The sequence below is a fragment of the Equus quagga genome, chromosome 2 (genome assembly GCF_021613505.1).
Source record: "Equus quagga isolate Etosha38 chromosome 2, UCLA_HA_Equagga_1.0, whole genome shotgun sequence".
Taxonomy (NCBI): Eukaryota; Metazoa; Chordata; class Mammalia; order Perissodactyla; family Equidae; genus Equus; species Equus quagga.
The window spans coordinates 105,366,894-105,438,982 of record NC_060268.1 but is presented as its reverse complement, the minus strand read 5'-3'; the positions used below and the strand labels follow the sequence as shown (position 1 = coordinate 105,438,982).

The following is a 72,089-nucleotide window of genomic DNA, read 5'->3' as shown; positions in this document are numbered from 1 at the left end:
GACTGAGAAGGAGAATAGGAGTCCTCCAGACCAAGGGAAGGAAATATGCCAAGATTTCATGGGAATGCTAAGAAATGGAGTGTTCAGGAATGAGCACAGTAGTGGAAGCATGGTATGATGGTCAGTTTTATGTGTCAACTTGGTTAGGCTACAGTACCCAGTTATTCAACCAAACACTGATCTAGATGTTGCTGTGAAGATATTTCACAGATGGGATTAATATCTACAATCAGTTGACTTTATGTAACAGAGGTCTAGGTGGGCCTAATCCAATCGACAGACAGGCTTTAAGAACAGAACTGAGTTTTCCCTGAGGAAGAAGTTCCTCCTGTGGACAGTAGCCTCAGCTCCTGCCTGAGAGTTTTCCAGCCTGCCCTTCCTGACAGCCTGACCTACAGATTTCAGACTTGCTCACCCAACTCCAACAATCACATAAGTGAATCTTTGCAATAAATCTCTTCATGTATACACATATCCTTCTGGTTCTGGTTTGCTGATGGAACCCTGACAGATAGACAGGGGAAGGGTGGAGGAGTGAGTGGATGAGAGCAGACAGGGCAAGATTGTGAAGGGCTAGTGCACAGAGTGAGTGCTTCACCCTAAGGACAAGTGATTTTCCACAGTGTTTCCACCTGTATCAAGGAGAGAGCTGACAGCTGGGGATGAAACAAGAAAAAAAGCCAATCAATCAACACTTCCAGCCCCTGCATTAGTTCACTTTATGTTCAGCTGGAGCATCTCCACTTTTATCTGCTTCCTTTTATTTGAAAAAAAGGATTCACTCTTCAGGTGTTAGGAAGCAACGATGCAAGAAGCATTTCCAGAATGACGGCATGAGGAGCTCCACAGACATTCTCCAGAGTGAAACAACCATTACTGGTGAAAATTAAAAACAAAACAAAAAATATTAAAGTGAGTGGAAATTGTCCTAAAAGCATACAGCAAATGAAGGAACATTTATCCAAGAAAATCTACAAATCTCAGTAAGAGCAGTGAGAGTCTGTGGCAATTAAGCCTTGAGCCATTCCCTCCTTCCCCTCCACCCAGCTCAGTGCAACAGAAACCCTATTCTGGGGATGTGCAGCCAAGAAGATAGAGCTCCCTTGTCCCCCAGCAAGGGAGGGGCAGACCACCACTATTTCTCTTCTCATCTGGCTCTATATTGCAGAAGCTCTGTTACAGGCAAGCTTGGCCGAGAGGTCTAAAGCTCCTTTCTTCCACCCTTCCAGCCTCCACTCTTAGGGCGCAAGTTCTATCCCAGGCACAGCAAGCTGAGAATGCTGGGCCCTGAGAGCCCTCACCCCAGATCACTCACAGGGTGGAAATTCCATGCCAAGAGAGGAGGTTCCATGCAAAGAGACACTGAAGAACAGCGGCTACTACCCCACTCACTGCCCAATTCACAGAGAAGTCATCTGAGAAAAGCATGCCACTGTCTCCAACCCAGCTCCAGAGCAGTGGCATGGTGGACCTGCCTAGGGAGAGAGGCAGGCTGTAAGAAAAGAGCTCCATAGTTCTGCCTAGGGGGACTGACTTTGTTTGGAAGAGAGCATGGTGAAGTTCAACCTTAAGGGTGATGTCAAAAACAGTGGAGATTGTGGTGGCAAGAAATTAGGAGGAAGATGGCAGCTTAATGAGAGCAACAACCTAAACCATAAGCCAAGTAGAAATGTACATAGAAACCAAGGAAAGAAACAGCTAAGAAGAGCCTTCCTAGGTTAAAGCAATCTTCAAACACAAGTTACAAAGACTATTCCTGTAAAGGGTCCAAATTTATTTGGTGATCAAACTATAGAGCAATTTGTGCCCCCAGGAAACTATGAAAAACAACATAGCAATCAGCCAGCAATTACTGGAGGCTAGTAGTGGGGTATGATACCAAAAGAAGCAGAAAATTTATTACATAAGGGAAAGAGAAAGTCAAAGAGAGCATTGCTAAAAACCTTGTCATCCCAGCTTGGAAATGCACATGCCCAAGGTTGTGCCCCTGAGGAGTGACATCAGAGGCCCCGCAACATTGAAGGGGAAATAGACTTCAATATATAGTGCAGTCAAGTCAATAAAAAATGAACAATCAAATGACAAAAACCTGGCATGGGGTGCATGGGACTGGCGGAAATGAGTATCCAGAGTTGCTAAAAAAGTATTATCTAAAACATCCAGTTTGGAACAAAAAATTATGAGACATGCAGAGAAACAGGTAACCTATACAGAAGAAAAATTTGATCAAAAATATTAATCTATACATCCAAGAACCTTAGTGAAATCCAAGCAACAGAAATTGCCTTTGAGAGTCCAGATGTCAGACATAGCACAAAAACTTCAAAGCAACTATTTTAAATATGTTCAAAAAACTAAAGGAAACCATGCTTAAAGAGTAAAAGAAAATGTGATGAAATGTCTTGTCAATTAGAGAATATTTATAAAGACATAGAAAATATTTTTTTTAAGTCAACAACCAAATGAAAATCCTGAAGTTAAAAAGTACAATAACCAAAATAAAAATTTCACCAAAGGGGATCAAAAGTAGACTTGAGCTAGCAGAAGAAATAGTGAAAGAATTTGAAGACAGATTGATAGAGACTGTGAAATCTGAAGAACAGCAAGAAAAAAAAATGAAGAAAAATAAATAGAACTTCAGAGTAATATGGGAAACCATTAAGCATACCAACAGATACCTAATGGGAGCACTAGAGGAGAGGAGAGACATGTACAGAAAAAAATATCCAAAGTAATGGCTGAAGACCTCCAAATTTGATCAAAAATATTAATCTATACATCCAAGAACCTCAGTGAAATCCAAGTAGGACAAACACAAAGAAATCCACACCCAGACACCTCATGGTCAAAATGTTGAAAGAGCAATGCTGAAAACAGCAAGAGAAAACAACTTCTTGCACAAAAGGAAACCTCAATAAGGATAACAAATGACTTTTCACTAGAAACAATAGAGGCCAGGAGGCATTGGGATGGAAATTCAAAGTACTGAAAGGAAAAAATTGTCAACGAAGAATCTTATATCAATTTAACAAAATGTAAGAAGTTTTAGCCAAAGTAATTAGGCAAGAAAAAGAAATAGAAGGCATCCAAATTGGAAAGGAAGAAGTAAAATTATCTCTGTTCACAGATGACATGATTTAATGTGTGGAAAACCCTAAAGATTACACACAAAAAAACTGTTAGAACAAGTAAACAAATTCATCAAAGTTGGAGGATACAAAATCAACACACAAAAATTAATGGCACATCTACACACTAATAATGAACAATCTGAAAAGGAAATTAAGAAAACAATTCCAGGAGCTGGCCCAGTGGCATAGCGGTTAAGTTCACATGCTCCACTTCAGCGGCCCAGGGTTTGCTGGTTCAGATCCTGGGTGTGGACCTATACACTGCTCATCAAGCCATGTTACGGCAGGTTTCCCACATATAAAGTAGAAGAAGACGGGCCCTGTGCCCATCTTCCTCCAAAAAAAGAAAGTAATTCCATTTACAATAGCATCAAAAAGAATAAAATACTTTAGAATAAATTTCACCAAGAAGACAACAGACTTCAGAAAACTACAAAATATTGCTGAAAAAAATTAGAGACACAAATAAATGAAATGAGATCTCATGTTAATAGATGACTTCATGGACACTTAATATTGTTAAGATATCAGTACTATCAAAGACAGTGTACAGATTCAATGCAATCTCTATCAAAAGCCCAACAATGTTTTTTGCAGAAATAGAAAGTCCACCCTAAAATTCACATGGAAGGGCATGGGACCTTGGATTAAAAAACAGCCTTGAAGAAGAAAAACAAAACTGAAGGCATCACACTACCTGATTTTAAAACTTACTATAAAGCTATAGCAATCAAAAGAGTGTGGTATTGGCATAAAGACAGACGTAGAAACCAATGGAATAAAATAGAAAACTGAGAAATAAATTCTCACATATATGGTCAGATGATTTTCAAAAAGTGTACCAAGACCATTCAATGAAGAAAGAAGAGTCTTTTCAACAGATAGTGCTGGGGAAACCGGATATCTAGATGTAAAAGAATGAAGTAAAACACTTATATCACACACAAAAATTAACTCAAAAAGGACCAAAAAGCAGAACTCAAGATCTAAAACTATAAAACTTTTATAAGAAAACAGGAGAAAATCCTCATGACATTGGGTTTGACAACAATTTCTTGAATATGACACCAAAAGCATAGGAAATAAAAGAAAAATAGATAAACTGGACTTGATCAAAATTCAAAACTTTTATTTTGTGCACAAAACTTTTGTGCTTCAAAGAACACTGTCAGCGTAGTGAATAGATGACCCATGAAATGATACGAAATGTTCACATATCATATATATGATGAGATTAATATCCAAATTATATGAAGAACTCCTACAACTTAACAACAAAAAAATAACAGCACAATTCAAAATTCTGCAAACGGCTTAAATAGAAATTTCTCCCAATGAGGTATACAGATGGCCAATAAGTACATGAAAAGATGCTTAACATCAGCAATCACTAGGGAAATGCAAATCAAAACCACAATGAGATACCATTTCATATCCCTTAGGATGGCTATTAACAAAACAACATAAAATAACAGTGATGGTGAGGATCCAGAGAAATCAGAACACTTGTGCATTGCCAGTGGAAATGTAAAATGCTGCAGCCACTGTGGAAGATGGTATGGCAATTTCTCAAGAAATTAAACATTGAATTGACATATGATCCAGCCAATCTACTTCTGGGTATAAACCAAAAGAAAATTAAAAGCAGGGAATTAAACAAGTATTTCACACCAATGTTCATAGCAGTATTATTCACAATAGCCAAAAGGTGAAAACAACCCAAATGTTCATCAATGGTTAAATGGATAACCAAAATGTGGTTTATACGTACAATGTAATATTATTCAGCCTTAAAAAGGAATGAAATGACAAATGCTACAACATGGATGAAACATGTTAAACATTATGCTAAGAGAAATAAGCCAGACACAAAAGGACAAATATTGTATGATTCAACATATGAGGTATCTAGAGTAGTCAAATTCATAAAGACGAAAAATAAACTAGTGGTTACCAGGGGCTGCAGACAGCAGGAAATGGATAATTAATGTTTCATGGGAACAGAGTTTCAGTTTGGGAAGATAAAAGAGTTCTGGAATGGATGGTGGTGATAGAAGCAAAAACATTATGAATGTACTTAATGCTGCTGAACTGAACACCTAAAAATCAATACGATAGTAGTAAATTTTCTGTTATACATATTTTACCACAATAAAAAACACTCTTGTAAAATACAATTACTGGAAAAATGAACGAAGTAAAGAAAAAAAGATACATTTATTTAATGTATTTTTGCCATAATAATAAAAAGAATTTTACATCCAGCAAAACTACCTTTCAAAGATGAAGGTGAAATAAAGACATTCAGAGATTACTATAATTAAGAGAATTCTTTGCCAGCAGGTGAACCTTAAAAGAAACACTAAAGAAAATTCTTCAACATGAAGCAAGTAACATCAGACAATAATTTGAACCCACTCAGAAAAACAAAGAGGATCAGTAAATGTAATTATATAGGTAATTATAAAAGACAGTACATTTCAGGACAATTGTATGTTTTTCTCTTTTCTTTCCTTAACTGATTTAAAAGGCAATTGCATTTTATATATGTGTGTGTGTGTATACACGTATATATATAGAGAGAGAGAAAAAACTGAGAGAATTAAAGGAAGAAATAGATGATCAACAGTAATATTTAGAGACTTTAAACCCCTACATTCAATAATGGATAGTACACCAAGCAACAGATCAACAAGATATAGAATACTTGAAAAATAGTATAAAACAATTAGCCCTAACACACGTCTATAGAACAATCCACCCAACAACAGCAGCATACATATTTTTCTCAAAAGCATGTTAAACATTCCCCAAGATAGGCCATCTGAGAGGCCATAAAACAAGCCTCAAAAGATGTAAACAGAGGAAATCATACAAAGTATGTTCTCTGACCACAATGGAATAAAATTAGAAATCAATAACAGAAGGAAATGTGGGGAATTCACAAATATGTGAAACTTAAATAATACATTCCTAAATAACCAATAGGTCAAAGAATAAATCATAAAGGAAATTAGAAAATACTTTGAGCTGAATGAAAATGATGATACATCATACCAAAACTTATTAGACACAGCTAAAGCACCACTTAGAGGGAATTTTATAGCTGTAGACACCTATACTAAAAATGAAGAATAAAAAATCAAACAACTCCATCAAAAAATGGGCAGGGGATATGAACAGATATTTCTACAAAGAAGCTATACAGATGGCCAATAGGTACATGAAATGATGCTCATCATCACTGATCATCAGGGAAATGCAAATCAAAACTACACTAAGATATCAACTTATATCTGTTAGAATGGCTATAATAACCAAGACAAATAAATAACAAATGTTGGACAGGTTGTAGAGAAAAAGGAACCCTCATACACTGTTGGTGGGAATGCAAACTGGTACAGCTGCTATGGAAAACAGTATGGAGATTTCTCAAAAACTTACAAATACCATATGACCCAGCCACCCCACTACTGAATATCTATCCAAAGAACTTGAAATTAGCAATTCAAAGAGACTTATGCAGCCCTATGTTCATTGCAGCATTATTCACAGTAGCCAAGATGGGAAGCAACCTAAGTGCCTATTGACTGATGACTGGATAAAGAAGATATGGTATATATACATACACAGTGGAATACTACTCAGCCATAAAAAAGGACAAAATTGTCCCATTCACAACAACACAGATGGACCTTGAGGGCATTATGTTAAGTGAAATAAGCCAGACAGAGAAAGCCAAATACTGTATGACTCTACTCATATGTGGAAGATAAACAAACACATGGACAAAGAGATCAGTGGTTATCAGGGAGAAAGGAGGAGGGGAGTGGGTACAAAGGGTGAAGGGGCTCACCTGTAAGATGACTGACAAATAATAATGTACAACTGAAATTTCACAATGTTGTAAACTACCATAACATCAATTAAAAAAAGGATACAAAAAAGTAAAGATCTCAAATAAATAAAGAAACTTCACCTTAAGACATTATCAAAATAAGAGAAAACTAACCTAAAACAACAGACAGAAGGAAACAAGAGCAAAGTGGCAAAGAATAAAATAGAGGATGAAAATTAACAGAGAAAATCAATTAAACCAAAAGTTGATCTTTGAAAAGATGAACACAACTGAGAAACCTTCAGCAGAATAACAAGAGAGAGATTGATTAAGGGGTTCGAGGAGAGAGGAGACGCAAGTATCTAAACTCAGGAAGGAAAGAGGAACATCAGCACTGATCTGACAAAAATAAAAACGATTAGAAGGTAATACTATGAACAGCTGTATGCCAACAAATTACATAACTTAGAAGAAATGGACAAATTCTCAGAAAAACAGAAACCACCAAAGCTGACTCAAGAAGGAATAGATCTATAACAAATGAAAAGATCAAATCAATAATCAAAAAACCACCCACAAAGAAAAGCCCAACCCAGAAGGCTTTACCACTGACTACTACCAAACATTCAAGGAAGTATTAAGACCAATTCTTTACAAACTTTTCCAAAAAGTACTAGTGAAGGAACATTTCCCAACTCATTTTATGAGGCTGGTATTAACCTGATAGCAAACCAGAAAAAGACATAATAATAAAACTAAAGATCAATATCTCTTATGAATACAGTCACAAATATTCTCAGCAAAATACTAGCACTGAATCCAGCAAGATTAAATAGAAGAAAAAGTAGTATACATCATAACCAAGTGAGCTTTGTCTAGGATTGGAAGGCCAGCTTAACTGAAAATGAGCTAAAGTAACACTCCATATTAATCGAATATAGGAGAAAAACTGAATGATACCTTAATTGATGCAGAAAAGAAGCATTTAATACACTCCAACACCTTTTCGTGATAAAACACTAAAAAACAACAGGAATAAAAGGAACTTTCTCAATTTGGTAAAGGGCACCTATGAAAATACCACAGCTAATATCATACTTAATGATGAAAGACCAGATATTCACCCCTTAAATTAGGAACAAACAAGGATATCTGCTTTCACCACTTCCATTCAACCTTGTACTGGAGGTTCTGGAGAAGGCAATTAGGCAAAAAAAAAAAGAAAGTAAAGGCATTTAGACAGATGAATAAGAAGTAAAACTATTTCTATCCTCACATGACATAATCTTGCATAAAAGGAATACACACACACATATGCACAAACACACACACACAAAACCATTAGAATTAGTAAATTAAGTTTAGTAAGTTTGTGGGTTATAAAATTAATGTAAATAAATCAAATATTTTTCTATATACTAGCAATGAACAATCTGACAATAAAGCTAAGCAAACAATTCTATTTACAGTAGCATCAGAAAGAATACAATATCTAGAAATAAATTTAACCAGGGCAGAGAAAGACATGTACACTGAAAACTATAAGATAACGATGAAAGAAATTAAAGACACAAAAAAATAGAAAGGTATCCCATGTTCTTGGATTGGAAGAATTAATATTGTGAAAATGTCCCTTCAGCCCAAAGTGATCTACAGAGTCAGTGCAATCCCTATCAAAGTCCCAACAGTATTTTTCACAGAAATAGAAAAAACAATCCTAAAATTTGTATGGAACCATGAATAGCTGAAACAATCTTGAAAAAGAAGAACAAAGATGGCGACATCACACCTCCTGATGTGAAACTATATTACAATGCTATAGTAATCAAAACAGCATGGTACTGGCATAATAATAGACACATAGACCAATGGAACAGAATAAAGAGTCCAAAAATAAACCCGCATACGCTCAGTCAAATAACCTATGACAAGGGTGCCAAGAATATACAATGGGGAAAGAAAAGTCTCTTCAATAAATGATGTTGGGGAAACTGGATATTCACAGCAAAAGAATGAAAGTAGACCCTTATCTTACACCACTTACAAAATTAACTCGAAATGGATTAAAGACTTAATCGTAAGACCTGAAACCAAAACCATAAAACTCCTAGAAGAAAACAGAGGGTAAAAGCTCCTTGACATTGGTCTTGGCAATGATTTTTGGATACAACACCAAAAGCACAAGCAACAAAAGCAAAAATAAACAAGTGGGACTACATCAAACCAAAAAGCTTCTACACAGCAAGGGAAACAATTGACAAAATGAAAACGCAATGTACCAAATGGAAGAAAAAATTTGCAAACCACATATCTGATAAAGATTTAATATCCAAAATATATAAGGAACTCATACAACTCAACATCAAGAAGAACAAACAACCCGATTAAAAACATGGGCAAAGGATATGAATAAACAGTTTTCCAAAGAAGACATACAGATGGCCAACAGGTACATGAAAAGATGCTCAACATCACTAAGCATCAGGGATGCAAATCAAAACCACAATGAGATCTCACCTCTCGCCTGTTGGGATGGCCATTATCAAAAAGTGAAGAGACCAGTGTTGGCCAGGGTGCAGAGAAAAGGGAGCCCTTGCACACTGTTGGTGGGAATGTAAATTGGTGCAGCAACTACTGAAAACAGTATGCAGGTTCCTCAAAAAATTAAAAATAGAACTACCATATGATCCAGCATCCTTACTTCTGGGTATATATACAAAGGAAATGAAATCAGGATCTCAAAGAGGTATCTGCATTCTGATGTTCACTGCAGTAGTATCCGCAGTAGCCAAGATATAGAAACAACCTAAGTGTCTGTCAATGGATGAATGGATAAAGAAAATGTGTTGTGTATGTATATATATATAATGAAATACTAGTCAGCCATAAAAAAGAAGGAAATCCTGCCATTTGCAACAACGTGGATGGACCTGGAGGACACCATGCTAAGTTAAATAAGCCAGACACAGAAATTAAATACTGTATGATCTCACTTACATGTGGAATCTAAAAGTGTCAAACTTTTAGATTAAGATTTTTAGAACCGGAGAGTAGAGTTTACCAGAGGCTCGGGGTGAGAAGAATCGTGAGATGTTGGTCAAAGGGTACAAACTTTCAGTTATAAGATGAATACGTTCTGGGGATCTAATATACAGCTATAGTTGTTCATCACATAGTTGATAACCATAACAACATAATAATAATATAGTTAGTTATTAACTATAGTTAATAATACTGTGTTGTACACTTGAAATTTGCTGACAGAGTAGATCTTAAGTGTTCTCACCACACCAAAAAAAATATGCTAACAATGTGAGGTGATGGATATATTAATTGGCTTGATGTGTTAATTGCCTTGATTGTGGTAATCACATCACAATGTATCTGTATATCAAACCCTTATGTTGAACACCTCAAATATATACAATTTTTTAGTTGTCAATTATACCCTAATAAATCTGGGGGGGGAACCAAAAATAAATAAATAGCTTTCCTTCAAAAAACAGGATAAAATATTTAGGAATAAATTTAACAAAAAAGTACACTGCAAACTACAAAACATTATTGAAATAAATTATAAAAGATTTAAATAAATTGAAACATATCTCATGTTCCCGGTTCAGAACACTTTATATTGTTAAGATAGCAATATCTCCAAACTGATCTACAGCTTCAATGTAATCCCTATCAAAATACTAGCTTGGGTTTTTTTTTTTGCAGAAATTGACAAGTTGATCCTCTAATTTATTTAAAATATAAATAGCCAACATTCTTGAAAGATAGCCAAAACATTCTTGAAAAATAAAGAACAAGGGTGGATTCACACTTCCCAATTTCAAAACTTGCCAATAAGTTACAGTAATTGAGACACATCACACTGACATACGATACACATATTGGTCAATGGAATAGAATTGAAAGTCCAGAAATAAACCCCTACATTTATGGTGAATTGATTTTTTTCTAAGGTACCAAGATAATTCAATGGAGAAAGAATTGTCTTTCCAACAAATTATGCTGGACAACTAAAGATTCATATGCAAAAGAATGAATTTTTTTAATGGGTCCCTATATCACAGCATACATAAAAATGGGCAAAATGGATCATCAGTCTAAACGAAGAACTAAAACTATAAAATTTTTAGAAGAAAACATAGGAGTAAATTCTTGTGATCTTAGTATAGGCAACAGTCTTTTAGAAATGCTACTAAAATTACAAGTGACAAAAGAAAAAATATATAAATTGGGATTACTCAAAATTAAAAACTTTCGTGCTTCAAACATAACCATCAAACAAGTGAAAAGACAAGCCACAGAAGCAACAAAATATTTGTAAACAATATAGTTGATAAGGTACTTTTATCCAGGATGTAGGAACACTTACAACTCCATAATAAAAAGATAAATAAGCTAATTTTTTAAATGAGTCAAAGATCTGAATACACATTTCTCCAAAAAAGATATACAAATGGCCAATAAGCATGTGAAAAGATGCTCAGCATCATTAGCCATTAAAGAAGTGGAAATTAAAACCACGAGATACCACTTCACAGAGAATATAATGTGTTGGAGAGGATGTAGAGAAAATGGAAACTTATAAATTGCTGATGAAACGTAAAATGGTACAGCCACTTTTGAAAACAAACCGGCATTTCCTCAAAATGATCAACATAGAGTTACCATATGATCCAGCAATTCCAGTCCTAGTTATCTCCCCAAGAGAAATGAATACATACGTCTACACAAAAATGTATGCATGAATGTTCATAATAGCCCAAAAGTGGAAACAACTCAAATTTCCATCATCTGATGAATGGATAAACACAATGTGGTACATTCATAAAATGGAATACTATTCAGCAACAAAAGAAATAAAGTACTGACACATTCCACAATATGGATGAATCTTGAAAATATTATGCTATGTGATAGAAGCCCGTCACAAAAGATCACCTATTGTATGATTCCATTCATATGAAATGTCCAGAACAGGTAAATCTATAAACACAGAAAGTAGGTTAATGTTTGCCCTGGCTGGAAAGATGAGGAGGTAACGAGGTGACAAAAATATACTAAAACTGATTGTAGCGATGGTCTTGCAACCATCTGAATATTACTAAACACCATTGAATTGTACACTTCAAATGAGCGAATTGTATGGTATGCTAATTACATCTCAATGAAGCTGTATAAAGGAAGGAAGGAAAGAAGGAAGGAAGAAAAGGAAGCAAGCATTGATGGTCTTTAAGTAAGGCAGTGAGATGATCCTATCCATGTTACAGGGAAACAATTCTGATTAGAGAATCGGAGCGGGAGGGGGCAGTCAGACTAGAGGCAAAGGGCTTAGGTGGGAAGCTGTTGTGACAATCCATACAGGAGATGCTGAAAGCCTGAACCAGCACAGAGACAGTGAGGACAAGACGTAGAGATGTTCTGGAAACTATCCCATGATAGCAAAGTTTCTGTAAAGCAAACATTTCATTTTCTGCATGAGTATAAATTACTGCAGTCCTTGGGAAAGTAGCTTAACAACGTGTTACAAAGGTCTCAAAATGTTCATATACTTTGGCCTATTCTTAAGTCCTTATCTTAAGGAAAACTTTTTTAAATGTTTTAAGCACAAGATACGTACTATATAGCATTATTTATGAAGGAAAGCAATCTAAACACCCAATACTAGTGGACTGATTAAGGAAATGGTGGTATATCCATGTAATTGAATATTACACAGTCGTTAAAATATATAAAAAGTGAAATTACATAGGAAAATATGTCATAATATTAAGAAAAACAGAAATTTGACATGAAATTGCACATACAATGCACTCTTAATGGTGTAAAAATGTCTGATGTGAAGAATTTTCACTAATTGCTTTTTCTGCTTGTTGTTATGAATTTTGTTTCTGTACCAAACTTTTCTATATTTTCAACATTTTCTACAATGATAGGTCACTACTTTTGTCAAAAGAAATATATTGTATTTTGTTTTTTAAAGAAAAATAATAGCCATTTTATTCTTAAAGGACAAACGCACAGCCATCCTTCACACCTCCTCCAGGGTTTCCTGGAGTACTATCTTGCCTGGTAGGGGTCACGTTCCACTTTTGTGCTGTCTTCATCCATCTCATCTCAACTATGCCTTTCATGTCCTACAATTTGATTCCCCAAGAACCCCTTTGCTGTCTGTCTTTTGATGAATAAAGCCAGTCCCACTGAAATCTGCCCTCCCCTCCACCCATAGAGGTGGAATGACAGGTACCCCTCTCTGCCCAGAGTGGTGGTCCTGCCAGGCACAGGAAGCAGCAGGATTTGCCATGAGGTAGAGCCCAGGCTCCCAGAAATGGTGAGCCTACCTTTGGCCTGCCTCTGCCCATGCCTAAAAATGAGTGTACAAAGCAGGTGACTTGACATACCCACCACCTCAAATGGAAGGAACCTATTTTTCAATTTTAGCTCATTTCATGACTGAATGACCACCACAGTCTGAGCCAGTTCTGAAGTTGGGGGACGGGAGGGTGATGGTGGGAATGAGGGTGTGGGGGAGGTGTAGGCGAACACAGAAGACTTTTGAGGTCAGGTCGCGGCAGTGGACAGCTGACCACCGGCGGGAAGCTTCCCTCTGGCGCACGCCTTCCACTAACATCCCTTCCAGGCCTCTGTCCACCGCCAGTTAGCACGCCTCCAATTACTCTGCCGGGCAGCCTGTTCCCCAGGTACCGGCTCTAACCCCTGGAACCTTCTTGCTGTGGAGTCCATCTTCTTCCCTAGGACTTCCAGCCATTGGTCCACTCCCATGAGTCATCTCCAAACAAGCCTGACTCCTTTCCCACCACGCACCCAGCCTCCTGGCCCCCGAGTTTCTTCAGCCCCTCGCCTCCCAAGAGCGCTGACCTGCTCCAAACAACCTCTAAGTGGCCACACGTGGGTTTTCTTGTCCTGGCCTCCCTCTCTCTGGCTGCCCTGCCTCCCATTATACACTAACAATCTCGAGGCCTGAGCATGGCAGGCATCTGACTCACCTCGGTGCCCGCCTGCACCCGGCCCAGAGTGACATTCAACCAAGCCTGTGTAAGAAGTCAATGCTGACAAAAGTCTCTGCGTTGCAGATTCCACCCTCAGTATCAGCTGGCCTCCTCCAGGAAGCCTTCCTGACTCACCAGGTGGGTTCCTCTTCCCGCGGTAGACTCCCAGAGCATCGCTGCTCTAAGTAGCCACAGCGGGAGTAGTTGCCGGGGTCGTGCGGCCTCACCTCACACTGAGAATTTGGTGAGAGCAGGGACTATGTCTCGTTTCCTAGCGTTCCCGGGAGCCCAACCCCAGAGCCATACAAGAGCCTGGCACCGAGGGATACCGAGGCAGGAAAGATTGGTGAAGAGTGGTAACAATGAATGAGAGACCGAGCGAATGGATGGATAGATGGATGAGGGGACGGGACGGCAGCTTAGGCTGCCCGGGTCCCCTGACTGCTGAAACAGACACCAAGCCGAGGAGGTGAGACGCAGGAATGGGTGACATCTACGTGTCCGAGGCGGGTCCCATCCGGTCAGAGCTGCAGGAGGGCGGGGCGGGGGCGGGGCTGGGGGGGTAGGAGGGGGGCCTGGGCCGGGGGGGGGGGCGGGGCCAGGCCCGGGGCCAGGGCGGGGGGGGGGGGGGGGGCGGGGCCTGGCCGTGGGCGGGGCGGGGGGGGGGCGGGGCGGGGGGCCGGAGGCGGGGTCCGGGCCCTGGCGGTGGGAGGAAGAAAGCAGCCGGGTCGGCGAGGCGCGGACGCTAGGGGACAGGCGCGGAAGCTTCGGACGCTCGCTGAGCCCACGGCCCGTGGCGCTCGCTTCCCGCCACCATGCCCTCCTACACCGTCACCGTGGCCACCGGCAGCCAGTGGTTCGCTGGCACCGACGACTACATCTACCTCAGCCTCGTGGGCTCCACGGGCTGCAGCGAGAAGCACCTGCTGGACAAGCCCTTCTACAACGACTTCGAGCGTGGCGCGGTGAGTGCGCGCGGCCGGGGCGGGCTGGGGGCGCCCGGGACCCGGCGGGCGGCAGAGGCCCAGCGCGGGGAGAGCCTTCCATCCCCTCTGGGCGGCCGGGATCGGGTTGGGGCGCGTCCCGAACCCCGTCAGGGCGGCTGGGACCCCAGGTCGGGGGCGAGGCGCTTCCAGGGTGAGGTCTGCAGGGGGCTGCGCTTCTCCCCTGGGAGCAGAAGGTGTAAAGCTTGCTCTCATTTCACAGATGGGGACCCAAGGCTCTGAGAGGCCCCTTAACTGGGCGAGTGCTGCGGGCAGCATTACTCGTGCCCCCTTTCCGCGGGTCGTCAGGGTGGAGGGGTGTGCTCACGGAGCCTGCGGGTCCTTGCTCTGCTGTGAAGCACAGGTGGCACCTCGGAGCAGCTGCGAGCTGTGGGGAAAAAGCGCAGGTCTGGGGGCCTGCGTTCCCTCTCGGCCTGATCCCTAGCCCACTCTGTTCCCTCTCTGGGCCCCAGTTTCCCCAAATGTAAAATGGAAGGGCTGGCTTCAGGCCGGCCCAGGAGTCCTGGGTGAGCCCAAGCCCAGCTGGTGCCCCAGAGTGGCGCTAGCCCATGTCTTCTCACCTGGGGAGCTCACATTCTCAGGACAGAGGGATTTAGAAGGAAGGACCAAGCGAACCCAAACAAGGAGAAGCCTTTTGCAGACCTGGAGGTTGTCACTGGCTCCCAGCAGAGTGCACACTAGGGTACACTTCCACCCGAGGTGTGAGGCTCAGTGGAGGAGGAAGAGGGAAACGGGCTTCCCCCTCCCTCCTCACTAGAGACCCGGGAGCTGTGGGAGTTCAGGGAGCAAAGGGAGCTGGTGTGTGTGACACCTCTAGTCTGTGGTGCCAGGTGCTATGTGAGGCTGTGCACAGGTGGCCTCATTTAGAAGCAGGTTCCTGATGCTGACCTGGGCGTGAATTCCAGCCTGATGGCTTTCTCTATGAACATGGCAGGTCCTCACCAAGCACACAGTGATGTGCCCAGCCCAGTGGCAAGCACATAGGAGGAGCATTAGATGACTATTGTGATAACCCCAAGACGCTGCAGGTGCCCAGGGAATATCTGTTCCCTTCCACCACCTCCAGCCCCTGACCTGGACCAAAAAGATTTAGACTTCGCAAAGCTGTCACCACTTAGTTGGTTATGAGGTGGAAGCATATGAAATTGCTCATAGCTGACTTTGACAAAGAAAAGTGGCAATTTTCTTGTGGTTCAACCAAATACGTCTTGGATAAAATTCATGAAGTATGTTTTAGGTCTGCAGAGCCTAAAGTAAGTAAATAATAGTCCACTCCTTTTCGGAATTCCAAACTCAAAGCGGGCTTGATCCCTACCCAGGAGCCTCAGAACTTCCCTCTAAGCTGGCCTGGCACTTAGCAAAATTCAGCATATTAACCTGGCCTGAGCGCCTTTCTCTTCAAGGGGGTCAGGTGTTGAGTATAAGAATCTATTGTTTGATTTCCCCAATCAGGGAACTGGCCCTGAGGACAGTGGTGCGAAGGCCTAATGAGTCTTCTGCTGGGGATGACACCCGCTGCCATTTCTGAAGCACCTTCACTTATTCCCATTATTTCATGGATTCCGCCAACACTCGGGGAGGAGGAAAGGGTACAGACTACTTCCCTTTTATAAGTGACCACCGTGGGCCCCGTTCTCCACACACCACACAGGCTGGGCTCACACTGGGCAGCACAAGGCACCCCACGTGTGGCTTCTCCCTGGAGAAGACAGAGTGGTGTGGCCCTAACAGGTCGTTGGAGGAGGGGTGAGACCCTGCTCTGTTCATTATTCCCTCCCTCTATTCTGGCTTCGCCACCCTGAGAATTCATTCAAATGACACTGTGATTAAACACCTCAGTGAGAGTCCCAGAAACAAATTTCAGGAGCGATTTGCATGTCACATTTCCATTGAGGTGAGAGAGGGCAGGTCAGGGGGGGCTGCTGCACTGCAGAGGAGTCAGCCGGCTCCCACAGGCTCTTTGAAAAAACCAGCTTTTGAGAAAGTTCCTGTTGATGCAAAGTTACTCCACACTTTGTCTTGCACATCTCAGAGCTACTTCCTCATGGTCCAGCCAGTGTCCCTTTAAGGTCAGTCTGTCCCTTAGAGGAAATACTTGGTAAGAAAGTACGGCTGTTTCATTTGACACTCATGCACCACATAATGTTTCGGTCAAAGAGCTTTATACACAGTGGTCCCACAAGATTACTACCATAGAGCTGGGTGTGTGGTAGGCTACACCATCTAAGTTTGTGTAAGTGCACTCTATGATGTTCGCACAATGACGAGATCGACTAATGACGCGTTTCTCAGAACCAGAACGTATCCCTGTTTAAGAGACGCATGACTGTACTCAGGAAAGTGCTACAGTCAATATGGTTAACACAGTAACCGTAACAACAATAAAGACTATTTCCGGGCAACCAATTCAGTCATTTCCAGGTCATTGGCAGATAACACCCCCAGTTCTCCATGCACAATTCAGTCAAATAATGCACAAGACTGAATTTTTTCTCAATATGTTGGTCACAAATCCCTGATTATTCTCCTCAGCGTTCTTCACAGTGATTCAGGACCCCAGGACTGGGAATCCCAACCCCTCCAGGTGCGATTCTCTGGTAGATGGTCACACCTTCACTGGCTCCCCTCGGTCTGCTGCAGAAAGCCCAGACTGTGGACTCGAACAGCCCAGAGTCCAGCCCAAGTCTAAGCGCATTTGACAAACTGACTTGTTTCTTTCACTCTGAATTTAAAGTAATTCCAGTTGGATCGGATGACTTTAGTCTTTATTGTTGTTACGGTTACTGTGTTAACCATATTGACTGTAGCACTTTCCTGAGTACAGTCATGCGTCTCTTAAACAGGGATACGTTCTGGTTCTGAGAAACGCGTCATTAGTCGATCTCGTCGTTGTGCGAACATCATAGAGTGCACTTACACAAACTTAGATGGTGTAGCTTACCACACACCCAGGCTCTATGGTAGTAATCTTGTGGGACCACTGTGTATAAAGCTCTTTGACCGAAGATTTCTGGGAAGTCCTACTTGACCCATTTTCGTTCCATGACAACACTTTTAGGAAAGCTTAGGGCAATAGAGTGATGTTTAATATATTGTCCTTGAATATATTCAGTCAGTGTAAATGAGTCTTATAACTATATATACTTCTTAAATATATTCAGTGAATATTCTTATATTCATGAAGAATACATTCCAGAATACCTCCTTCTCGAGAATAAGAACATATTAATGAAGAATAAATATTTCCTTATCCTGAATCTCTGTCTCTATCCCCATCTTCCCTTTGTCTCATCTCTTCCCTACATTCTGCCTCCTCTTCCTCCTCCTCATCCTTCCTCTACTCCCTATTCCCACAATCCCCTAATACCCCATTTCTCTCTGCTTTTCTGCTCCACTTTCTCCCTACCTCTCTCTCTCCCAGTCTCCCCCAGCTCCTCCTCCTCTGCGCCCTCATTCCCCGGCTCTCTGTCCTGCACTTTCCCCTCTCTGCTCCTCAGTCTCCCTGACTACTGCCCCCTTTCTCCCTCTCTCTGCCCCTTGCTCTCCCCTGCTCGTCCTTGTAGTCTCCCCTCTCTCTTGTCTACCCCTTAATCTTCCTCTCTCTCTGCTCCACAGCCTCCTCCTCTTCCCTCCCACTCCCCATCAGCTCCCCTGCCCCAAGATGAGCATCCCAGGCAGGGCCACATCATGACTGTCCTTGCTCCAGCAGAGAGAGCCCTCTCCCTGTCCCAGCAGGAGCAGGGATCTGGGGCAGAGACCAATGAAACCTTTCTTAAAATGCTGATATAAAGATCAAATGAAAATTGACCAGCTAACACTTTGCTGAAATACTCAAAAGCCTTAAAACCATATATCCAATATAGAATTGAGAGCAACAAGCGAAATCAGCAAACTGGCCCTTCCATGAAATGAGGCTGATGAATTGCATGTTTCCCTGCCTCCATGTCTTTCTGCAGCATCTGACCACTGCACCTGATACCTCTGCCCCAAGGAACTCCATGCTCCAGCCTCTGCCTTCCGTGTGCGAATTCCACACCCGAGGGAATTGCTCTAAGTTCCCTACATCTGAAATGCCCCGCCCACCTCTTCTCCTTCCCACTCACCTCACCTCTGAAATCTTACCAGCTCATATGAGCTGCCTCACATGCCGTCTCTTATGAAACTTTTCCATGTCCTTCCACCCCACCCCATGTAGCCTCTTCATACTCAATCAAGAGGCTGAACCAGGGCTCAAAGCCGGGTCATCTAGCTTCCAGTCCAGGGCTTTTCCCACAATGAGACCGCGGGGAACAGGGGCAGCAGCCGGGGCTGGGCCATTACACAGGTGTGGATTCTAATCTTGGGACCACCAGTTACTCATAGCACAGTAACTGCCTGACCTCTCTGGGCCTCAGTTTCTCTCTGTAAAATGGGATAATCTCCCACTCAGCCATGCATATGTACTGTATTTATTGTGGGCCTGTTATGGGCCATTCACTGTTAATATTGTTCACCTTACAGAGTAGACATGAGAAGTCAATGTGTCACAGCAAATAGATGACAAACACAGCATGTGCCCAGCATACTGACCCACAGAGAGGAGGGAAGGAGGTCATCACACCTTGTAACTCTGTGTACTTTCCTAAGGCCTGACATTGCTGTTTAATGTACATGACCCTAAGATCTTCCTGGAGGCCTTTCTCTATCCTCTGTGACTCTCCAGTAGTGGCTTTCTTGGATGCCTGAGCCGCAGTCACCAGACTTTGTCCCTGAGACTACCTGAATTGGGTTGGACCGAACTCCTTGGAGCCTGGTTCACCTCCTGTAGTACCCGGCCTGAAGCCAAGGTCAGCCAGAGACAAGCCACACTGCAGGCCTGTCCCTCTCTCCTTGCCAAAGACACTGTCAGATGGCATATTGAGTCCCTGTAAGTCTGTCCAGTCTGTTCATCCTGGGTGAAACTCCAGGGCCCTCTACCAAGCACCTGCAAGGGTGGGTTGAGAAGGGGGACCTAGAGGGTCCCATTCTCCTGTGACTGCATCACAGGTGTGCTGAAGGGGGACCCCACTGTCCCATTCCCTCAGAGAAGCTGCTTTATCTCTCCCTTGTTGGTCACCACCCACAGCTGCACGTCTGACCCTCTCTCTGAGAATCCCCCAGTCCTGGTGAGGCTCCCTTAGCCTCATCCCCCTTCTCTTTGTATTCCAAGGGGCTGGGCTCCTTCCTGCCATAAGAGTGCCCACCTCAGATGCTCATGGTGCCTGTTACTTTAGAATGACTGTCCTCTTCCCCATCACCCCAGCCTTCCTGGCATCCACCCCCAGACACCTTCAGCCCCCTCCAGCCCCTGGAACCACAAGAAAACCACTTCCCCTGGAGCAGCCTCTCCCAGCCCCAGCCTCACCACACTCTGACTTCCTTTTGCTCAGACTGCCCTGCCAACACCAAGAATGCCCCTCCCCTACCCCCATTCTCACTCTGGCCTCAGAGCCCCTTCTCCAACCCCACAGCAATTCCCTCCAGGTTTTGAGCCAAGAGGTTTGAGCTCATGAACTCAGTTTCTTTCTCCCACATCTACTTCTGGCTACTCAATTGGGCAGGTGTAGTCAAGGATGGACTGCAGTGTGGGGACCCAGGCTAGCTCATGGCTGCTCGCAGGCTGTATGGAGCCTGACGCCCTATGACCCCCAGGAGTCAGGGAGGGAGGACCATGTGGTTCTGATAGACACAGCAGCTGATGGCCTGTGCCCTTGGAAAAAGCAGCCCACTCAGACATCATGTCATTTGGATCTCTCAGTGGTCCTGCGAGCCAGGCATTATTTATCCTTGATAGGTGAAGAAACAGAGCCTCAGGGAATGGAGCAATTTGCTGAGGCCCATGGTCAGTCACTCTGGTGCTGGGATGTGAATTCAGGGCCCCCTGAGGCTGGCAGTGCTGTCTTGACACTGGGCTCAGCTTGTCCTCTGCCCCTCACTGCCCTCCCCTGATGCTCCTGGGTGGGAATCTCTGCCTTGGCCTCACAGAGAGCTGAGGTCTCTGTAGATCCCCAAGGCAGGCGGGGCCCAGAGTGGGGTGGACCCTGCAGATAGCCAGTCCTGGGCCACCCAGTCCCCACTCTGCTTCTCCAGATGGACATTGGGCCTCTTGCCCCATCAGAGCCTTCCTGCCCTGGCCCCCTCATGCCTCAGATCCGGGGTCTCCCTTCTCTCCCTGCCCCCTAGAAGCCACCCAACAGGCGCTGCATCCTTCCTTCCCTCCCCCTCCTCCCCGCTCCTCAGGTCGCCTGCCCCTCCCTGGGACTCCTCTCCCAACTCTGCATCCCTGGGCCTGCCGGCTTCTCCCCAAGGGTCAGCACAATACAGAGGTCCCATAGGCCCTGGGGGTCAGTACTTTCAGGCCTCCCCAGGCCTCCTTTCACTGCTCTCCTGCACGACAGACTATGGGGCAGGAGGGGGTTTCATCCTGCAGGATGGGGCATTCGGCAGGACAGATGAGCTTGTGCACCTGTTAGGGACTTGGAAATGTCATCCCAGCACACAGGACTGGCTCCTCAGAGACTGTTTCTAACTGGGGACCCAGGCCCAGACCACAGGGCACGGGGAGGGGGCTTCTGCTTTCTAACCGCAGCGTCTGGCATCTTCGGCAACCACAGCACGCGAGCTGCTCACTGTGCTCTGAGACAAGAGGTTTGCTGAAATATCCAACTTCCCATTCCTCTTGTGAAGTCCTCCCAGGGGTTCTTCTGGCAGGTTGGTGGGAGAGGGTTGGCAATAGGGATGCATGGGGTCATGTGCAGGATGACCACCCCTCCCCTCCATTTACTTCAGTATCATGCTGACAACTCTGGGTTCTGCTGGCAAGGAAGAAGTTCAAGGATTGGTGAAATCTGGCTTAGAAATTGCCTTGGGAAGGAATTGGATCCAGGGCTTCTCAAACCTGCTGGTCTTCAGAACGCCTAATGCAATGCTTGAGGCGTCGTCCTTCCTTGCCATTGAGAACTGCAGACACACAGACCATCCAGGAGCCACGGGGCAGCGAGAGTTGCCCAGCACTGCCACTGTGCCCGCCTGTCTTCTGGAGGAACGAGCCTCGCAGCACAGGGTGCTGAGCAGCTCAGTCCCAGGGGCCTGAGGGGCAGCGCTGCACATGGCGTGGGGTAGCACCTTTCACCAGCAAGGCCAGCCTCCACCCATGGCCATGCCCCAGACAGAGGGGGAACTGCTTGGTCTGAGTTCCTCGGCATCACTGCGGCTCAGTGAATTGCAGATGCCCCAGGAGGACTTGAATCCATGCAACTTCGCTTAGACCTGAGCCTCCCCATTTTCACTCAGTTATTCACGCCACTGAGAACGAGAGAGAGGTGGAGAGGCTGTACTGGAATTCCAGCTCTGCCACTGAATAGCTGAGATGGGACTTACTGAGACTCATTATCTTCGTCTGTGACACGGGTCATAACCCGCCCCCTCCTCCCAGGGTTGTTGTGGGGATCCATTGCCATCTTCAGCACGCCCTTTGAAGGTTGTAAAGGGTCACCCCTGTGTGTGAGGGCCAGTTTTCCCCCCTGGCCTGTCAGGGTGGAAAGGCCAGCAGCCTCGCTGCCCTCCTTGTGAGTGGGGGCAGCGGAAGAGGACCCTCACTGCACAGCCTAGCAGAGGGGACTCCTGCCTGCAGTCTCTGCCTCCTCCAGCCTGAGGACGTGCAGACAGCAGAATGTCCCTGTCCAAGCAGGGCCAGCCCTTACTCACTAGACTTCCATCTCTGTCGCCCAGGGCACAGCACAGAGCCTTGCTAAATGAACTAAGGGGTGATACAAACGCTCGGAGGACCCCAATGGGCTGATTTGCCTTTTCTCCTCAGGTTGATTCTTATGATGTGACAGTGGATGAAGAGCTGGGCGACATCCACCTGGTCAAAATCGAGAAGCGCAAGTACTGGCTGCATGACGACTGGTACCTCAAGTACATCACACTGAAGACGCCCTCCGGGGACTACGTGGAGTTCCCCTGCTACCGCTGGATCACGGGCGAGGGCGAGATCGTCCTGAGAGATGGCCGAGGTGAGCTGCTCAGGCCCCTTCCACTCCCTGGGCTTGCCAGGAACCGAGAGGGCTTGCTGACCACCTTCCTCAAAGAACTATATTCACGGGAATAATGACAATGCTGTCATGGGTTGAGCACCTGCCCTATGCCTCGATGCACCTGCAGAAGGCATGACCTTCCTCAGGGTGCTCATGAGCCCCAGGCTCAGAGACTGGAGTGTGAGGCCCCAGGCACATGGCCAGCCATGTTGTCCCTCTGTGCTATGGTCCTTCAGGGGGAAGATTATGACCCCCTTTTTGTCAGATGGTAACTAGGGTCCCTAGTAACAAATACCCCTGGGACATACCCCTACATGGGCAGCTCTCCAGGTGTCAGGGAAGTGGCATCACTGGCCAGATTCACAGACACCCAGGCCCGGACTGCCCTCTGTGAGGTCACAGTAGAGCCTGGGCTCCAGGGCACCCCACAGGGAGGGGCCATGGGCAGGCCTGATGTTCACAGTCACCAGTTGTTAAACCTGAAGTCCCATGTTTTGCTGAAAGAGAAAAGAACCTAAAATCTGCCCTCTTAAACAAGACCCTCAAATGTGCAGACACCCATCTGGGCCTTCCTCAGGAGGCCAATCTTCATAAGAGACGCAGCTGGCCTGGTATGGAGGCGGAGAGAAGAGGCAGATGGCAGAGGTCAGCTGAGGCCGCTCTCCCTCTGAATGGCTCCTCCTTGCACACTAGCCTCTTCACATGCATGAGTCCAATCCAGGTCTAGGTTCTGCCTTACTTCAAGTCATGGCCTTTCAGTTTGCTCACACTCTAATCCTGGAAGGATGTGTCTTTAGATGCCATGCATCACTAGAATAACGAGAAAGAGAAGAGCTGCTTCTACCGGTGGCACCATTGAACGCCTCCTAGTTGACATTGCATTCTCTGTCGCTTGTCCATTGTTCTTCACAGAAGTTCACTGGGGTCAGTAAAACAAGAGTATTACCTCCATTTTTTAACTGAGAAAACAGAGACCAAGGAGGAAAAAGTTCCTCTCTACCTGGTGTTTCTAAACTTTCAGGCCACGTCCCATTGTTTCTGACATGGAATTTAACTTAAGACACCAAGTTCCAAGAATATTCCTGAACTAAATGATTGGGGCTAGGAGTTTTGTCCCCTGATCTCATGGCAGGAAAAAGATCACAAGATTCACTTTGTCTTTTGGTTGGCCAGAATGTGGAAGGCTGTAGACGGGGCACTTTTCCTTTTCCAGTGGTTGGAAAAACACTAGCTCCAAATCTCCCTCCTGCCCCTCTCACCCACCGTCTCAGTTGTAGAGTCCTTCTTCCCACAGACCCTGAATCTCTTTCCAGTAAAAAACGTATGGCACATTCAGATTGGGATATTTAGGAAGGTGTAGGCCAGTGTGCAGGGCCATTAGCACTGCTAGTCCTGGATGGGGAGAGAGAATGCCAGAACAATCCAGAGGGGTGTGTCCTGGAGACCGAGCTCCCTTGGGAGGAGCTGAGGCCCCCAGCAGAGATGCAGATAGTGGGGGAGACACTCAGAGAGCAGATGGGGAATCAGTGTCCTCTCTTCACTGTCGCCATGCCCCCCGCTCTCTGGTCAGGGTTCCCAGTGGCTGAACCCAACGTGAAGCCCATTGATGCAGTTCATTCCAGTTGAGGACAAGATCAGGGACCTTCAGGGACAGGACAAGGTGAAGGGTGGGTCTAGAGAGGGGCACATGAAGCTATCCAGCTTGTTCCACTTATCTATCACTGTGTAACAAACTTAGTGGCTTTAAGCAGCCATTTTATTTTGCCCATGATTTTGTGGGTCAGGAATGTGGGAAAAGCTCAGCTGGGCAGTTCATCTGTGAGTCATAGGGCATCAGCTGGAGGCTGGGGCAGTTAGGGCTAGAGGATTCACTTCTAAGATGGTTCTTCTCTCACATGTCTAGTGCCTCAGAGCTCCTTGGTGTCTCTCCCTCCACATGACATCTCATTCTTTAGGGCTTCTCCATGGAGCTGAGGCTCCTCACAGCTTGGTGGTCTCAGGGTATTAGCACTTCTTATGTGGCAGCTGGTTTCCAAGAGCAAGTATTCCAGGCGACTGTGGAAGCTGCCAGTTTCCTCACACCTGAAAACTGTCACAGTGTAACTTCCACCGTATTCTATTGGTCCAAGCAGTCACAGAGCCCACCTCGACTCAAGGGGGACTTAGACCCCACCTCTCGATGGAAGGAATGTCAAAGAGCTTGTGGCCATCTTTAATTCACCACATGGCACAATAACCAGTCCTTTGGACAGCCTGGAAATGAGGGGGTCCAGCCTACAAGCGATTCAATCACTCGCCACATGATAACCTCTGAAATCTAATATTTCACCACTGCACCATGGGTGAACAGAAAAGTCCGAGGCTGTCACTGTGGTCCCAGAGATCCAGAGCATCTCTGTGAAGGGACAGCTTCATTAAGGCACAAGTATCAGTCTTTTGGAATCTGCCCCTGAGCTCTGCTGCAGTCAGTCCAGGCTTTGTCACCTGCCATGTTCCTGGAAGTCTGGCAGTCACTGGGGTAGAATGTTCCAACACGCTCAGGGCCAGGAGAAAAGGAGCTATATGCCTCTTGAAACTTGGCATGTTGCAATTCTGCGTGTCTTGACTTATTCATACCACTGAAGCTGGAGAGATGCAACTCCTCAGAGCTAATGTGCCTGAGAAATAGGCCTGTTATTTGAGGTGGGTTAGAAATGATGCATGTCGAGTGCCTGCAACAGTGCCTCCTGTGGCCGATGATAACTGTTGTTACAGTTAATACCTTGCCTTCTGTGACCTCTGGCCTCCCCTGTTGGTTGGCTTTACGCAGAGGTGTCCCATTGATCTTTCTCTTTGGGCCCCAGTTCCAAGCCTGGGACTGGAGCTGCCTCGGGCAGAAGGTACTGCGGGCCAGGGAGCTCCGAGTGTAGGCTGAGAACTGTTGGGAGCTGGTCTGCCATGCGGTCAGTACAGAGATTGAGAGCAGGCGTTTACAACCTTTCGGCGCAACTTGCCAGAATAATCCCATGACTGGTGCATCTGATAATAAAAACAGGGCCTATATTTTGAATGTCTTCAGTTTGTTTTTCATTTTGATTTTCCAGTAGTTAATTTTAATCATATTTTACAAAAATATCAGTCTGTGATGGAATAGAAGTTTTAAAAACTGGGCCCTTCACCCCAGAGAGCTGGAAAAGCACTGTTCTGGGCCCCCTTTTCAGGCGATGCTCTGGAATCCTGCTGCTCAGATCTCTGTTGACTCTGTTCACTGCTTCCCTTTAAACAATAGTATGAAGGGTAATCGTGAACCAACCTCCCTGCTCTAAAGGCCCTGAGAAGCACCACCCGCCCTCAGCCACCTGCCCCACTCCTGGAATGAGAAATGAGGCGCCTCTACAGTCTGGGCCTAGAGGGAGGAAGAGGATGCTCGGGTCCATATGGTTCTAAGGACAAGAACGATGGCTATTGTTCCCATTTACTGGGCACTTACTGAGTGCCCAGCACTGTGTGGGGTTCAGGACCCTAGAAATAGGCGTTATTATCTCCATTTTACTTGTGAGGAAGCTAAGGCAGCTTGCTCGAGGTGACACAGCCCAAGTCCACACCCAAACCCAGCTGTGTCTCTTCTAAAGCCCACACTGCAGGACACCACATGCTGTTTTAGAGTTCAGCCTGGTTCCCAGTCCTCTGTGCAGGCACCACAGGGAACTGGATAGTGTCAGCGTCTGTATGTTGGATCGAAGTCACACGTATCTCCAGGAAGCAACAACCTGTTGGACTTAGAAACATGAGTCCCTGCTGCTCTCTCAGGCAACACGGAAGCCTGCAGTCAGGTGCCATTTCTGCTCTGCATGAAAATTGCAGAGGGGAGAGGAGTGAACTACTCTGCAGTGGTTTAAAGAAATCCACCAAGGACCAGGAAGAGAGGAAGGGCAGCTCTGCTCCAGGGACCCCAGGATGGTTGGCAGAAGCAGTGTCCTGGAGGCCAGGTGGAAGGTTAGAGCCCCCACGTGGAAATCCACAGGTAGGCCAGAGATGGGCACACAGTGTGCCTGCCGGAGAGAGGCAGAGATTCATTGGCCCATGTCGGGAAAGCGGAATGAGAACCAAGCCTGACTCGTGTGTCTGGAGAAGATTCTCAGGGCCTGAAGGTGCAGAGCCCTCAGGCTTGCTGAGTGAGCAGGCAGCAGGAGGTGGAACTGAATTTGTCTTTTATAAAGGGAGTGGCTAAGAGCATAGGATTTGAGTTTTGTGTTGAAAATCCTCTTATTAGGTGTGTGACCTTGGGCAAAGTTCAAGGGCAAAGCTAATCAACCTGCCTAAGCCCCAGTTTGCTCAGTATAAAATGGGGGAGTGTGCTGAGGTTTAAATGAGATGATGCATGTGAAGTACTTGGCGTGGGCAAGGTGTCTGAGGGAAACCTGAATATGGGGTGTAATTATTCTTCCTGAGGCTCTTCTCACACTTGTCCTTTCCTCACAGCAAAGTTGGCCCGTGATGACCAAATTCACATCCTCAAACAGCACAGACGTAAAGAACTGGAAACGCGGCAAAAACAGTACCGGTGAGTTATGACATCAGACCAAATGGCTAGAGGGCCATGGTTTCTTCTATGTCAGGGGCATGGTATGAAATAAACCCTGCCCTCAGCTTATGGCCCATCACTACTGATAAGTGATGACCAAGGCCCCAGCTCCCTGTGGTGCTCCTCAGTCCCAGGCTCCACCTGAGCACCGCTCCAGGCACAGATGGTGAAGAGAGTTGTGGAGCAAACTTAGGATCAGCCATATTTTCGTTTAGAAGGAATGGGGCAGTAAAAGCTTGGATTTATCGTAATGTTCTCCCACCTTCCATTGTAGGATTACCCCTCACTTTTTATGTCTTCCAATAATAATTTAGTTATAAAATTGATATATAATCTACAACAAAATTGACAAATCTTTAGCTAACAGACTAAGAAAAAGGAATGAGAGGACTCAAATTATTAAAATTAGAGATAAGAGAGGGAACATCAATACCAAGTTCACAGAAATTAAAATGAATAGAAGGGTATACCGTGAACAACTGTATACCAACCAATTAGATAAGTTAGATGAAAAGGACACATTCCTAGAAAGACAAAAACTGCCGGAACTGACTTAAGAAATAATCCAATCACAGGCAAAGAGATTGAATTAGTCATTTTAAAACTTCCAGCAAAGAAAAGCCCAGGCCCAGGTGGCTTCACTGGTGAATTCTATCAAACATTTAAAGAATTAACACCAACCCTGCATAAACTCTTCCAAAAAATCGAATAGAAGGGAACTTGTCTCAACTCATTGTATGAGACCAGTATTATACCAAAACCAGACAAAGACATCATAGGAAAAGAAAACTGTACACCAGTATCTCTTATGAATGTAAATGTAAACATTTTCAACAAAATGCTAGCAAACCAAATCCAGCAGCGTGTAAAAGGCATTATACAATGTGACCAGGTGGGGCTTATCCCAAGTATGCAAGGTTGGTTTACCATCCAAAAATCAATTAATGTAATACACCATGCAAATAGAGTAAAGAACAAAAAACACATGATTATGTCAATAAACACACAGGGAAGCATTTGCCAAAATCCAAAACCCTTTCATGATTAAAATAAACACTCAAAAAATAGGAATTGAAGGGAACGTCCTCAATCTGATAAAGGGCATTGACAAAAACTCACAGTTAACGTCATACTTTATGGGGAAGGACGGCATGCTTTCTTCCTGAGATCCAGGAGCAAAGATGTCAGCTTTCACCACTGCTCTTCAACATTGTGGTAGAGGTTCTAGCCAGGGCAATTGGACAAGAGGAAAAAAAAGGCACCCACATTAAAGAACGCTGAGTAAAACCATTGCCATTCACAGATGACATGATTTTGTATATAGAAAATCCTAAGGAATTCACCAAAAAACTATTGGAACTAATAAATCAGCAAGGTTGCAGGATACAAGATAAATATACAAATTTCAGTGTTTTTCTGTATGCTGGTACTCTACAATCTGAAAATTAAAATAAGGAAACAATACCATTTACAATAGCATCAAAAGAAATAAAATATTTATGAATAAATTTAACGAAAAAAGTCCAAGACTTGTACAATGAAAACTACAAAACATTGTTGAAAGTGATTAGAGAAGTTCTAAATAAGGTGAAAGACATCTCACGTTCATGGACCCGAGGACCTAATGTTCGTAAAACGGCAATACTCCCCAAAGCAATGTACAAATTCAAGGCAATCTGTATCAAAATCCCAGCTGACTTTTTTGCAGAAATTGGCAAAGCTGATTCTAACATGCATGTGGAAAGCAAGGAACCCAGAATAGTCAAAACAATCTTGAAAAAAAAAAGGTGAGAAACTCACACTTCCCAATATCAAAATTACTGCACTCCTGCAGTGATCCAGACAGTGTGGTGTTGGCATTAGGATGGATATATAGAGATCAATGACATAGGATTGAGAGTCCAGAAATAAGCCCTCACTTATGTGGTCAATTAATTTTCAATAGAGGCAGCAAGACAATTCAATGGAGGAAGAATAGTCATTTCAATATATGGTGTTGGGACAACTCATTAGCCACAAGCCAAGAATGAAATTGGACCCTTACCTCACACCACATACATAAATTAACTTAGAATGGATCAGATACCTAAATGTGAGAGCTAAAAGTATAAAACTTTGAAGAAGACGGGTAAACCTTTGTGACCTTGGATTTGGCAAAGGATTTTTAGATACAACAAAAGCGTAAGCAACAAAAGAAAAATAGATAAATTGATGTAATCAAATTTGAAAACTTTTGTGCTTCAAAGGGTACCATCAAGAAAGTGAAAAGGCCACATCTATGGACAGCTAATCTTTGACAAAGGAGCTGAGGGCCTACAATGGAGGAAAGAAAGTCTCTTCAACAAATGGTGCTGGGAAAACCGGACAGCCACATGTAAAAGAATGAAAATCAACCATTCTTTTTCACTATTTACTAAAATAAACTCAAAATGGATCAAAGACCTAAAGATTAGGCCTGAAACAATAAGTCTTCTAGAAGAGAATATCGGCAGTACACTCTTTGACATCAGCTTCAAAAGAATCTTTTCGGACACCATAACCCCTCACACGAGGGAAACAATAGAAAGAATAAACAAATGGGACTTCATCAGACTAAAGAGCTTCTTCAAGGAAGGGAAAACAGGATTGAAACAAAAAAACAGCCCACTAATTGGGAAAAAACATTTACAAGTTATTTATCCAACAAAGGGTTAATCTCCATAATATACAAAGAACTCACACAACTCAACAATAAAAAATCAAACAACCCAATCACAAAATGGGCAGGGGACATAAACAGACATTTCTCCAAAGAAGATATACAGATGGCCAATAGACACATGAAAAGATGCTCATCATCACTAATCGTCAGGGAAATGCAAATCAAAACTACACTAAGATATCACCTTACACCTGTTAGAATGGCAAAAATATCCAAAACCAAGAGTGACAAAATGTTGGAGAGGCTGTGGAGAAAAAGAAACCCTCATACACTGTTGGTGGGAATGCAAACTGGTGCAGCCACTTTGGAAAACAGTATGGAGATTCCTCAAAAAGTTAAGAATAGAAATACCTTATGACCCAGCCATCCCACTACTGGGTATCTATCCTAAGAACCTGAAATCAGCAATTCCAAAAGTCCCATGCACCCCTATGTTCATCACAGCATTGTTCACAATAGCTAAGTCATGGAACCAACCTGAGTGCCCAGCAACTTATGATTGGATAAAGAAGATATGGTATATATATATACAATGGAATACTACTCAGCCATAAAAAAGGACAAAGTCGTCCCATTCACAACAACATGGATAGACCTTGAGGGTATTATGTTGAGTGAAATAAGCCAGACAGAGAAAGACGAACTCTATATGACTCCACTCATAGGTGGTAGTTAACATAAAGACAAAGAGAACTGATCGGTGGTTACCAGGGGGAAGGGGGCTGGGGAGAGGGCACTAGGGGTGAAGTGGTGTACCTACAACATGACTTATAATGATGTACAACTGTAATTTCACAAGGTTGTTAACTATCATAACCTTAATGAAAAAAAAAGAAAGTGAAAAGGCAACCCACAGAATGAGATAAAGTATTTGCAAATCATGTATCTGATAAGGAACTTATATCCATAATATATAAAGAACCCTCACAACTCAATCATACAATACAAATAATCCAATTTAAAAATGGACAAGGACCCGAATAGACCTTGTTTTCCAATAAGCACATGAAAAGATGCTTGGCATTGTTATTCATCAGGAAAATGCAAATCAACACAATGAGATGCTACTGCACACTCATTAGGATGGCTAGAATCAAAAAGTCAGATAATAACAAGTGTTGGTGAGGACATGTAGAAATCAGAACTCTTACACACTACTGGTGGGAATGTAAAATGGGGCAGTTGCTTCAGAAAATGGTCTGCTCGTTCCTCAAACTGTTAAATATAGAGTTACCATATGGTCCAGCAATTGCACACCTAGGCATATACGTAAGAGAAATGAAAACATATGTCCACACAAAAACTTGTACATGAATGTTTATAGCAGTGTTATCCATAATAACCAAAAAGTGAATATAGTCCTAATATTCATTAAATAATGGATGTATAAATAAAATGTGGTGCATCTATACAATGGAATATATTTCAGCCATAAAAAGGAATGAATAAACACTTCTCCAGAGAAAATATATGAATGGCCAATAAGCACATAAAAAGATGCTTGACCCCATTAGACATCAGGAAAATGCAAATCAAAACCACAAGATACCACTTCACACCCACTAGGATGGATAGAATCAAAAAGACAGATAATAACAAGTCCTGCCAAGATGTGGATGGAGAAACTTGAGCCTCATCCATTGCTGGTAGAATGTAAAGTGATGCAACCACTTTGGGAAACAGTTTAGCAGTTCCTCAAAATCTTAAACAGAGTTACCTCCTAGCAATTTTACTCCTAGGTATCTACACAAGAGGAATGAAAATATGTGTCCACATGAGAAACTTGGTACACAGATATTCACAGCAACGTGATTCATAAGAGCCAAAAAGTGGAAACAACCTATATTCCATTAACTGATGAGTAGCTAAACAAAATGTTGTATATCCATACAATGGAATATTATTTGGCATGAAAAAGGAATGAGCTGTGGATACATGCTAAACTATGAATGAATCTCAAAAACATTAGCTAAATGGAAAAGACATTTACAAAAGACCATATATTGTATGATTCTATTTAGATGAAATGTCCAGAACAGGCAAGTCTATGGACAAAGATCAGTAGATTAGTAGTTGCCTAGGCTGAAAGTGGGGAGTAGGGCGTGGGGAGTGACTATTAATGGGTACAAGGTTTCTATTTGGGGTGAAAATATTCCAAAATTAGATTATGGTGGTGGCTGCATAACTCTGTAAATATTCTAAAAAGCTTTGAATTGGATACTTTAAAGGGGTGAATTTTATTGTATGTAAATTGTTTCTCAATATAGCTGTTGTTAAAAATAATACATGATCTAGAGTGCACATTTGGAAACTGGTGGTCAGTGGGCTGTTATCCAGCCTCTTTGTGTGTTTAATGGGCCTTTGTGGAGTTCTGAGTAAACAGGGCTTTTATTCTCTGGGTGTCCCCAGTCCAACACCTGTCTACTGTCTGTATGAAGGCTTCTTCCATTCCCTGCTTTGGCCCCTGGAGAAATTTAAGTTTGAGTCCTTCCAAGGGAAAGGGGTGGAAGGAATCATGCTAAACATTCAGCACTGTTTCCTGGGCTGGGCGGGGGTGGGGCGGGGTTTGGCGAGAGATGGTTGTTACACTTTTCCACGTCTTCCTCCATAGTTTAACTTCTTACAGGGCATATGTAGTATATCAGGGTTTTTTTAATCTAATAAAGCAAAAGAAGAGGAATAATGTAGAAGCAGAAAAATACCTGTAATTCATCCATTTTCACTTTTATTTATTTGAGACTGAGCTGTGTACACAATTTGACATCCTCCCTTTCTTTTCCCCTTAGAAGTATAGCAGGATCATTTCCTTGTATTTTAAAAATCTCATCACAAAAATCCTATCACATTATTCTAGCTTTTATATAATATTCCATTGTACAGATGCACCATAATTTACTTATACACCAGCCTGATTAGGCGTTTAGGAAGTTTCTAGTTTTTTATTCTTATAAACAATGTGAAAATCTTTGTGAGAAACTTTTTGTGCGTTATTAAGTATTTCCTTAGGATAGGTGCCCAGAAATGAAATTACTAAATCAAGTAGGGTAAGTTATTGTATAATAGTATAAGTATATATTGACAAATTTCCCTTCAAAAATCTTTAACCAGTTTTCACGAACTGTGTATGGGTCCCCACTTCACCAATACTTGCCATAGCTGGCAGTATCTTTTTGTTAGCTTTTCTAATTTGTCAAGGCATCTCTCATCTCTCAGCTCCTCTTTTCCCCCACTCTCAGCAACTCGCTGATGTCCAGTGGTTGATAAATCCCCACTGAAATGCGTGATTGCCTGAGCCTCAAAACTATCTTTACCTCTGTCCTCCTTTCCATGAAAAACTTACATTTCCATGAAACAGAATGAATAAATGAGAAACACAGCCATACACACATGGCTACTTGATATATTACGGAGGGCACCGATGATGAGCAGTTCTGGGGCGGTGGGGCATCTGTACAGAAGGGGGAGAGAGAGGAGGAGGAGAAGAAGAAGAAATTGGATTCTACTTCTTGTCATTCAGAAAATTCAGTTTTAGGTTGATTAAACTTAGATGTTACAGGCAAAACTATAAAACTTTTAGACCTAAGCTTTTAAGAGATTTTTCTTCATAGCCTCAAGGGGAAAAGATTTTTCAAACACAATTCAAAATGCGCTAACCATAAGAGGAAAACGGTCAGTTCACCTACCTTGAAATGAGGAACTTCTGCTCACTGAGACATACCACAAAGAGAGTGAAAAGACAATTCACAGAGTGATGGACAAGAATTATTATTCACAATATACCAAGGGCCCCTACACATCTCTAAGAAGAAGCTTGTCAATTTAGTAGAAAAATAGGCAAGAGATTTGAGAACAAAAAAAGATGCTCAGCTTCGTGTGTAATCAGGGAAACCAAAAGTGAGATCACAATGAACTCCCACTATTATTACACACGCACACACACCACATACACCCAAAGTGTTAAAGAACCTGTGGAGGGGTAGGAAGGCTCATGCACTACTGGCAGGAGTATAAATTGATACAACCTCTGTAGAAAACAATTTTTCGATATCTAGAAAATTGAAGCTACATTAGAATCTATGACCCAGACAATTTATTCCTGGATCCAAATCCATGTGCATAAGTATCTGGATACGTGGACACAGATGTTCACAACAGCAGAATTTATGAGAGCCAAAATATAGAAGCTGCACAATATCCATCGACAGTAGAGCAGGTTAAAAAATTGTGATCGTTCTACCCTGCGAGGAAAATCAGTGAACTGCTGGCGCACAGAGCAGCATGGATGAACCTCACAAATACAGTGTTGCGAACAGAAGCCAGACACAAGTTTGTCTGGCCAATCCCTAAAAGTTTGCAATTATCTTGTTTAGGGAAACTTATGTAGCAGTGGAAAATAGACAAGAACACAGAAATGATCATCATAAAAGCAAAGATGGTGATTGAGGAAGGTTGAGCAGGAAGCGGGGCTGAGGGTCCTGGCAATGTTCTGATTCTTCATCTGGGTGTCACTTACACAGATGTTTTGTGCATTTTTGTGCATGTGTGAGTGTGTGTTTATGTACATGCATAGATTTGTATGTTCTACTTCATAATAAACATTTTAAAATAAAACTTTTGTGTCTTTATACGAGGTCCAGGTTGGGGGGTAATCTGATTACACTGTGGGTGATGTTAGGGATTTATGAATTGGTGATGTGTTTTAGAATATTGGTATGTAAGCCTCTCACTCAGGCACCGTATGATGGGTTTGGAAATGTTTGTACTTGGAACAGTGCACAAGGCATTGTCTGAGAGCTCTGCACCTCCCATTCCCACCCTGAAAGGTAGTTGTTTCTATGCTCCTCTCTCAGCTTTCCTCCCCACTTCAACCACCTGTGGCAAAGCCTGTACAATGAGCACTTCACGTGCTTCTGGCCTGGTGGAAGGAAGGAATCCTAGACTGTGGTGATATGAAACTGTTTGTGTTCTGTTAGTTGAGTGGACAGCAAGTTTTATCAGTTCCACACTAATTCATACTAAGATGTTAATGGCTGGTCAGTTTCATTAGTCTTACTGACATTGTCTTAGCCCAGTATTTTCCAAAGTGTGCCCTGGGGCATTAATCCCCAAACTTTCCCCCAGAGAAGGGTCCCATGGTAAAACAAATTTGGGAAACTGTTTATCACATCCCCGTCCTGGAGGTTCACGATGCCTATAAGCATTGAGGATTCTGAGAAGTTCTCTGGTAATGGACCATAGTTAGTTTTGTTTTTAACCCAGTGTTTCCCAAGAGAATTTGACATATGACTCTTAGCGTGCTGCAGAACGAGTACCCTATGGAGCACGCTGTGGGGAACGCCCCTTTACCAGGAGAAGTGGATTCAGTGCTGCGTTTATTTCTCAGGGGTGTAGCTTTTGGCAGGGTCTAGGGAGAGGGGCAGGGGGCTTTAATGGCGAGATAACTTGCCTCTTTCTTAGATCTAACGGTCATTTTTTCTTCCTCCTTCCACGTTATCTGTCCTTTTCAAACCCCCTCCTCTGCTTCCGCTCAGGAAACGCTGAACTTTGCACTGTCTGCATAATCTTGGAGTTCCTCTTTTACATGAACTCTCGGGCTTCCAGATTAAGGTTTAGAAATAAAATAACAACTAAGAATAGTCTCCAGTGTGTCAGAAAGCCAGCAAGTCCAGCTGGCCTTCGTCACTCAGTCAGCCAGGCAGCGAGATGGAGAAGTCAACACAGGTTGTAACCCACCACCCATGTCCTTCCACTGTGACTGCGTGGCCTGTGTCACATACACAGAGCAATGTATGGTGTTGTGGGTTTTAATCTACATCATTTAATCTAATCATTCTGTGACTTGCTTTTTCTCACTCATCATTCTGTGTTGAAGAGCAACCAGTTGACGCAGATAGGTGTGGTCCATTATCTTAGCTTCTGTGAATAAACCTTCGTGCTCGACCACTCTCCTCCTGATGCCCGTGGGTGCTGTCTTTCATTTCTGGCTGTTACAAGCCGTGCCGGCTGCCGTGGGCTTCCTCATGGGTCTCCTGTTGCTCTCACAGAAGAGTTACTCTAGAGAACATTCCTAGACGTAGACTGCAGGGTTGCAGACCACATTTCAAGTTTTCTAGATATTGTCGATTATTTTCCAAAAGGGTTCTGCCAATTCTTGCCCCAAGGAGCCGTTTCTGAGAGTTGCTGTTTCCCCACGTCGTCGACATACTTCGCGCCTGAGGCATTTCACTCTTGTTGATCTAGGGTGTGTGAAATAGTATCTCCTGATTCTCCTCAGTCTTAAGTCGCCGCGTATCTCTTCCTCTATGTGAATATACCATAATTTATTCAACCGTTGTCCTATCGGTGGACCTTCAGCCTGCTTCCCACTCGTATGTTTGGTTGGTTTTGGTATTAGAGGCAATGCTGCAAGAAGCAGCCTCGTGCAAACATTTCGTTGTACTGGTGCGTTAGTCTCTGTCAGCTCGGTTTCCAGAGTTCACCCTCTCTGCATAGCCTCTTCTTTGAATTGCCTATTTATGTGCTTTATTTTTCTGTGGTTTTTAAATTATTAATCTAAAGGAGCGCTTTACATGTTAGGATAGTGTCCCTTTGTGATACGTATAGCATATGTCATGGCTTCTATTGCTTTTGTCACAGATTTTAGTTCTTTATTTTCTTAACTGTGTGTATTGTTTTTCCTTTATAACTTTTGGGTTTCGTGCTTTGCTTAAAAAGGCACTCCCCATGCTAATGTTACATAAATACTCTTATATTTTTGTCTACTACTTTTATGATTTTCATTTTGCCTTTTTGCCTTTAATTCATCTGCCATGTATTTTTATACAGGATGTGAAGTAGGGGTCAAAGCCCCCGTCTATTGTTCACTACACAAGGCAGTCCTTCCCTCTGCCTTGGGACGACACCTGTGGCAGCCAGCCCTGGCGCAGGGCGGTGGTCCTATGCCTGGGCTCCGCTGCCACTCACTGCCCCTTACTCTGTGTCCTGTGCAAGTCAGTTAATCTCTCTGTGCCTCAATTCCGTCATCTGTAAAATGGGGGAAATAACACTACTACCTCATAGGGGTTTTGACAGAATTAAATAGGTGAAAGCATGAAACACACCAACTAGTATTTGGCACATAGAAAGCATTCAGTAGGTATTAACTAGTTTTTTACTATATTCATATATCTTCTTGGGTCTGTTTCTAGACTTCGTGTGTTGGTCTGTTTTTCTACTCTATGGCCCAGTGCCATCTTTGACTATCAGAACTTTCTAATAAATGTTAATAGCTGTTTTGTTATCTCACCATTCTTTTTTAAGTTTTTCATGATAAGAATTGCTCTGAAATTACATATAAATGTGTTATGGATTGGCATTTTAATGACACTCAGTCTTTCCATCCAGAAACACAGTGTGTCTTTCCTCCATCCAGATTTGTGTAATGTCCTTCAGTAGAATTTCTAGTTTTCTTCATGCAGGTCTGTCACCTTTCTGGTTACTTTATACCAAGGAAAAGTATAGCTTTTACATTCTGGATGGGATGTTTTTGCAGTTGTAAATAAATATTGCTGCAATAAAGATAAATTACTCATTTTTAGTATTTGTTGTGATAACTTCCTAAACTCTTTTATCAGATCTAATCATTTTTAAGTCTTTTTAGTTACCTAGTTATTAGATTATGTTATCTAGATGATAATTTTGTCTATTTTGCATTATTTACGTCACTGATATTTTTCCTTATTGCCAAAACAAGTAACAGTAGCAATGACTCACAAATTGCATCATTGAATCAGTCCTCTCTGGGCCTTGATTTTTGAGAAAATGCTTTTGATATTTTTGTTACTTTAAAATTATACTTGCTATTGTTTTCTGATGAACACTGTTTACAGTATTTATGAAATTCTTGGTTCGTTCTAATTTCATTTTTGTTTGACTGAACGTGTTCAATTAATTTCCTCCAAAAGGGTACGTGGGTAATACAATCTGAGTCCATGCTCGTCCACACCCCTCAAAAAGCTTCTCCTGCCCTCGTCGATTTCTTGATTTGATCTAAGAGGCTTAGATGATGATCTAAAAAGAAAAGTCTATAAACACTTTACACTGTCTCTTCATTTTTAGTATCGCAAATGAGAAAACCCTAATGAAAGTTTGATTATTTTTCTCTTCCCGGAATCTTGTAAGTTTAGGAAGCATGTCTCTCCTCCCTCTGCTGCCTCCTCCCTACCCTCCTCCCTCCCCCTTTCCCCTCATCTCTCTCTCTCTCTCTCTTTCACGTTCTCCTCTCTCTTCGGCATTTTAAAATGTAATCAGGACTGGGGCCAGCCCAGTGGCTGAGTGGTTAAGTTCACGTGCTCCACTTTGGTGGCCCAGGGTTTCACCGGTCTGGATCCTGGGTGTGGACATGGCACCACTCATCCAGCCATGTTGAGGCGGCGTCCCACATGCCACAGCTAGAAGGACCTACACCTAAAAATATATATGTATACACAACTGTATACCGGGGGGATTTGGGGATAAAAAGCAGAAAAAAAAATTTAATCCATATATTTCTAGGTATGCCTTTTTCTTTTTCTGCCTAAGATTTACTCAGAAAATTGAGGTCTTTTCAGCTTAAGGAAGTTTTTCTCTTATTTCTCTGATTTTTACTTCGTATATTCCTCTCTCTCCTTTTGGAACTTGTATTCTCTGCATATTAAATCTTATGTACCTGGCCTTCTTGTCTCCCATGTTTTAATTCATGGCTTCCATATCTTTGAGGTTTTGCTCTGTATTTGTGTCACATTTCCTTCCGTTTTGCACAGAGCAGTGCCTGGCACGTAACAGGAACTCAATGATTAGTTATCAAATGAATAAATTGTGTCTTCCAGGGGACCAATCAGATCTCACAGTGACTATTCTCTTTTTCCATTTCTCTATTGAATTTTCAATTCAGGAATCATGTTTTGTGGTTGCAGAAACTCTTTTTACATTATAATTGCATCTTCTTAAGACTTCTCTCCATTTTTCTTAAGAAATTAAATGTCTTTTCTGCTTCTTCCTTCCTTCTGCCTGGTTGTTCAACTTGGACTTCCTCAACAGAGTGTGGTTTTCTCTTTGCCTATTTATCTGTGGGTATGAAGACCTTTGGCCCCTGCTTTTCATATCTCAGGCAACAGTGACCTGCAGTGGAAGGGACAGAGCTGTTTGGTTTCAGGGGCCAGGAGCAAGTTAGCTGGTGAACTGTCCTGTCTCTGTGCACTGAGAGGCCATCATCTCCTGATAGCCCAAGGTGGGGCATTTCTGTGCATGTGCTGCCAAGGCCTGGGAGATCCTTTCTGTGCCGAGGAGACATGCCCCATGACTCTCCACGTAAACCCTACACATCAGATGATGTGAATGCGTTTGCTGGCACATTTGTCCTCATTGGGCTCAATATTTACACACTGAAAAAATCTAGCTCAGCTGGGCTCTTCAAATTCATTAGAGCCCTTGGACTTCCCAGTGCCAAGGAGAAAATGGTTAGCAATGTTTAAATTGTTATGACTAATTGACAGTTAATACCAGTGGGGCTACCAGATGACTGCCTCAATTTTAGACATGTGTTGGAGATACCTTGAATTATTTTCTAAAACAAAGGGAAAAAAATCCATAAACTAGTTGACATTTTATGCCTGTCCACATTTTTATCTCTGTTAATGTACCAGCATTGGTGTTAATACAAACAATAAAAATAGAAATTTTCCTTAAAGTCTAGGAAAGTAGAATGTTGTGAGTTAACTAACAGTGAGAAATGCAAGGTGCTATACATCAAAAAACCCTTTTCAAAATGCGTTTCCTCCAAGAGCAATCAGGTCCAGCCCCTGTTCACCTCTTATGATCCTAACGAGAGGCTTACTGGGCCAACCAGACACCACAAAAAACGGGATTTTGTGACAGTAAAAGCACAAGATGATATTAAAGAGACTCAAGACTTGTTAATGACCTAAAATCTCAACCTTTTACTTTCCTCTTATAAAAACAGATTCAAAGGGAAGGAGAATTGGGAGTAGAAAGGGAAAAGCTGAAATCCTAAAATGTAAATTTTGGTTTTTAAGCAACTACAAGATCTTTCTCCCAGCCCTGAAGAAACTAACAGTGTTTTCTTTTGTTTTTACAGTAAAAAAAATAGAAGTAAAATTTTTTTAAAAAACTAAAAACAGAAATGCCCAGTGCTGCAGGATAAGTTTCCAGGACACCAGGATCTAAAGATTTTGGCCAGATAGAGTACATGGCCTGACTTTTGGGGGAGCTATTTGATTATAACAATCTCTAAACCTACTGTTGGCAGTGGTCTGTGCCTGGAGGTCCTCACCCAACGTCTCTGCTGCCTTGTGCACCCTACTAGGAAGGCATGACCCCTGTTCCCTTTCCCCCTACCACCACACACAATATGGGGGCGTGTTGGCTGAGCTGGTGGGACATGGGCCATCCAGGACAGGTGTCGGGGGGCAGCTGCAACCACTTCTACATCCAGTGACTGGCAAGGCAGCTCTGTGGGGAGACATTGCTGTTGAGTGCAGCCTCAAATAAATGAGATCTTCCCTTTTAACTTCTTTTTACGCACTGGTGCACACCTACCATTTGCCACCCCTCTGCTGTAAGCCCAGTCTCTGGTATAAGGGTCCTCAGGCCTCCCACTGTGATGCTTGGGACACAGCGAAGTTGGCTGCCACTGGACCTTGGGAGGGATCCCAGAACCTCACTGGATGCATGCTCAGCTGTAAAGTGTTGACTGGTGGTGGGCACATCCTCAGACCACACGGGCAGCCTTCAGCCTGAGGGGCTGACCCAAAGGCCAGGCATTTAACCCAGTTTTCTTTTTCCTGCTCAGTTGGACGGAGTGGAACCCTGGCTTCCCCTTGAGTATCGATGCCAAATGCCACAAGGATTTACCCCGAGATATCCAGTTTGACAGTGAGAAAGGAGTGGACTTTGTTCTGAACTACTCCAAAGCGTAAGTTGATAAGAACTTAAGGACTCTGGGCAGCCCCTCCAATGGCCGGGGCCGGAGGTGGGACCCTCATTCCTTTCCTGGTGGGGGCCTTGGGCTGGGGGAGCAGCTCTTCTCAAATGCATTTGGTCATTTCTTGGCCATAGAGCGGATCTTCAGCGCACAATCACAGGATAACCTGTATGCAAAGTTACAACCTGTAGAGAACTCCAGACACCAAACAAAGCTGTGTTTCCGGCCTGAAGTAGAGGTTTTTATTTGGAATGCCCCATCCCCACCCACATTTTGTCCCCTCTCTGGCCAATTCAAGGGTCGACAGTGTCCAGGCTGTCACCTAGATAGCAGGCCTCTGCAGTAATAATGGCCAGCATGCCTGTGCTGATCCCTGGCAGGCATCCCCATCCCCATTCATCCATCACAACGACCCATGAGGCAGGCACAGTCATTATCCCCATTTTGCAGTTGAGGAACCTGAGGAATAAGGAAGTCAGATACCTTGGCCAAGGCCCCTGCACATAGATGGCAGAGATCCGAGTTCTGTGCTCCCTCCTTACGGTTGAATTGCTGCAGGGTTTTAAAGCTTGCTGAACCCTGAGACTCCTTGGGTGCTTGTTAAAAATATGGAGCCCCAACCCCACCCTAGGGCTCCTGGAGGGGCCTTTGAATCTGCACCTTGACACTTTAGGGAATTCTCACAATCATGCAAATCTGGAAAACCCTGAATCCATGATTCTGAAAACTGATGGAGCCTTAGAATGCCCTGAGGAGCTTCGGCACCTCCCAGGACCAGGCGACCCCACAGCCAGGATGAGAGTCTCCCAGGGTGGGCCCCTGGCTCCAGGTAGGCACATCCAGGAGGCATATGGATGGGGTGGAGAACCGCCAACCCAGTCAGTTTCTGTGACAACATTTGGTTGGTTGTATAGGTGCTTCCCTCGAGAAGCGCACCTCGTTTGGTTGGACTTCTGGAAGGAAAATGCAGGATGCCACACACCCAGGCCTGAGCCAAGGCCTTCCTCCTTTGAACATTTTGGAAGAACTGTACACACACACATACACACACACACACACACACACACACACACACACACAGCCTCACCATCAGCCTCCACAGGGAATCCTCTTGCATCAGAATGACCATATGCATTTGTCTCCCCGAGGCTGCGTCTAAGTAAGGGGGAGGAAGTAGAAACTGCCTGACACTCATCAAACCTCTGCCAAGTGCCAGCTCACTAGGTGTGGGTGCTTTTACATACCGTCATCTCCTTAACCTTCACAGCAACGCTGGGAAGCAGGTACTGTTCCCCGGTGAGTAAACTGAGGCTCTGCTGAATCCAGGTCAAGCAATTGGCAAAACCAGGATTTGAATCCATGTCTATTTGGGTCCAAAGCAGGGGATTTGTTTCCCCTTGCTACAATCAGGATCAACTGGAGAGAAAAATTGAAACTGAACGTCTGGATTAGTAATGCAGCAGTATCCAACATGTGGCTCCCTGGAAACATCATGGCAATTAAATTTCTCACTTCCCACCCAGGGATGGGCAGTGTTGAGTCAGGCATGTGGCTTTAGTAGGGCAGAGCCTAGACCAGAATGGGACAAACAGGACAGAAGGCTTGTGAGACGGGCAGTTCAGAGAGAAAATGATAAGGATGGAGAGGCAGTGAGGTCAGAGGAGATGATACTGCTTTGGGGGGTGGTGCCACCTCTGCTTAGTGATGGTGGAGGGATGGATGGATGGATGGATGGAGGTGGATAGATGGAGGGTGAGTGGATGGTGAGCTGATCGATGTTAAGTGGATGGATGGATGGATGGATAGATAGCTGAGTGAAGGGCAAGCTATGCCTTTCTTATGTCTGCTCAGTATTCCTCAAGTTCGTTGTCAAATTGAATCTCAGGAGCCTAGCACAGCAGCTGCCACAGAATAAGAGCTCACTAAAGTCTGTCAAAATGAATTGAATGTTACCCAGCTGGCTTCCCAGGGGCCTTTGTTTCTACCTCACTGGCTCTCTCTTCACACATACGCTCTCTCACACACACACATACATACATACACAGACACACACACATGATTACCTTTTCCTTTTCATGTATCCTTATCTTGGGTAACAGCAGCCAAGATCAGTGTTCTCAATCCTGGCTGTGTGTTTCATATTACAGAGTCCATGCCGCCTCTGTCTACCCCGCCCCGCTGCACCCTGACTGTTAATCCAGCATCTGTATTCCAGGCATGTGTATATTTTTCAAGCTCCCTGGGAGGTTCCAATGTGCAGTCAGGGTTGAAACCACCGGCCTAGATGCCTCCCTTGGGCTCATCCTCCACCCAGTTGCTTGTGGGATCACATCCATCTCCTAGGGTCTCAGGGTGCATGTCCTCCTCTCCCAGCTCCAGCCTCTCTCCCTGGGACCTTCAGGAACATCCTCCTACCTGCTTTCCCAGACTCCCTCCCACACAGCAGTTGGAAGGTCATTCTCAAGTGCATGTATAGTTTTTTGGAGGCTTCTGCTACCAAGGCAAATATAATTCTTTTACTCCCCTATCCGGAATCCTTCAGTGATTGCCCCAGCCGCAGGTGAGGGCCCAGGTGTCTGCCCACCTCCCTAGCCTCCTCTCTTGCCCCGACACACAGGACACTCCAGCCATGTGCATGCGGAACCAGTTTGCACAGCATCTTCGTGCCCCCTTGTCTTTGCACGCGCTGTGTCCTCTGCCTCAGAAGCCCTTCTTCCCTCCTTTGCCTGGATAAGTCCAACTCATCACTTTTCAAGACTCGGGTGAGGTGCTCCTTCTCCCAGAAGGTGCTCCTTCTCCCAGAAGCTCCTAGAAGCCCGTGGGCCTGAGTGAGGTCTCCTTCCTCTGCTCCCTAACGCTGGTCACACAGGCCACTCTCTCTCCAGTGACACCATAGCCTATCTTTGTCCACATCTTTCATGTCACTTGGTCCCTTGAGCTACGGACTATTTGGCAGGAACAGAGCAAAGAAATCCTGAGGTGGGTCTCAGCCCCTCCTGGAACAGCCCAGCTGGAGCGGCCAGCTGAGCGCCACCTCTATTGGCACAGTGAGCTACAGACCATGAGGCCCTAAGAAGGCGATGAGAGACACAACCCCTGCATTTAGAAGGTGTAGCCTGAGTCAAGGGGACTGGACCTCACGAGCCAGCTCAGAGGGACCCCACCCTGAGAGATGCAGGAGTGCATGGGGGAGGGCTCGGGGCCAGTGGGAGGTGACCCTAGGGAAGCCATCTAACTTCCCTGCTCCTCAGCATCTTCACCTGAAAAATGAGGCCAGAGCTCCTACTCAGGGTTGTTGTGAGACTATAACAGGCCACATATGTCAACCCTGCGCAGAGAAATTTCTCCCTAAAGACAGCCTTAGTCTTCATCCATTCTTGGTAATGGGGTCAGGCCAGCCAGGACCCACTCCTCTATCATCACACACCTGCTGAGCCCAAGCTCCCTCAGATCGGCCCCTGTGCTCAAGGACTCACAGAGGGACTCCCACTCTGCCTGGTGTTATCTCATTATGGGGTCCAGGAAGCCTTCACAGCAGAAGGGTATCTGGCCTGGCCTTGCTGCTGGCCAGGCAGACACAGGTGGGGGCCTAGAGAAGTGAGACAAGGATGCTCTGGCAGAGAGCGCGTCATGTGCAAAGGTCGGACATGGCTGGGTCTGTCACAGAAACAAGTGAGTCATGAAATTTCCTGGTGGATCAAAGGAGGAGCAGCTGATGTATCTACTCCCCACTCCCCGTTGGCAGCCTGGAGCTTGATTGCAGGAGGTTGGCAGGGCTGATAAGGGGATGTCCTCTTTAAAGGAAATTGAGAAAGGAGCTTCCTTCCCAGTAGAGTAGAACAGTGCAGAAATGTGACTGAGTTCCGGGAGAGGGGACCAGCCTCGCACAAGGACCAGGGTGCTCAGACCCTCACCCACTGCTCATTTCCCATCAGATGAGATCGGGTGGGGGCAGCTTCTTGAAGGGGCATCCTTCTCCCTGGGGCCACAGAGGCACCTCACCCACACCACAGATATCTTCCTGGCAAGGCAATACAAGAAATGCTGCCTTGACCCACGGTCAACCACTGTGGGTCTGGATTTGCAGTGTTCAGTGAGAAATGGGGAGACGGGAGAGAAATCAGAGCCGCATTGCAGAAGCTCCACCTGGCAGCCTTTGAGGGTCAGACGAGAGAGCTCAAGGGTGGGACAGAGGCTGAATAAAGACAGAGACAACGGGAGAGTAGGGAAGACTCAGGTTGTTGTATGGACAGACTTGGGATCTGGTTGGAATTCAGGTCACAGTAAGGAGAGGCTGAGGGGAGGACCCTGATGTTGTGCGTCTGGCTTGTAGGGAAAGTGGGGTGGTCATTAAAGAGGAAAGTGGGGAAGAAGAGGTTTAGAGTGGAAGATGAGTCCAGTTTGGGGGCATGTTGAGTATGAGAGCCCTGTGCAGCTTGGGGTGGCGAGGCCAGCGGGCAGCGGGCCGTGCAGGCTCAGGGCTAAACAGAGAAGCTTCAGCGAGCATTGAAGCCAAGTGAAGCTGGGAGCCCTACAAGGGATGGGGAAAGGGGGGTCAAGGGCAAGATAGAGGCTTTGTTGGGGGGTAGGGAGAGGAGTGTGGTCTGATGGCAATAACTCCCCCCACCTCCGCTCCTAACCTCACAGACAGGCCACCGATGCATGTTTGAGATCAAACAAAATTATGTATCTGAAAGCTCCTTGAAAGGAGTTGGCCCCTGAGATGAAAAGCAGGAGCCCAGAGAAAGCTGGGATGGCAGTGGCTGGGGCAGTGTTCTAGTGGGAGAAGGGAGAGAGGAAGCAAGGGGAAGGCTGGGGTGGGAGCTCAGAGTCTGGGAGGGAGCCAGAGAGGGTAAGATGAAGGGAAGCGATGGAGAGGAGGGAAGTCAAGAGAGGGAGCTCGTTCTTGTAGCTTGGAAACTGAAGCCGCGAGACCCTACACCCTCGTAGTGCCACCCCAGCTCAGAAACAAGTTGGCTCCACGTCACCAGAGCACTCATGGGACATAGGATTCTCCCCCTTAACTTCACAGATGCTACCCAAAGTCCCAGTCTCCTTGGAAATTTTAAAAGTCATCTCCTCCTACTTCTAACTGATGCCTGTGTATCAGTCCTGTGTATTGAATTTTGTTATCAAATCAGAGATGTGTCTCACCGGAAAATAAATTTGTTAGGAAAATATAAGGGAAAAAAATCTCACCTAAAAGTTAGACAAAGCTGGAAAATTTTAATTATATTTGCTAAAATAGTTTTTTTTGTCGTTAAAAAAGGTCATAAAATAAGACATAGCTAACACAAAGCATAAAGTAGTGTTTCCCTAAAGAAGGGTTTGTTCTACAGTCAAATCAGCTTGGAAAACACTGCAGCCTCTTTAGCAGTGGTTCTCAGACTAGAGCTTGCATCAGAATCTCCCGAGGGCTTGTGGAAATCTGGATTTCTGGACCCACCCCCAGAGTTTCTGGTTCAGGCAGCCCGAGGTGGGGCCTGGGAATCTGCATCTCTAACAAGATCCCAGGGTGCGCTGGACCTGCTGGTCTGGAGCCACACTGAGAACCAGTGCCCCACACTATCGATCGATCGTGAGGGATTGAGAAACCCTGACCCCTGACATAAGGAAATCTGCTTCCTGTTGCTGTCCCGTGCTCTCCACACTCAGCCTGGCTTACCTTTGGGGCAGGAGGCCCCTCCCAGAGCAGGTGTCCCTCTGGCACAGGTGGCAGAACCAGGGCTAAAGGTGCATTTACCTTCCCCCTTCTTGTTTTCCTCTCTTCCCGTGTCCTCCTCTGCGCTTCAGTTTAGCTCAGCTGGCATTTATGGAGTGCCTGCTGTATGCCTGGCCCCAGGACTGTTCCAGGGACCAGCAGGCTTGCCTTCTGTCTTCCTGTGCCCCACTTCCACATCTGCCTGGGGGGTGGGGGCCCGAGATGGATCAAACTGGCCCCTCGGTCCCAGCTCCAAGAAACTCACAGTCCAGTGGGGACTGAGCTGTGGATCACTCATCACAATAGCATGTGGTAGATATTCTTTAGGAAAGGAGTTCTGGGGAAACTTGAGGCAGGGGAGGAATTAAGTCTGGGGAGACAACATCAGAAAAAAGCTTTCTAAGAGAAAAGAAGCTCAATCTGGGTCTTGAAGGATGCGTAGGAGTTCATCACGTTGATTAAAGGAGCGGAGGTGATGGCATTCTGGGCAATGAGAACTCCAGTGATCCAGGAGGACCAGACTGGGGATCTGAGTAGGGAGTAGGACTGAGGCTGCCAATGCAGGGAACTGGGCAGGAGTCCCGGCCTTTACCTGGGGGTGGGGGCAGGACCATGGGGGTTTGAAGCAGAGACGAGATCCAAGGACCTTGGCATTTTAGTGTCAAGGAGAAAGGGGTTGGTTGTCAGATGCGTCAGAGATATCAGGGAGTTTAGGGCTGACCAGGGCCCTTGAGATGCAGCCACTCAGAAGTCAACGGTGCCCTGGGTGCGAGCACTTTCGGGGGTTAGAGAGGAGAGGAAGTAAAGAGGCGTCAGTAGGTGAAGAGTCTTCTGTGAAGGGGGTGTGAAGGAAGAAAGGGGATGAATGACTTAGAAGAGCTCGGGGGAAAGGAGAGGGCAGACTGCTGTGCTGCAGTCTGTAATCATGAACTTGCCCACTGGGCCCCCAGAATGCCACGGTCTAAGGCTGCAGCCCTGAATATTAACAGTAAGTGGTGGTCATGGTGGGTGTCATGGTGCTAGTTGCTAAGATTCGTTGAACTCTTTTTATATAATAATGCTTTCTATACATCATGTCAGCCCTGTGAGGCAGGAACAATTATGCCCATTTCACAGATGAGGAAACTGAGGCACAGCAAGGTTAAGGACTTGCCCAAGCCCACGTGGCTGGGAAGTGATCGGGCTGGGATTTTAGGGCAGGCCCACAATGCTCTGTGCTGACCAGCACCTCAGCGGCCCTGTCACCTTGGCGTGGGCCTGCAGGTGGACTCCCAGCCCCATCCAAGATTCCTGTGTCCTGACCCCAGCACACAGTGGGGCCCGAGACCCTAGTGGTCCAGCCCCCTAGTGGTCTTATGGGGAAGCAGCACCCACCCCGTGCCTGGCAGCGGGCTCTGCACTGCTGGTCCCTGATAGACAGACAGAGCCTGCAGACCCAGGGCCTGGCCTGCGTCCCTGCGGCTCACATCCGAGCAGTGCCACCGTGCCCGTGGCCCAACCAGTCCTCCTGTGGAACACTGACGCTCAGGCTGAGGTCACTGAGAAGCCATCCCCCTTGAACCTCCGACTCTGGGCAACTGGGTTTCCGCGCCACTTCTGGGTATCTCTGATGACTCGTTTTCTCCAAGCCATCTGCTCTGCCTGGAACAAGGCCAGCCCTTCTCAGTAAGCTTTGTCCTCGCTCCAAACAGGAAAGCTATGAAACAGAAAATGGAGAAGCTGCTAGAAGGAGGAAAGTGGTGGGGGAAGCAGAGGACACTAGTTCTGCGGCCTCTCCCAACACAGGGCCAGCAGCTGGTGCCCACCCCTAGCCAGCAGCTCGTGTGGCTCCCTGCTCAGCTGTGTCTTTACCTGGCTCTGTCTTTACCTGGCTGTGTTGTTACCTGACTTTGTGACCCTGTACAAGCCAGGTGCCTCTCTGGGCTGCAAGTTGCTCTTTGTGCAACAACAGATCTTTGAAGTCCCTAATATCATATTCTGATTGTCTTTAAGTATAGTGATGTAGGATTTCATCGTTGTGCTAACATCATGGAGTGCACTTACACAAACCTAGATGGTACCACCTGCCACATGCCTAGGCTCTCTGTACTAATCTTTTGGGACCACCGTCGTATATGTGGTCTGTCATTGACTAAAACGTCGTTATGCAGCTCATGACTATATGTAGAAATATTTTGCCTCGAGATGACATGCAAATATTTTCCTACTAACACCGCTTCTTCCTGGATCTGTGGCTTCCTCTGAGTCCTGCCACATCCACCCTGTTTTCTGTGCCAAGCTTCTGTTTGGAGGTTAAAGAGACGGAGCTGGAGAGACTGACCCATGTGGGGCTGTGACTCACTCCCAGTTCCCGTGAGATCCCCGGGGCCAGGACCTCTTTCCTGGGCACCCCCTGGTGCTGGGCCATCCTCAGGGCTGTGAGGATTGTACAGGCCTGGGAAGGCCTCTCCTGTTCCAGAAATAAGTCCTTGCCACACCCAGACTGACACTAGAGGTTACGGTAAGGTTTACTCCTCTGGCTTAATAAGGGTGTCTTCCCAGGATGCTCAGCTACCAAGGGCCGTGGGGGAGGAGGGCCACGGACGCTGGGGGAGGAAGGAGTGGACAAGGCTGGAAGAAGCTGAGCTGGGGCGTCCCTGGGCCCCGGCAGCCTGCCTAGCAGTGGCAAGTTCACTACAAGCATGTGTGTGAAACAACCATGTGTGTAAATCTCCTCCTTCCCCATGAGGGGCTGGGATAAAAGTGAGGGAGATACCAGCCCGGACTAGGGCATGACACCAGCGTTATTCTCCAGCTCCGAGGTGCTGACTGCCACCTGTGTGTGGCCACCACTGCCCAGGCTGTGTTCCAGAACCTTCCAGGCATTACAGCCTCTCAGTAACCTGCAGGCAGCTGGTTTGTCCACCTCACAGAGGAGAAATTGAGGCTCACAGAGGTCACTGGCCTTGTGACTGCAGGACCCTCTCCCAGGCAGCGTGGGTTCCTAGGGGTCCCAGGGCAGGCAGTACAAATGAGAGAGGTGTTTGCTAAACTAGGGAGGAATCCGAAGGGGAGTCTGCAAGCCCGTGTCACGTTCTGCCTCGGTGTCTTTTCTGTGCCTGGCAGAGCAGGAGGGACCCCAGTGTCTCCTGCTTGTCTGCCCAGTTCCCACCTTCATTCACTTGGACTTGCTGCCCTCATGCATGCTCACAGGTGGCTCCCTGGGATGACAGAGCCCTCTGTCCCCATCAGCCAGGTTCCAGTCTGGACAAAACACCCAAACCTCAGTCCTGATTCCGCTGGTTGGGGAGGGCGTGAGGAGGCTCGGGACTCCCAAACCTTCCTGTGGCAGTGCTCAGCCAAAGCCAGCCCGCTGCCCCTGGAGCCAGTGCAGGGAAGCTCAGGGCTGCTCCCTGGGGAGGGGCTCTGCTGGCACCCATGGTGGAGGAGGGCAGGAAGGGGAGCCCTCTGGAGGAGCACAGCCCTGCCCCAGGCACCTGTGCTACCTTCTCAGACAGTGATGGCAGCTGGATCCTGGGCTCAGCACTGAGCAATGCAGCCGCCCGCCTGGTGCTTAAGGCAGAGGCGGGTCTTCACACAGTCGAGTCTGTCCTCCATCTGCCTTCTGCTGCAGAGACCACATCCAGGGCCAGCCTGGTCCAGGGAAGCCGTGGCTTCCTGCACGTGGAAGGGGGAGTGGGGGACGCTGGGCGGGCCTGCCAGATCCTCTCACCCTGGATGCTCAGGAGGAGAAGAAGGAGGGGCGCAGGGCATGCCAGGCCAAGGGAACCGCACATGCAAAGGCCCTGAGTCAGGCCTACAGGAGACAGAGTGGTGGGGAGGCGTGACCTCTGGAGGAGAGGGCAGCAAGTGCTGACGGCAGGGAGGGGACTGTCAGCCATGTGTGTGCCAGAGAGAGAAACTGAGGCCTACTGTCACAATGAACACTGGCCAGAATTCCCAAACCTCTGCCCTACGCCTTGCATGGGTTATGTAGAGAAGCCTGGGAAGCCTCTCCCCTTCTTCTCCACCTTTCCCAGACCCATCCTATGCCTGCCTCCTCCAGGAAGCCCCTGGGATTGCCCAGGCCCCCTCAGACCTCACTCCTCACTGCCTGCGGCCCGCATTGTGAGTTCAGCGAGCTCTTGTCCCTGGTTCCTTGGCTGTCCTGTGTGATGAGCATTGGGAAACTGTGTCCCCAGCACCAGGCACAGAGCCAGGGTTAGGCAGAAAGTAAATGAGGAATGGAACCACTCATCCCCCCAAATCCAGGAGACACCATAGAGCAGCTGCCGAGGGGATGCGGCACTCTGTCCCTGGGAGCTTGCACAGGACCGGGCCCAGCAAGTGGGGCAGCAAAAGTTTGACGAGTGGCTGAATGCATGCATGGACAAAAGCAGGCGTGAATGGGATTAGAGGTGCCCTAGACTGTTCTGGAGGGAAGGCAGCTAGTCTTCCTCCCAGGGGAGGTGCAGTGGGAAGAGCATCAGGCGTGGGTCCTGGTTCCACAAGGCCAATTGGCTGCCTTCTTGGAGCTGCCCTGGGTTCAAGTCCCTGCTGCCTGGGGTGTCTAGGGGCTCCGTGAGACCACGGTGTGAGGGCTTTGCAGAGGGAGTCGAGGCCAGAGCACGTCTGAGGGGTGATGCTGTCTCCTGGTCTGCAGGATGGAAAACCTGTTCATCAACCGCTTCATGCACATGTTCCAGTCTTCCTGGAATGACTTCGCCGACTTTGAGAAAATCTTCGTCAAGATCAGCAACACTATTTCTGGTGAGTGTGCCTTTGGGGGCTCTCGTGGTGCTGGGGAGCTGGGCATGCCATCCTGGAATTGGAAAGGGCTGCCCCACCCGCTCCAGCACATTGGCCGGCCCTCCAGGCTGAGCTGTCCAGGTCTCCCCATCACCCCCGCCAGCATCCCCTGTACTCCAGGCAGTTTGTTTCACGGGGGGTCACCCTCATGCCCAGAGTTTCTCCTCCTGGGACATTCAAGGTGAGCACCCTCAACCTCATTTCATTATCAAAGGTCTCAAAAATACCAGAACTTTGTGTTTATATATGTCAATCACTTATGTTTCTGAACAGAGTAAAGGCAGAACCTAGATTGTTTTTTAGGTGTTTGCATAAAAGCCACACTGGGTTCTTTTGGACTAGGATGTGTTTGGTGGAGCGAGAGCCTTGTGATTGCCAGGGATGGCACAGGAAGGACAAAACAGCAGCGGAAAGACAAGGAGCCGGGAAGGCGGGGTGAAGACTAGGTATTGAAATAGGCCCCTGGGCAAAAACTGCCCTTGCAGATGCCTCCCCAGGATGCCCTCCACTCTCCTCCTCTTCCCTCCATCCTGGACAGAAGGACCTGAGTTCTTTTTTTTTCTCTCCCCCTATAGGTATAATGTTTTACAGCAGATCTCTAGAACTTTTTCATCTTGCTTAACTGAAACTTTATGCTCATGGATTAGTAACTTCCCATCTCCCCCGCCCCTAGCCCCTAACACCTACCATTCCACCCTTTGATCCTATGAGTTTGACTCTTCTAGATAACTGATATAAGTGGAATTGTGTGGTATTTGTCTTTCTGTGTCTGGCCGATTTCGCTTGGCGTAATGTCCTCCAGGTGCATCTACGCTGTCACGTGTTGCAGAATGTCCTTCTTTTTTAAGGCTGAATAGGATTCCACTGTGTGTATGCACCACATTTCCTTTATCCAGTCCATTGTAGATGGGCATTTAGGCTGTTTCTACACGTTGGCTGTAAGGATTGTGCTGCAGTGAACATGGGGTGTAGATGTCCCTTCTAGATTTCAGTTCTCCTGAACACATACCAGAAGTGGGGTTGCCGGATCATATGGTAGTTCTATTTTTAATTTTGGGGGAACCTCCATACCATCTTCCATAGCAGCTGCGCATTTTGCATCCTCACCAGCAGGGGACAAGGGTTCCAATTTCTCCTCATCCTAGCCAAAACTTATTGTCTTTTTTCTGTTTTTAACAATAGCCATCCTGACAGGTGTGAGGCAATATCTCATTATGGTTTTGATTTGTATCTCCCTGGTGATTAGTGATGTTGAGCATTTTTTCATACACCTGTTGGCCATTTGTATGTCTTCTTTGGATGGAGAAATGTCTGTTCAAGTCCTTTGCCCATTTTTTAATTGGGTTATTAGCTTTTTTGCTATTGAGTTGTAGGCGCTCCTTACATACTTTGGAGATTAAGCCCTTATCAGATATATGGTTTGCAAATGTTTGCTCCCATTCCATAGATGCCTTTTCACACTGTTGAGTGTTTCCTTCGCTGTGTAGAAGCGTTTTAGTTTGATGCAACCCCAATTGTCTATTTTTGGTTTTGTACTTGAAAAAGGGGTTTCCCAGGGGCTGGCCTGGTGGCACAACGGTTAAGTGCGCACATTCCGCTTCTCGGCGGCCCAGGGTTTGCCGGTTCGGATCCCGGGTGCGGACGTGGCACTGCTTGGCACGCCATGCTGTGGCAGGCATCCCACATATAAAGTAGAGGAAGACGGGCACGGATGTTAGCTCGGGGCCAGGCTTCCTCAAAAAAAAAAAAAGTGGGGGGGTTTCCCAGGAACTTTCTGAGCCACTAAAGGCCAGCTCAGGGATGGCGGGTGGTGCCATGGGCGGACACAGTTGTCAAGTAGTTGGGCCCAGTGGGTGGAACCTGTGATCAGCTGTGATGCCAGCTGATGCCTGGAAGAGGGGGCCCAGCAGGGACTCTGGCCCTTGGCCACGGTCAGGAGGGCCGCAGCCTGGCCTGCCTCCACTCAGAGCTCAGGCTGGACTGTGATTCTCTCCCCTGTAGAGCGAGTTATGAATCACTGGCAGGAAGACCTCATGTTCGGCTACCAGTTCCTGAACGGCTGCAACCCTGTGTTGATCCGGCGCTGCACGAAGCTGCCCGAGAAGCTCCCCGTGACCACGGAGATGGTGGAGTGCAGCCTGGAGCGGCAGCTCACCTTGGAGGAGGAGGTCAAGGTAGGACCTAGGTGGCTGGGGATGGCGGCCCAGGCCGGACGCCCAGCTCAGATGGCCTGGGTCAGAAAACCAGGTCACACTCTGCTGGGCGGAAACCATGTCCTGCTGGCCAGTGCTTGCTGGCCCCCAGGCCACTATCTCCAGGCTTGTCTGTCTGGCCCATAGTGAGATCAGTTGCCCTCAGTGAAGTGGCCTCTTTCTTTTCCTGGGCATTTATGAAAACTGTCTTGTCCAATGTAGGAGGAGGAATTGAGGGGGATGTTTCCCCATGATGCTCAAGTCTTGGAGCATAATCTCAATATTTTCAATATAATAATTAAAAGGGCTCCCTCTGACTAGGGACTGGTATGGGCCAGGCGTCATGAGAGATGCTTTACACACACAGCCATCAGATTGTCCCTCACCTTGCAGAGGAGAGGGAACCAGAGAGAGAAGCAAGCCTTGCCTCAGGACAAGAACAGAAAAAGAGAACACTGATGGAATTTTTGATGGTCTAATTAGAAATGTTGGTGTCATCACTTCCCGCCCTCTCCCCCTCGCTCAGCCCTCACCTGCAGGGTCTGCTGTCTCCATGTCCAGGACTAAGCTTGTCTTGAGACAGAAAGGGTTCAAACCGCCTCTTCCACGGATCTGGGGGGACTCGGTGTCAGGCCCCTCTGTGTCAGAGACTGGAGGCCCTGGGAATGGCCATGGGCTCCCAGCAGTTGGCCTCTTCCCACTAGAGCCTGGATGACTGGGCCTCCTGCCACCTGCCCCCAGGTGTCTCGGTGGCCTTCTGCTGTTTCTGGTCACCCCCATCTTGCTTGCTTAGCTTTCCTTGGGGCCCCAGCCAGAAAGGCATGGTCAGTGCCATCTGTGGACAGACCTTCCAGCCCCCTCACCCTGCCACCTCACTCTGGAGGGCCACCTGCCCAGCTGAGGTCCCAGGGCAGGCAGTCCTGGCCCCTTGTGGACCTGCTCCGGCCCCAGGACACTACCTGATCACATGGACAGCTGACAGTGCCCCCCGTGCAGGCACACTCACGAGCACACACACAGTATTCCTCTGCATTCTGTTCCTGGATGTATTAATGTGACTCCGTGGCTGTGCACTTCCAACTTCAAATCAGAGAAACTTCTAGGACTGGGAGAGACCGAGCACCCGGCCGCCTGGGCAGGGTGACAGCCTCTGCTCAGGAGTCCTTGCCACCTCCAGGGCAGGTGGGGTATGGCAGCTTTGTCACAACCATCATCTGTCCTTTGAGTTATGGTCTTGATGCTCAGCTGTGGTTTTGGTCATGAAGCTATAATCTAATAGCCACCATTGACTGGATTCTTACACACACACCTCCCCATCTCTCACACACACCGCCCCATCTCTCACACACACACCTCCCCATCTCTCACACACACACACCCATCTCCTACACACATCAGCACAATTCTTAATTCCCACTGTCATTTGTGCTACGTCTCTTTGGCAGTATCTTAGTGATCTATGTTAGACTTGTGGCTTACCAAAACTTCTAAGTTTTTTTTAGTCTTCACCTGCGTGGTTTATTTTTGTAGAGAAATTCTATCCCTGTTGTTGGTTTTGATTCACTGTTACGGCTCTTCAAGACTGCTTTAGTTTATATGAGGATTTTTAGGTTTCAAGTCACAATAACCAGCTCCATCTGGCTTACTCTAGGAAATGCACTGGCTCAGGCAGCAGTAGGAGCAGAGCTAACAGCTCAGAGCCCGGGCCAGGGCTCAGACGATCCCCTGGCATCGTCTCTCCATTTCTCAGTTCTCTGCCTCTGTTGGGTTTTTTTCTTAGGAGGATCTCCTTATGTGGAGGGGAAGAGGACCACCAACAGCTTCAGACTTACCTTCCACCAGTTTAGCAACCACTACCCACTGCCAGAAAGGACGTCCCTATTTCTCTACATTCCCAGCAGGTGTCAGAGCCCAGAGCGAATTCCCTGAATCAACCCACTGTGGCCAGGAGAATGGAGCATGCTGACCAAATGGAGAGCACAGGGACACCAGACAAGCAGGAATGCCAGTGTCTGCTACAGAATCCCGCAGTGTCAGAACTGAGAGACAGGGTTGGCCCCTCCCTTTCCAGAAGCATGAAACTGAGACCCAGAGAGAGGAGGTAGCCTGGAATAACAGAGAAATGTTCCCGACGTTGGCCCACATCCCAGCTTTGGGATTTGGTTTCCAGGCTTGGGTTCCCAGGGCCTCCCTTTAGCCCAGCATTGATGACATTACCCAACCTGGGTTGTCTCAAGATTTGACTGGCAGCTGCTCCTTCGGCACAGTAGTCACTGATGGTCACCTCTGCTGTGAAAGTCCTGTTACCCAGCCCATCATGGAAGCCCAGTCAGGGTGTCTTCACCTTCTTGACAAGGTGTCCTGAGTGGCCCGGTCCCGGCTCTCCTGGAGCCAGCCTCTCCCCACCCTCCCTCTGCCCTGGTGACCAGGATAATCCCTCCATCCCCACCCCTGCCCACACACGTCGCGGTCAGACTGCTCAGAGTTCATCATTGGTGTCAGACATCTGCCAGGGTTCTCCCTGTCTGAAAAGGAGGCAGATGGTGGCCAGGCTCTGAGCTCCTCTCCCATCTTTGGGCCCACCCCCCAAGCCAGGATTCTTGAAGTGCGTGCGCAGTGGCCACAGTGTGCCCTCTGCAGATAAGAGTTGTGGACACACATCTCACCTGAGCGCCTGTGACCCGTCTCTGCCATGTCGCAAACCCGGACCCCCACCCCAGCCAGACCACACCCCTGCCTCCATTACTCGCTTAAAACAAGAAACGCTTAGGAAGATGCACTGCTGGCCATCTACCCAAACTCCAAATTCTGGCCTGAGCAGACCCCATTCTCGCGGAAGGAGCCGTCACGGCGCTGTGGTTGGGCTCCCCCTAGAGGACACAAGTGTAGTCTGAAAAGGGCAGCTTTCTACCTTGCCCAAGTCCCAGGCACATCCGTTTGTATTGAAGTATAATAACTATAGAAAAGGGCACGAATCAGGAGTGTCAGCAAGCTCAGCGAACATGTCCCAACTGACCCCACCATGTCACCAGCCTCAGACCAGGATGCGGAACGCTCCACGACCACCCCCTAGCCCTGCAGATACCCCGAAAGACCTCCACCGGCCTTGAAGACCCCTCATGACCCTGTGGACCCTTGCCTCTGTGGACCCCACCCCTGCAGACCCGCCCCCCTCCATCTCTTCTCCCGAGAGTGACCCTGTCCTGTCCCTGCCCCTCGGGTCTGCCCGCTTTTGAACTTCATGTCAGTGGGGTCCTGCAGCATCACTCTGTGGTATTTGACTTCTCTCATCTATTTCACCTAAACTCTGTCTCCTTTCTTCTTACTAACCTGTCATTCTGGGTGTTTTTTCAACATCTTTCATGAGGGTCAAGCAGGTTTCAGGTACCACAAATGCAGAGTTGGCTGCCTCCCTTCGTGTTACCAAAAAACCTCCACAACCCGTAAAAACTCTCCATGTGCATCAGCCTTTGAGCTGGAGGATGAGAGAACTGTAAATTCTGAACTCCACTGAGTTGCCAGGGGTCCCCAGAGCCACCTTCCCGCCCTCTGGGACTGACTCTCGGTCCGTCTCTGCCTGAAACTGATTGGGATGTATTTCCTCTTGCCTCCTGAAGCAAGGGAACATTTTCATCGTGGACTTCGAGCTGCTGGACGGCATCGATGCCAACAAAACAGACCCCTGCACACTGCAGTTCCTGGCCGCGCCCATCTGCTTGCTGTACAAGAACCGGGCCAACAAGATTGTCCCCATTGCCATCCAGGTAGGCCGCCCGGCCCTGCTCCTTTCCTGGGTAGCTCCCTCCTCGGCAGCCAGGGCTTGGGGAGGAATTTCCTGGGTGGCTCCAGCCAAACCTCCAGGAGGCAGAGGCTGCTGTGCCTCGCATCTCCTAAGCTGGACAGGAAAAACAAGAACTTGGGGCCTCCTGCCAGCTGTGGGGAGCGCTGTCCACGAGAGGGAAAGGGCTCCATTCCCCAAGATACACTTGTGAAATCCCTGGCAGGCCGAGGTGCTCTGCGGAGGACCTGCCCTAGGATGATGCACTGTGCCCCACAGGCCAGCATCCTGGCCAGGGCCCCAAATCAAAACACCAGCAGGGGCCAGGCAGGTGAAGCTGGGCGATGAGCTGGAGGCTGAGGCCACAGAGAAGCACCATGAGGCCTGGGACCAGGAACCGGGCCAGCCCTGGGATGCTGCCTTCACGTGCCCAAGGGCTCTTGTTTCCACCAGCGGCAGTGGAGGAGGGCGGGGAGCAATTTGGGTGAGAGGCAGGCAGAGCTTCATCTGTCCCCATTCCTGGCTGCTCTCTGCTTCCTCACAGCACCAGGTCCCTGCCACACTGTGGGATCTGGGACGCAGACAGCAGGAAACAACGCCCAGGACAGAACCAGGTCTGAATCCCAGCTCTGCCACTGTCTGTGTGCACCAGTGCCTCAGTTTCCTTATCTGCGTAAAATGATAGGTAGCCAGTAGGGCCTGCCTACCTTGGAAGGTTGTGGCAACAATCACGTGACTAAAGGTGAGTCCTAGTCTGAAACCCTGATGGCCCAAATGTTTCAGAATCCAGGATTTTAAGGATTTTGGCAGTGCGTCTACTTCATTCCGTGACACCTCTCTCCCTGGCCCGGGTCTGGGGCAACATGATATTTTACAATCAGACATGTTCACTGCAGAAATACTAACATGTCTGACTGTAAAATACACACTGCTAAAATCCTTAAGGAAACTGAGGCACAGGTGCACACAGACAACGGCAGAGCTGGGATTCACACCAGGCCGTCTGGCTCCAGAGTTTGTACCCTCCCGACCCCATTCCCACACCCATCTCCCAGTCTGTGGGGCTTGTCTCCCCCAGAGGAGTCCCAGCGTGTTATCAGAGAGAAGCCCTATGCTGTGCTTAAGACACTGGAGCACAAGGTAAAGGGACGGGTGATGTTAGGGAAGTAAACAGAGCTAGGAGACCCAAGGAGAGGGGCCCTTTACCACCGGCATGTGCCTCTGAAGCAGCCTGTCCCCCGGGACCTCTTGAAGTGGCCTAGAGTCAGGGCCTGGCTGAAGTCCCGGCTCTGCCACCTGCTAGCAGTCCGTGGGACCTCAGACAAGTCAAAGCATGTTCCTGAATCTCTTCCCTCTCCTGCAAATGGAAGCTTTGCAAACTGTAAAGAACCATGCAAATGAAAGCCAGAGGATAATAAATCCAAAATCTTGTCTGAGAAAATAAATAACCCCACTATGAGGCTGCTGAAAGAAAGAGCAAAAATATACAAGATTAGGAATAAGGAAGAAAAGATAATCACACATTTAAAAAATAATAATAATAATGTGTAGGCTGGCCCACTGGTGTAGTGGTTAAGTTCAGTGTGCTCCCCTTTGGTGGCCCGGGTTCGCGGGTTCCCAGATACAGACCTACACTACTCATCAAGCCATGCTGTGGAGGCATCCCACATACAAAATAGAGGAGGATTGACAATGGATGTTAGCTCACAGCCAATCTTCCTCACCAAAAAAAAAAAAAAAAAAGAATGTGGCAACAATCTGAAAAGCTAGTGGAAATGGATAAAAACCTAGCAAAATATAAATTATAAGAAGAAGTTATATAAAAAAGGTCAATTTTCACACCAGCAATTGGAAAGCTGAGAAGCCAATACGATGAACAGCTGAGTTTTAGCCGACCTCTAGACAGCAGACATTTCCAGAGCTCTGTAAGGTCTGTCGGCCCCTGAATTCATTCTGTGAAGCCGGCATAGCCTTAGTACCAAAACCCAATACAGGTGGGCTCTAAGAGAAAGCCGAAGACCAAACAAGTTACAAATGTAGATTTTAAAAGAAATCTAAGAATGACATTAGCAAAGTGCATGCAGCAGTGTAATAAATGACTAACATGTTGTCACCAAGTGGGCTTTATTCCAGATGTTTCAATATCAAGAAAACTATCAGCATAATTCATTAGGAAAAAAATCCTCTGATTATATCAATCGACACTGAAAGGGAATTTAGTAGGCACAATTAATAAAAATTAAAATAGTAATAGAAACAGTAAACTTATGTATGATGAGGACAGGAAATATCATTCAAAAATGGCAACTCTAAAGCGATTTCTGTTTAAGTCATAAACAAGAATGCTGCTATCATCATCGTTATTCAGTGTTGTCCTGGAGGTCCTTGCACGTGTGATAAATAAGAAAATAAAATAATCAATAAACATGTAAAAAAGCAGAGGAGACTCTCTTGTGGTAATGATTTGAGGGTGGACCTAAAAAACCTAAGAGATTCTAATTTTTTTAAAAGCTACAAGAATTAATAAGTACGTTTAGCAGAGTGTCAATAAATATACTCCTCAAAAACACCAATAGCTTTCCTCCATGCTAACAGTAACATACAATACTCATATAAAGAAAAACTATAAAATTATTTTAAAGGATGTCAAATGAAATAAGAAGTGCTTTGATATTGAATAAGAAAACTTTGTATCATAAAAATGTCAGTTCTACCAACTTTTATCATACAAACTTAATGGATTTCCAATTAAAATTTCAGTCAGGTTTTCTCTCTTTTTTGAGGAGGGGGAGAATAGGAGGGTGAGAAAACTGAATAAAAGAATTTAAAGATTCATATCAAAAAAGAAATGTTCAAGGATAGCTAACATTTTTTGAAAAAGAGCAAACAGAGGAGTTTCTTTGCCAGATATCAAGGAATACCATAAGGTCACTGTTGAAAGCGGATGCTACACATGAAAACAGACAGCATATAGATAAAGAGTCCAGAAATAGGCCCCATACATAAGAATTCAATGTATGACAATGGTGGTTATTTGACTCAGTGAAAAGCGATGGAATTGCAGTGGGGCCATCGTGACTGCCTTTGCACAAGGAAAAAGTTAAATTGGACACGTATACTATTTACAAAAGTTTCAGATGAAGTGAAGATTAAAATGTAAAAAAGTAAAAGAAAATTTAATAAAAAAATGTATAACATGGGTGCTAAGGAAACTTTTTAAAGAAGAAACAGGAAATCAAGAAGTTATAAAGGAAAATATAGGCATATTTGATGGTGTCATGTTTTAAAAATTGAATGGTAAAATAGGCCAGAAACAAAGCCAAAAGGCAAATGATAGATTGGGGAAAATAACTGTGACATAGTGACAGATAAAAGATGAATATGTATAATATACACATAGCTCCTTCAGATTGATAAGGCAAAGACAAATACCCCAACAGAAAAATGGGCAGAGAATGTGGATAGACAGTTGATACAAGAGGGATGGTAATCATCAGTAGATGGAAAAATTCTCCACCTCACTAGTAGTTAAGAAAATGCAAATTAAAGTGACAACGACATATTGCTTCTGACCCATCAGCCAGGGAAAAGAAAAGTGGTAACACCCAGCCTCCAGCAAGAACGGCGCCCCCACGCGCCAGCCTGAGTTGTCGCAGCCGGGGACGCGCACACTCTCTCCTAACAAGCGGAGTGCGCAGTTAGTACCTGGGCCCCTGGGCCTGCCCTGAGCAGGTCCACAGCACCTGCTTGCTGCACCAGGTGTGCCTCTGGAGGTTCTGGATTGCAGAGTGGGTGGTCAGAGGCTCCTGGGGGCGGGGCTGGTGTGGCCAGTGTGATAGGAAGGACACTGGGGGGCTCCTGGCCACCACTGTTTACCGTTTAAGTGTTCTGACAACCAGTCCCGCTGAACTGGTGCGTCCCAGCGGAAGGAGCGCAGCAGTGGGGCGCCCTCTATCCACGTCGCACAGCCGCATCTCTGCGGCTCCGCGGGCTCCCAGCGCCGAGGCAGTAGAGATGAGAGAGCAGATCCGCAAGGATGCGCGTGCGAGGATGACTGTGCAGAGGAGTTTGCGGGGCAGAAAGCAAACTTGAAGTCAGTGTGAAGGCAGGAGAGGACTGACTGAGTGAAACCTGTCGTGCCCAGACCGTGAAAGGTGATGCTGCCTTTAAAATGGATGAGCTAGGGGCGGCCCCGTGGCTGAGTGGTTAAGTTCCCGCGCTTGCTTCTGCGGCCCAGGGTTTTGCCGGTTCGGATCCTGGACGCGGACACAGCAGTGCTCATCGAGCCATGCTGAGGTGGCATCCCACACAGCAGAGCCGGAAGGACCTACGACCAGAATATACCACTATGTACTGGGGGGCTTTGGGGAGAAGAAGAAGAAAAACAAAAAAGAAAATTGGCAACAGATGTTAGCTCAGAGCCAATTTTTAAAAAAATTAAAAAAAAACAAAAAACGGATGGATTAGGTCTGTCCCAGCTGACCTGGAGGGCTGACCTGGAGGCCTTTCCACGAGGAGTTAGCAAAGCAGAAAGCAAGATCCAGGGGAAAGATTATATGATCGCCTCCATGTCAACTGAATTCAAGGACCTGACTAGGTACTCGTGTGGGCATGGGGAGGGGCAGAAGGACATAGGTCACTGGGTTGGGAACACTGGGATGGACTGGTTGGGACACAAGTGAGCAAAAGAAAGAGTTCATTATAATAGTGTTCAGTTTATGGAAAGTCAAACAGATAAAGATGCACATGTGCAAAGAAGCTGGATTATGAAGTGATGCTTTCTTTCTTACGATCTTCTGTAATGACTGGAATTTTTACAATAAGTACATCTTATTTTCTAATCAGAAACAGAAAGCTACTTCCTTACCCAAAAAACAAGAACACCAAGCCATTCAGGGCACATTCTGGTGTCCATGGCGTCACTAAGGGCCTGGACAAGAGTGGGGAGGATGTTTAGGATGGGTAGGAGGGGAGCCCCAAATTGGAGTGGCCTGTGTAGGAGTTCAAGGTGGAGAGCAAGTGAGGGTCTGGACTAGGCAGTGAGAGTGGAGAGAAAGACCCCAAGGTACTGCCGGGGAATGGGCAGAGCCCTGGGCCCCATCCCAGCTTAGCTCTACCCACTGTGTGACTTGAGAGAGCTGCCTGACCACTCTGAGCCTTGGTTTCCCCCCATGTAACATGGGAATGGCAGGAATCTGCCTTGCGGGGTGATGGTGAGAAATAAATGAGATAGTACAAGCAGAGCCCCCAGCACGCAGCAGAGCATGTTCCAGAGGGCGGCCGCACCCCACGTACTCTGGGAGGCACAAAATGGGGGGCCAGGCAGTTAGTGCACATGAGTGAAGCTCCAGGGAGATGGGGAGACGCAGAGCAGTGGGAGGGGTAGGGTATGGGAGGGGCGGGGATGGTGGGAGGGGTGGGACAGTGGCAGGGCGGGGCAGTGGGGAGCCTGAGAGCTGGGACTAGAGAGAAGGAGCATGTTTCTATGAGAATATGGGTGCAGAATTCACAGACCTAATTTTTCAGGAAAACCTAGTAATCCAAATTTTTATGTGAAATTGTCTGATATTTTAAGGTTCACAACTAATTGCATTAATAAGCAAATAAACAAGAATACCGTAAAGGTCAAACTCGGCTCTCCCCTCGTCCCCACACTGGTCGTCCCTGGGTGAGCAGTGCAGCTGGCCTCTGGAGCAGCTCTGTCTGGTGCTGGAGCCACTGGCCCCTCGGGGCTCTAGAACACTTGGGCTGTGGTTAGTCCGAACTAAGGTGTGCTGGAAGTGCAAAATACACATCTGCTTTCGAAGACTTATAAAGAGAAACAAAAGAACATAACATATCTCTTTAATAATTTTATATTATGTTCATGTTGAAATATTTTGGATATATGGGGTAAAATAAAATTATGTATTAACGTAAAATTCACCTGTTTCTTTTTACTTCCATGCTGTGGCTACCTGAAAATTTAAAATTCCATATATGGCTTGCATTATATTTCTACCGGGCAGCACCATTTTCGAGGGAGAGACAGGGAAATGACCTTCTAGAACACTCAGCATGACCTTGAGGAGCCCACTCAGTCTGGCCCTCCTCACAGCTCTCGTGTCCTTCGTCACTGGGCTCCAGCCGCACTGGCCTCAGCCAGAGCCAAGAGTCTGGCCCGGCGCCCACCCTCTGGCTGTTCCTGCAGCCCAGTGCTGCTCCTCCAGTCTTCTCAGTTCATTCTCATCCCGAATGTTCACCCTCCAAGGCTCTATGTCCTCTGAAAGATGGGGTGATCACAGCACCCACCTTGCAGGCTTACCGGCCATCACGCTGTCAGGTCCTGAAGCTGTGCCGGGTGCCATGAATGCTGTTGTCATGGGCAGAGGGAGAGACCAGGGGCCTAGTGGGTGGGGAAGGTCAACGTCAGGATTCATTGTCAGTGGCAGATTACGGAGTTTGGGGGCTTTATTTTCTGGCATTAGCAGATGACTGAGTGTGTGTTTTTGTGTGTGTGTGTATGTGTGAGGAAGATTGGCCCTGAGCTAACGTCTGTTGTCATTCTTCTTCTTCTTTTATTTTTCTTGCTTGAGGAAGATTGTCGCTGAACTAACATCGGTGCCAGTCTTCCTCTCTTTTGTACGTGGGATGCTGCCACAGCATGGCTTGATGAGCAGTGCATAGGTCCACACTCGGGATCCAAACCCAAGAAGCCCAGGCCACCAAAACGGAGCATGGGAACTTAACCACTATGCCCCTGGGCCAGCGCGCCCCCCCCCCCCCGACCCCCTGCTGAGTGTTTTTAAAGAGGGATTGACGCGGCATGATTTGCATTTTAGAAAAGATTGTCCACTGTCGAGTTGAAACTGGAAAGAGGAAGACAAGCCCCGCCTCTACTGAGGCGGCACCTGGCTGCAGGTCTGGGCCAAGGGACAGTGACCTGGGACACAGCATCCTGAGGGCCCTAGAGCCCTGGGAACTGGAGGAGCAAATGGAGAGCAAGAAGGGAAGTCAGGAGCACCAAGGCCAAGCCTGGAGAACAGCAGCATTTAAGGGAAGAGCAGAGGAAGGGAAAGTGCAGGAGACCAACAGCAGGGGTCTGAGAAGTGGGGGGGCACCAGCAGGGAGGGAGGGGGCACGCAAGGCAGGAGAGAAGAGGGGGCGGGGCTGGGAGACCACAGCAACAGCCCTACACACCTAAGCGTGCTCACTCCATGCTGGTCCCTTCATGCCCTCTATTCACTTCCTATAATAACTCTGTGACGTGACTAAATATTGTCCCTTATTACAGATGGTGACCTCAGAGCTCAGAGAGGCTGAGTAAGTTGTCCAGGGTCCCACAGGTAGTAGTGGTGTAGCTGGGATGAGAAGTATAAACCCTGGGCCTTCTGCCTCCCCCATGATCCTCTCATGATTCCTGAGTGACTGTTGAAGAAGTTTGGATTCTTCTGGAATTTCCTGAGAGGCCAGGCTCTCCTATAGCTATAGTCTGGAAAGAAATATTGCCATGTGTTTTCTTTCTCCAATGTATTCAGCTCAACCAGGTCCCAGGAGAGGAGAATCCCATTTTTCTCCCTTCGGATGCAAAGTATGACTGGCTTCTGGCCAAAATCTGGGTGCGCTCCAGTGACTTCCACGTCCACCAGACCATCACCCACCTTCTGTGCACACACCTGGTGTCTGAAGTTTTTGGCATCGCCATGTACCGCCAGCTGCCTGCCGTGCACCCCATTTTCAAGGTATAGCAAGCTGCTGCCCCACCTGGTTGGGGAGGGCAGCCAGACATGGGGAGGGGGACAGAAGGAAGGGAGGAGGGGCACTGACATCCTCACAGGAGGACTGCGGCTGAGCAGAGAGGACCCCTGGAGAGATGCTCAGGGGACTGTCACGACCCCGAGGATGAAAGCAGCTTGGAGCCTGCTGGTTCCTGAGGACACAGGGCCTGGGCCTGACACAGACCCTGGTGGCTGGGGGGCAGAGTTTGAAGAGGCAGATAAGTTCAGCGTGACCCTTGATTGATCGCAGGTGGCAGCCCCCACTGTCACGGCCCTTCTCTCTTCCCAAATCCCACAGGCACTGACTGCTGGAGTGACTGCAGGCTAAAAATACCTCTGTGTGCCTCAGTTTCCTCATCTGTGAAACAGGGCTCAAACAGTACCCCTGTCTCATAGGATTATTGTCAAGATTAAAGTAGTTATAAATTCAGACAGGTTAAAACAGACCCTGGTCAAGCTCTAGACAAGCAGGGACTGTATCATTTTTATCATTATTGCTAAGCCTCGAGCTGCTCCCCAGGCCTCCAGCAACTACGCAGCAGCCGTGGAGGTCAGCATGCAACCGTCGCTTCCTCCCTGAGCCCCAGCATCGCCCCTCCACAGCGGGCCAGGATGGGGGGTGCTGAGGGTCCCTGGAGTACCTGAGGAGGGGCAGCGCTGGTCAGGAGGCGTTCTCTGAGATCCTCTCCTGCTCCTCCACTCAGCTCCTGGTGGCACATGTGCGGTTCACCATCGCCATCAACACCAAGGCCCGCGAGCAGCTCATCTGCGAGTACGGCCTGTTTGACAAGGTGGGTGTCCCCGCCCCCTGCGTGCCGGGAAGAGCCCAGCCTGGCGGGCACCCACTTCTCAGAGCCTCGGTGACTTCCCCGCCACCCCTGAGCTGAGGTCCAAGTTTCCTCTCAGGAGACCAGGCCCCTGGCGTCACAGGGGCGGAGGCCTGGGAAGGGTGGGACGCTGGAGGCGCTCCCTGTGAAGGCTCCCCAGGTCCTCTGGCCAGTGTCCTGCCCCTTCCACACAGCCCCCAGGCGAGCTCTCCTCTTCCCAGCTCTGCCTGCTGCTCCCCAACATTTCTTCCTCCTCCCTGTCGACTCCCTGTCACCTCCCCCCACACTGTCCTCAGGCGTGTGGGTATTTACCCTATCTCCTGGCACCCACTCCTCGCCTCCTACACACTAGGGCCCTGCATCTCCTCTCCTGCTCTGCCGCCCATCACTCTGAGCACAGCCTCCCACCCTCTGCCCTTCCAGGCGCTCAGCACCCCCAACCCGCTCTCCCCCTCAGTGGGGCCTTGGGTCCCTCCCCACCCCTCACCTTCTCTCAGGCAGCACCCCACCCCGTTTTGACCCTCTGTAACCTTACCAAGCCTGGCCCCTCGTGGTAGCCCTCCCCGCGACCTTCCCCCCTTCCTCCCTCCCCTTAGTGAGCCGCCATATGATCACCAAGGTTGGGCCACTGTTTGCAAATGATAAACCCAACTCACACCAGCGGCAGCTGGACAGGAAATGTATTATCTCTTGCACCTGGACCTAATGGGGTGAGGGAGCCTCAGACGATGCTGCCAGGGTGCAAGCACGCCGGCTCCCATTTCTTTCTTTCTTTAAACTGTGTTGGCCCCATTCTCCCAGGCAGGCTCTGCAGACAGGCTTGTCCCCATGAGAGGGGGACAGAACCATTCACAGCGAGCTCCAGGCTCATGTTCCTCCCAGTGACCATCACCTCCCATCCAAATAGAAAACAGTAAGGAGCAACTCTGATTGGTCCTGCTTGGGTCCCAGCACCCCAGTCCTCCTCTGAAGATTCTGTGCCCCGACTGCCAGCCACAGTGTGTGCCCGTGCAGGCCTGCGAGCACGTGTGTGCGCCTGCCTCTCTGCAGCTGGGAGGAGGACCAGTGTCCCACCTTGAGCACCTCTCCAGCCCTCACCTAAGCACACGACAGGCCCTCAGCAGAGTTGAGTGGGTCCCGCGGGCTGGCAATCTGCCCTTCTCTTTAGCCGAAAGATGAGGTCACTGACAGAAGTGCTCGGACCCTGAGCAGCCTGTGCTCAGAACTAGAGCAGGTCCGAGGGCTGCCCCAGCCCAGGCCCCACACTGCCAGGCATCCCCGCGGCCTTCCTGGGTTGGGAGCTCGCCCCTCCCTCCTGCGACTGCCCCAGTCCCTGCCCCTCCCTCTCCGCTTCAGCCCCTCGCATTAGATCCGGCAGCGGCTCCTCCCTGAAACCGCCTCACCTGGCTGCCTTGGCGTTCTCTGAGTGAACATCCCTCCTACCCCGCCTCACAGGACACTGGTTTGCCCCTCTGCATGCCTGGCCACCCCACTGCCCGCTCACAGATTCTCATGGCGAGCTCTGGGGCTGTAAGGCTGGAGATGGGGATCCGGCATCAGCTCACAGCGCCTCTCCCCTCCCACTCAAGGCCAACGCCACAGGGGGCGGTGGGCACGTGCAGATGGTGCAGAAGGCCATGCGGGACCTGACCTACCCCTCCCTGTGCTTCCCGGAGGCCATCAAGGCCCGGGGCATGGACAGCACAGAGGACATTCCCTACTACTTCTACCGGGACGACGGGCTCCTGGTGTGGGAGGCCATCAAGACGTGAGTGCGTGGGGGCTGTGGGACACGCTCTGCGCAGGAGCGGAGGGCCTGGCGGAGTGGGCGCGGGCATTGACGGACCAGGCCCGATGCCTAGATTGCTGACTCAGTGGGCCAGGGGCCTGGCTCCATTGTCAGGGCACTGATGGGGGAATGGGGGTGTGTGGGGGGAGGTATGTGTGCGACCTGAGTCTGGACATTAGAGAGTAAGGGACAGGGTCACCATGATGCCCTGCCCTGGGGTGCGGGGGCACAGCTCTGCAGGCCCCGGCTAGGTCACCCACTCCTAGCTGGGCCCCTCCTCCTGCGCCAGGTTCACGGCCGACGTGGTGAACATCTACTATGAGAGTGACCAGGTGGTGGTGGAGGACCAGGAGCTGCAGGACTTCGTGAAGGACGTTTATGTGTACGGCATGCGAGGCAAGAAGGCCTCAGGTAGGGCCGCTCTGGCTCTCCTCCCGGCTCCTCTTCTGTTCTTCCCTGCACCTCCGACTTTCCTTGGACAGTGCTGGCCTGTGGCCTCCACTTTAGCACCCGATGCTGGAGCCAGAGCCCCCAAGGGACCCCTGCCTACCAGTACGCCTCACGGGGACATCTCAGAGGCTTTCTGTGGCCCTTAGGAGCCCGGGTCAGAAATATCTGGAACACTGGACCAATCTGCTGTCCCCTCCCAATGTATCTTGCTGTTGCCTGGGCCCTCCAGCACTTGTGTGGGAACCCAGGGTCGGGGTAGGGGTGAGGTGGGTCTCCGCTGGTCAGGTGTCCCTCCCGGGATGGGGCCTCAGCCAGCCGGTGGCTCCACCCCAGGCTTCCCCAAGTCCCTCAAGAGCCGGGAGCAGCTGTGCGAGTACCTGACGGTGGTCATCTTCACGGCCTCGGCCCAGCACGCAGCGGTGAACTTTGGCCAGGTGGGCAAGGGCAGGGCGAGCCCCCCCAGGCCGGAAATTGCCCAGGTCCCCTTGACTGCTCCTGGTGGCCGGGCGGGGCGGCCTTCTTCCCAGTCTTCCCTGGGGAGGTTGGGGGGGGGGCGGGTACCTTGGCAGCCCCAGGGCCAGGAACCGGGTGTTCCCATGGGAATTCTGCCCACAAAGCTGAGGGCTTCGGCCACAGAGAGGGCCTGTGGAGGGACGGCCCAGGCCCTGCTGCGGCGGGAGAAGGGGACAGGGGGAGGAGACACTGGTGGCCGGGCCGCTGCCCTCCAGTCGGGCAGGTGTGGGCTGGCCGGCTGCAGTGGGCAGCGGCTGGCTGAGGAGGGCCCACGTGCGTCCGTGGCTGCCCCCACAGTATGACTGGTGCTCCTGGATCCCCAATGCCCCCCCCCACCATGCGGGCCCCGCCACCAACGGCCAAGGGCATAGTCACCATCGAGCAGATCGTGGACACACTGCCAGACCGCGGCCGCTCCTGCTGGCATCTGGGTGCAGTGTGGGCGCTGAGCCAGTTCCAGGAGAATGAGGTGAGGTGGCGGAGAGGCTGTTCTGCCTCCTCTGGTGGGCAGGTTACCTGGGTTTAACCCATTTCTCAACCTCAGGGGTCTGTGATGCGGGGCTCAGGCTGGGCACCTGCCAGCCAGGCATCCTGACTTCCAAGGCTGGAGGGGCCCGGGAAGTCCTCAGGCCTGAGCCTGGCCAGAGCTCGGGGGGGTGGGGCAGGTGAGCACAGGGACTCTGCTCCACTGGGGACTTTCCCACCAGGGCACACCCAACACCCCCAGCCACTGACAAAGCTCTTTCACATGTGTTTCCCCGACACCCCAAAGGCAACAACTGAGAGTTTCCTGGGTCTCCTTCGAGACAGTGCATGCCCGTACACCTTGTTTAACCTAATCCCGAAGCTGGGCATCCCTGTAGACACAGCCCCCTGGCTCAGTGCTGCACAGAATGACTGGACCAGTCCAACCAGCCCCAGAGCCCTGGCATTTTCATGGGTGTTGAAGTTGCCTTGGGGCCTTTGCTAATGCATTGGTCCCTCACTCACATCCTGTAAATGTGTCTCTGCCTGTGTGTTCAGTGGGGCCAGAGGACACATTTCTAGTAGAGGAATTGCTTGAAACTGAACTGCCCGCCACAAACTAAATGCCAAACCCCATCAATAGCATGTGATGTTTCTCCCACCCTTTCCAGCCTGGGAATGAAACTTGCCAATTCTAACAATTCAATCGTTTTTTAAAAGATATGTCCAGTTTTAATTTGCAGACACCAGTGTGAGTGTGTGAATGAGCACACCACCCCACTAGGGCCCGGCTGTGGCTGTCCTGGGCTGGAGAGAAGGCCAGCGCAGGCCCTGCGTCCCTGCGGCCTGAGGCCGGGGGGAAGGCAGGAGTGCTGTGTAGGACAGGGCGGAGCAGGGCTCCACAGCCACAGGCCCCCACAGCCAGGACCACCGCCAACCTCCCCATTCGCCTACACCATCACATGTCCTTTTAGCCACCCTACAGCTGTAGCAGGGCCATCATTTTTCCCTTTATCTGTGAGGCCTCAGCCCAGGAGCATTCTTGGGGTTCACTCAGCAGGCGGCAGAAGGTGGACATGGGAAGATGGGCACAGGCTCCCTCCCTCGCCTCCCAAGGGGCGGTGTGTGGGGATGGCTCAAGGCCCGTCTGTCGGTGTTTGGGCCCTCAGCTATACCTGGGCATGTACCCAGAGGAGCATTTCATCGAGAAGCCTGTAAAGGAGGCCATGGCCCGATTCCGCAAGAACCTTGACGCCATCGTCAGCGTGATCGCCGAGCGCAACAAGAACAAGAAGCTGCCATATTACTACTTGTCCCCAGACCGGATTCCCAACAGTGTGGCTATCTGAGTGGTTGCCTGAGCCGGTCTCACTTTAGGACAGCCAGCTGCTCAAGGCTGGGCTTGGCGCCCAGACTCCAGCCTGCGCGGGCTGGCGGGATCCTGGGGTGGCCACGGGCAGGCCTCCTGGCAGCTCGCTCCTTAGGTCCCAGATTCCTGGGAATTCTGCCCTCAGGCCCCAGGCTGACTGGCTTCAAACCAAAGGCTGCCCCAGGTTGGGCCACGTTTTAGCTAAGCTTTGGTGCATTTTCCTGTTCGCTCCTCAGTCTTTGGTGAATCTCATTCTTGGAGCAAAGTGTGTAAACACCGCGGGGACCCCTCCTACACGGGGCAGGACTGGGTAGCTTCCTACCCTGTGCCCAGCTCAGCCTTCCACACCAGGCAACAACAGCCAATCAGGCTAACTGGTAGACGTTCATTCTTGTTGGAGACGTGGAAGGATTATTTTCTGTTCTATTTATGCTTCGTCCAATGTCTTGCATATAGTAGGTTCCCAAATAAATTTCTGTTACATGAATTAAGGATTGGTTGTCATAAAAATAAAGGAGTGCTTTTAAAAATAGGTCTCCTTCCACATGCTATGTTCCAGTTGCCCCAAACAACTCATGCCCCTCCCCTCGGCAAAAAAAGCCATAATCATTGTGATTCCATCTAGGCAAAAGGCGCCCCCAACCCCAGTCCGGATAGAAGGTGCTTTTCTCCTCTTCTTTGCCCTGAAAGCTCCGACTCTTCAGAACATATCCCAGTGTCATCGCCTCTGGGGAGGCATCCTTGGTTGCCCAGATAGAGTTCATCTCTCCCCCAAGGCTTTGTCCAGACCTCTGTTGTTGTCCTCTTATGTGGTCCTCTGAGCTCCTGGAGGACAAAGAAACTACCTTACTTGTTTCTGTGGCCTGGCGCTGGCCCAGAACTGGCATAAGGCACCAGCCTGTTGCTCCCTCATTTTCCTCCTGGCAGGGCACCTAATGGAAAGATTCCAGACATTGTCTCAGGAGCTGGGGACTGCTTTCTTCTACAGCAGGGAACTCAACATGACTTAAAAAAACAATGTATTTTTTTCCCCAAGGCCCAAGAAGCAGAGCCAGCCCTGAGCCTGGGCACGGTGATCCAGTGTCTCCTCCTACACACATACCCAACCCACAGCCCCCGGGTCCTGGCTTCAGAATTGGGTCCACAGGTCTCCAGGATTTCTGGAAGGTGTACCTGATGTGGC

At 47.7% G+C, this 72,089-nt stretch overlaps 1 protein-coding gene across 1 annotated transcript; it reads left to right on the top strand.

Annotated features, from left to right (window-relative positions):
- Positions 1–14,734: 14,734 nt before the first annotated feature.
- ALOX5 (arachidonate 5-lipoxygenase) lies at positions 14,735–71,436 on the top strand. The gene is given in 15 exon segments (XM_046650157.1): positions 14,735–14,956; positions 22,833–23,031; positions 27,514–27,595; positions 41,146–41,268; positions 51,621–51,727; positions 53,768–53,940; positions 57,576–57,722; positions 65,254–65,457; positions 66,198–66,284; positions 67,910–68,088; positions 68,399–68,520; positions 68,893–68,993; positions 69,370–69,399; positions 69,401–69,541; positions 70,707–71,436. Coding segments are annotated over 15 exon segments (2,025 nt in total). The 5' UTR covers positions 14,735–14,806; the 3' UTR covers positions 70,887–71,436.
- The last annotated feature ends 653 nt before the right edge of the window (positions 71,437–72,089 follow it).